The sequence below is a fragment of the Mobula birostris genome, chromosome 9 (assembly GCF_030028105.1).
Source record: "Mobula birostris isolate sMobBir1 chromosome 9, sMobBir1.hap1, whole genome shotgun sequence".
Classification (NCBI taxonomy): domain Eukaryota; kingdom Metazoa; phylum Chordata; class Chondrichthyes; order Myliobatiformes; family Myliobatidae; genus Mobula; species Mobula birostris.
Window position 1 is genome coordinate 110,618,875 of NC_092378.1, and position 72,089 is coordinate 110,690,963.

Here is a 72,089-nt window from a genome sequence, read left to right on the forward strand (position 1 = left end):
CCTTTGCACTCTACCCCACATGCACACTCCCACATTCTTATTCCTTTCAGACAAAAAAAGCACACTGAAATATACTTTGCTTGCTAAATTTCAGCAGTTTAACTAGTTGCAAAAAAATTCATTTGAAAATCAGAGTATCCCAATAATGAAATTTCTTTATGGTATGGAAATCTTTTGAAACAACATCTAATAACATATTGTAACCACCTCAGTGCCAATGAACTCATTAAGTCAGATTTTCCAGGGTGCTTAGAAATTGGATTATCATATATCGTGGTATTAGTAGGGATAGGACATACATTGTGATGCTTTCCAAAGTTTAGAATTCTGAAGACTCAAGATCGAATTTATAATTTGCCAGGAGTTTAGTAATGATTAAATTGACATTCATGTTATTTATGTTTTCGTGTGACTTGCAAATATCTTCCGACTATCTCCATCCAGATCCATTTTCAAATGCCCTTCTTTGAAAGGTATCAGTTGTTCTTGATCTTATCTACAGCAATGAGATCATCATAATCAAACTCAGCCACGATAACCTCTTGGTTTATTGCAATCTCTATACCTTTTATTTACATCGAGGATGACCACTTTTAGATAATTGGGGGGCATTAATCTTCATAGATATGAAGTGTACCTGGTTCTCAACTCAGTTGTAAATTTGAGTGACTAGGAAGTTAGCTATGTTGGTATTGGACCTCCAGCTTGTTCAATAGATTCACACTACAGTTCACAGGTGCTTACATTATGAGCAAATACCGGAATGGAAATAATTGGTGATTCTTGAATAAAGTGTTGGTTAATTAAAACTAATTAAAATTCTTTAATTAAGTACAATCTGTAACAGATTACACCCCAATGCTATCTCAATTTTCCTGTTGATGTGGTGATATTTCACATTAAAGTATCAATGGCCATAATGTTAACAAGACTAAATCCTCCAAGCAACATCATGCACTGATCTCCCATTCTGACTTTGGTCCTGAATTCTGGCACGGTTTAGATTAGCAGAATACAACCCCTGTGCCTTGTGCTAGCAGGAAATATGCCTCAGTGATAACAAATAAAGCTAATGTGGCAAGAAGTAAACTGAGTTCAGCCTGCCGCCCCTGTTTCAACCCCACCGCTGCTGAAATCAGCATAGCAACAGTTGTAAAATGTCACCCTTGGCTCGATGGATGTACACTTGCTCTTAAATCATAAGGTCATGGGTTCAAGCCACACTCTGGAGGGTGGAGCACATTGCTATTTAATAGTGTTTGCATATTGAACAAAACAGAAAATGGGCTGCGATGAAACTAAACACATTGCAGCAGCCACATTCCAATGTCTTGTATTGCTTTTGTTATTCTTTGACAGGAATGTTCTGGAAATTAAAAAAAAAGATTGTTATTACTGAATAAGTAAGAATGGGTGTTCACGCACAGCACACACAATATATGCTGACAGTCCGGTCCGCCACAGTACACTTCAAGAAGTTCCATCTTCTGGCTGAGCTGCTAATCAAAGGCGATCGGTGTAAGATTCCACTGCACTATCTGGATAAAAGGACAGTGGGCCCTTCCAGTTTCCATGCCAATGTTTATCCCCCGACCAATCCTAATAAAATAAATTTACTGGCCATTTAATTTCTTACAACTTCTGAGATGCTAATGTTTGAAAGCTGGCTGCTATGTGTGCTTGTTTAAGGTAAACAGCTATTAAAGTAATTTATTAGCCAACTTGACTTTGAGGCATCCTAAGGAAGTGAAGGATGCTTCTCTACACCTTTTCTAATTCAAGTGTGACTTAGCCAATACTTCCCCCCCCCCCAGTTTCCTGAGCTCCAATCAATCCTATATCCAACATGTACAATTCTGCTAGGTACAACTTAACATTTCAAAGTTCAAAGCTCAAAGTACATTCATTATCAAAGTATTGTGTACATTATACAACCTTGACGTTGATCTCCTAACAGGCAGCCACGAAACAAAGAAACCCAAAAGAACACATAAAAAAACAGGACCGTCAAACACCCAATGTACAGGGGGGAAAAAAACAAATCGTGCAAACAATAAACACAAGCAAATAGCGTCCTGAACTGAAGTCCACCGAGAGTCTGTCCCCAGACTCTTAGTTCAGTGCAGAGTGGAGCAAATGTCCCAGACCATCAAGTTGAACAGGACCATTCCTCACCTTGGGCCCCGACATCCTGACCTTGTCAATATGGCCCAATGCCTAAACCATCATGCAGACCCTGTCACTTCGATTTGGCCTGTACCTGTCCTTTCCATTTATTATGTGTATTCTGACCTCTGACACATTCATTCAAAGTCCTAATCTTCACCTCTGCATTTCCCATGGAATTGCTCTGCTCGTTTAGTGTAGTTTTGTCCAGCAATAGAGTCTTAAAGAAATAGAGTCTAGATACAGCCCAGAAAGAGGCTCTTCGGCCTGTCAGGTCCGTGCTGATCATGAGCCACCCATTTATACCAATGGCAATTAATCTTATTTTTTTCAAAGTTCTACCACTCACTGTTGGGTCAATTCACAGTGGCCAGTTACCATACCAAACAGCACAGCTTTTGAATGCAGGAGGAAACTGGAGCACCCAGATAAAATCAACACAGTCACAGGGAAAAGGTGCAAACTGCACACAGCCAGCACCCGATGTTGGGATTGAACCGGGTCCCAGAAGCTGTGAAGATCTTTAAAGATCGGAGTTGGGAGTTTGAATCTACTGTTAGAGTAAAGCCTTATTTTAGAAAGCAACTCCCTCTTGGTTTCCAGAGATGATGGCTTTAGAAAGGTTAATAAAGACCACACTGGGGTTGTTCTCTACACCTCTCTTGGAGCTATCACGTAGTGAAAGTCATGTCTATCCAGATGGACAGAGTCCATACTGCAGTTTTGGACATAGTTCCTCAGCCATTTGCTAGGAGGTTGAAGGGGACCCTGTTGACGATTTTCCCTGAGGTAGACAACATGGAGACCACCCTGGAGTACGTACACACTTGGACTTGTCCCCTTTCAGTAAAATGGTCAAGATTAGGGGATCTGCAAAACCCCTTCTTCTCAGATGTGGATGATAAGATTTGTCACTGAAGCTCCTCACTGCTGAGCTTTAGAACCAGCAGGACTTTGTACAAATAAGAACTCTGACAGGCGAAAGCTAAAACAGAAAACTTGAAACTGAATTTCAACATTGTATACAGAAAACGTGACTATTAATGTACTAATTTTATGGATAAATAGCTATAATTAAAACTAAATAGCAATGTGAATTTATTTCTTCCATTTAATCAATTCCAAAATAATTTTGCTGGAGGATAGGAATGTTTCCTGCTGCTTGTTAATAATAATCCATCATCAATAATTTATTTCCTTGGAATCTCTGAAGAGGAAGCAGATTTAGCCTTTATGTGTGTAATGTCCTATTCCCACATGTTTTGCTACTAGCATACAAAAGAATTTAAATTGAATGTGGGAGGAAACTGGAGCATTCGGAGGAAACTGGAGCACTCGGAGGAAACCCACACAGTCACGTGTAAATTGCACACAGATATCACTATAGGTCTGGATCAATCAAATTTATGTTGAAGGAGCTATGAGTCAACAGATCTACCAGCTGTACGCTGTGCCACTCTTATCAAAATAAATCCATTATCCTTATCAGGGATCTATCAGAAACTTTTATTCAGTCAGGCAATTACAAAACTGATCACATTTTCGAAATGTTTGGTTTTTTTCCCATATCCTTATCCTTCTCCTCTTTTTCCTTTTGCTTCTTTACAAGGATTTACAAAGATGTCGCCTGGATTGGAGGGAGTATCTTATGAGAATAAGTTGAGTGTACTTGGCCTTTTCTCCTTGGAGTGACGGAGGATGAGAGGTGACCAGATAGAGGTGTTAGCACCTGTGCCACATGCTAACGAGTGCAAGAATAGCATGATCGGGCATATTAATGCGTAGCTGAGAGACTGGTGAAGGGGGCAGGGCTTCGGATTCCTGCATCACTGGGGCTTCTTCTGGATGAGGTACGGCCTTTGCAAAAAGGATAGGTACACCTGAACCCAAAGGGGTCCAATATCCTAGCAGGCATGTTTAATAGAGCTGTTAGGGAGGGATTAAACTAATTTTGCAGGGGGATGGGAACCAGAGTGATAGGGCTGAGGAAGGGGAAAACAGAAATAAATCAAAGGTAGCATGCAACAGAAATTATAGAAAGAACAGGCAGGAGAAGAGGCTTAACCACAGGCAGTGGCATGAGTTACAGGGCAATAGAGGTGTGATACAGTTAGAAAGCAACAAATGCTGGACTGAAAGTGTTATATTTGAATGCATGCAGCATAAGAGGTAAAATGAACGATCTTGAAATTCAGCTACAGATTGACAAGTATAACGTTGTGACTATCTCTGAAACTTGGCTAAAGGATAGCTGCCTTTGGGAGCTGAACATCCAAGGATATACGGTGTATCAGAACGATAGGTTAATAGGCAGAGGGGTTGGTGTGGCCCTGTGTGTAAGAAATAATATTAAATTATTAGAAAGGGATGACATAGGATTGGAAGGTGTAGAGTCTCTATGGGTTGAGTTAAAAAATGACAAGTGTAAAACGACCCTAATGGTAGTTGTATACAGGCCTCCAAACAGCAGCAGGGAAATTACAGCAGGAGATAGAAAAGGCATGTCAGAAGGTCAATGTAATGATAATTGTTGGGGATTTTAACATGAAAGTAGACTGGGGAAACCAGGTCAGTACTGGACCTCAAGAGAGAGAATTTATAGAATGTCTAAGGGATGGCTTTTTAGAACAGCTTGTTGTTGAGCCCACTAGGGGATTGGCTGTGCTGTATTGGGTGTTGTGCAATGATCCAGAGGTGGTAAGAGAGCTTGTTAAGGCAGGGGTCCCCAACCTTTTTTGCACTGCAGACCGGTTTAATATTGACAATATTCTTGCGGGCTGGCGGACCAGCCGACCCCAGTGGGGGTGGGGGGGGGGGCGGGAGTAGGGTTGCCGACGGACAAGAGTAGCAGTCAAATACGTTGGGTTTACCCCGAGAAAGACTACAATGACCATGAGGCCATTCGCAGGCACCAGTGCACATGCGAGTACATGTAACATGCCCAATTTTCTCTACAAATCGATTTTGGTGATTCTGTGGGGGGGGGGGGGGTGTTGTTAATCACGACCGGAATATAGGTGATAAATTGCTAATACACTCAATTTCGTTTCTAAAAGGGTTTATCTAATGAATTTAATATTAAACACACAGCGCATATTTTCCTCGTATGAATATAATGATAAGTCAACTATCAGGGGAGGATAGGAGAGCTTGAACTAAGTGTTGAACGAACTTCCATTAGAAGTGGTAGAGGCAAGTTCGATATTATCATCTAACGAAAAATTGGATAGCTATATGGACAGGAAAGGAATGGAGAGTTATGGGCTGAGTGCGGGTCGGTGGGACTAGGTGAGAGTAGCGTTCGGCATGGACTAGAAGGGCAAAGATGGCCTGTTTCCATGCTGTAATTGTTCTATAGTTATATAAGTAAGTCAATAGCATTGTAACATTTTAAGTAACGTTTGGATATTAAACACACAGCACATATTTTCCCCATATGAACATATAAAATCATTGCAACACACCAATATCGCTGAATCAGTGGGAGCCCTGGGCTTGTTTTCCTACAACAAGACGGTCCTATCGAGGGGTGATGGGAGACAGAGATGCTCGAACGGATTTCCTTATATCCAGTCTATTCCGCAATTTAGTTTTCGTTGCATTCATTGCAGAGGTACTTTGGAAATGGGAGCAACGTTTTCAGTGCTTTTGTGGCTATCTCAGGATATTCAGCCTTGACTTTGATCCAGAATGCCAGCAGAGATATTATGTCAAACATACTTTTCAGCCCGCCATCATTTGCAAGCTCGAGGAGTTGATCTCCTTCCCGCGCTGACATGGATGACGTGTGGGTAATGACCTCGCGTGTGTTCAAACTCAACAGTGAGTGACAGGGAATGAGGAAAGGTGCAGCTGACTCATATCACCAAATCATATCATTTCCTCATGGCCCGGTACCACATGCTTTGCGGCCCGGTACCGGTCTGCAGCCTGGTGGTTGGTGACCGCTGTGTTAAGGAACCCTTAAGGAGCAGTGATCACAATATGATTGAGTTCATTTTGAAATTTGAGAAGGAGAAACTAAAATCCAATGTGTCGGTATTTCAGTGGAATAAAGGAAATTACAATGGCATGAGAGGGGAACTGGCCGAAGTTGACTGGAAAGGGACACTAGCAGGAAGGACAGCAGAGCAGCAATGGCTGGAGTTTCTGTGAAAATGAGGGAAGTGCAAGACAGATATATTCCAAATAAATTTTCAAATTAAAGAAGGACACTACTGTGGCTGAAAAGTGAAGTCAGAGCCAAAGTAAAAGCAAAAGAGAGAGCGTACAAGGAAGCCAAAGCTAGTGGGAGGATAGAGGATTGGGAAGCTTTTAAAAACTTGCAGAAGGAAACTAAAAAGGTCATTAGGAAGGAAAAGGTGAATTATGAAAGGATGCTGGCGACTATTATCAAAGAAGATACTAAAAGCTTTTTTAACTATATAAAGGATAACAGAGAGTTGAGGGTAGATATAGGACCAATAGAAAATGACGCTGGAGATATCGTAATGAGAGACACTGAGATGGCTGAGAAACTGAACGTGTATTGTGCATCAGTCTTCGTAGTGGAAGACATCTGTAGTATACTGGACATTCAAGAGGGTCAGGGAAGTGAAGTATGTGCAGTGAAGATTACAACTGAGGAGGTGCTCAGGAAGCTTAATGGTCTGAGGGTGGATAAATCTCCTGGACCTGATGCAATGCACCCTTGGGTTCTGAAGGAAGTAGCTGGAGAGATTGCAGAGGCATTAACAATGATCTTTCAAGAATCGATAGATTCTAACATTGTACTGGATAACTGGAAAATTGCAAATGTTACTCTGCTATTTAAGAAGGGTGGGAGGCAGCAGAAAGGAAACTATAGACCTGTTAGCCTGACATCAGTGGTTGAGAAGTTGTTGGAATCGGTTGTTAGGGATGAGATTACGGAATACCTGGAGGCACATGACAAGATAGGCCAAAGCCAGCATGGTTTCCTGAAAGGAAAATCCTGCCTGACTAACCTACTGCAATATTTTGAGGAAATTACAAGCAGGGTAGACAAAGGAGATGCAGTAAATGTGGTGTATTTGGATTTTCAGAAGGCCTTTGACAAGGTGCCACACATGAAGCTGCTTAGCATGATAAGAACACATGGAATTACATGGAATTTACTAGCATGGGTGGAGCGTTGGCCGATCGGCAGAAAACAGAGTGGGAATAAAGGGATTCTATTCTGGCTGGCTGCCGGTTACCAGTGGATTTCCTCAGTGGCTGGTGTTGGGACTGCTGCTTTTTACGATATATGTCAATGATTTGGACAATGGGATTAATGAATTTGTGGCTAAATTTACTGATGATACAAAGATAGATGGAGGAGCAAATAGTGTTGAGGAAACAGAGAACCTGCAGAGAGTCAAAGAAGTGGCAAATTAAATACAATGTTGGAAAGTGTATGGACATGCACTTTGGTGGAAGAAATAAACAGGTAGACAATTATTTATATGGGGAGAGAATTCAAAATGCAACTTAACCTCCAGGTTGAGTTGGTTGTGAAGAAAGTGAATGCAATGTTGGCATTCATTTCAAGATGTATGGAATATAAGAGCAGGGATGTGATGTTGAGGCTCAATAAGGCACTCGTGAGACCACACTTGGAGCATTGTGTGCAGTTTTAGGCTCCTTATTTTAGAAAGGATATACTGACATTGGAGAGGGTCCAGAGAAGATTCACAAGAATGATTCCAGGAATGAAAGGTTTACTGTATGAGAGATGTCTGGCAGCTCTTGGGCTGTATTCCCTGGAGTTCAGGAGAATGAGGGGGGATCTCATAGGAACATTCTGGATGTTAAAAGGCCTGAACAGATTAGATATGACAAAATTATTTCCCATGCCAGGGGATTCTAGGACAAGAGGGCACAACTTCAGCTTTGAAGGATGTCCATTTAAAACAGAGATGCGGAGAAATTACTTTAGTCAGAGGGTGGTAAATCTGTGGAATTTGTTGCCCTGAACAGCTGTGGGGGCCAAGTCATTGGGTGTATTTAGAACATAGAACATAGAACAGTACAGCACAGTACAGGCCCTTTGGCCCACAATGTTGTACCGACCCTTAAACCCTGCCTCCCATATAAACCCCCACCTTAAATTTAAGGCAAAGATAGATAGGTTCTTGATTAGCCAGGGCATCAAAGGGTATGGGGAGAAGACAGGGGAGTGGAGATGACTGCAAGTATTGGATCAGTCCATGACTGAATGGCGGAACAGACTTGATGGGCTTAATAGCCTACTTCTGTTCCTATAACTTATGGCCTTATGGTTTTATAAGAAGATGAGGGGCTTTGATCATGTGGATAGCTAGAGGCTTTTTCCCAGGGCTGAGGTGGCTAACACGAGGGGGCATAGTTTTAAGGTGCCTAGAAATAGGTACTGAAGGGATGTCAGGGGTATGTTTTTCACACAGAGAGTAGTGGGTGAGTGGAATGCACTACTGGTGGCGGTAGAGGAAGCAGATAGAATAGGGTCTTTTAAGAGCCTCTTAGATAGGTACATGGAGCTTAGAAAAATAGAGGGCTATGCGGTAGGGAAATTCTAAGCAGTTTCTAGAGTAGGTTACATGGTCGGCACAACATTGTGGGCCAAAGGGCCTGTAATGTGCAGTAAGTTTCTATGTTCTATGTTCTTTTCCCCTTTCTCTTTCTTCTCTTCCTTGGGATTGAACAGCTATATGTACAGGAAAGGAATGGAGGGTTATGGGCTGAGTGCAGGTCGGTAGGACTAGGTGAGAGTAGGAGTTCGGCACGGACTAGAAGGGCCGAGATGGCCTGTTTCCGTGCTGTAATTGTTATATGGTTATATGGTTATTGAGGATGATTTCATTTCATTCAGTGGTAGATGAGGCCAATGCAGGAACTGCAGACTCTTCCATAGCTGGGGCAGCGGGTACCTGGTGGGATTGGCAGAGGGAATGATTTGTAAGGTGGTGTGTTGTTTGCACCATTTATGCAGGGTTTCCTTGTCTTTGCAGCGCATGTACTAAAAGTGTCAATACTCCACCTCCATCTCAAGATTCCCAGGAGTCAGTGGGGATATTTCTTCATGGAAGCTTTGACTACATTCTTGAATATTTTCCTTTGTCACCCTTGTGATCTCTTCCCACCACCATATACCTGAATGAACCAGCAACAGTTCCTGTTTTCATATGGAGTGCGTCACAACTTCAGCTACAAGAAAAGGCTGAAAAAGAAACATTTGCATTTATGCAGCAGCATTTATGAACTTTTGGCAAATGATGTAATTTAAAAAAAATTGTACTGTAGGAAATTCACTGGTCAATTTATGTATAGCAAGTTCTGCAAAAGTGAGGAGGCAATGAGTTGCAGATAGAAAGGGGCTTGTGATTGAAGTTGGAGCTGGAGTGTGATATGTTCGTGTGGTGGTATTTCTACAAGCTTGGTAGTGCCTGAAGCCTAGAGTACCACTGAAACAATGTTAGGTGTTTTCTATTCCATGTTCTGCATCTTCAGAATGATAATTCACCACCTAGGGCTGAGGCTGGGCCTGTGGAGGAGCAGGTGAAGGTTGTCAAGGAGACTAATTAGTGAAGGGTATGTCGCTGAAGTTGTAGTAGTTGGAAGCCTATTTGAGGTTTGGGAAAAAGGCATACATCTGAAGTCTGCCTTAGAAAGTCATTCAGGACCTGGGAGTTGGTGTTGTGAGTAGAGAGAGGACTTCTACTGAGGTTAATCAGATGTTGACAGATTCCCTTAGGAATTTGAGGGCTTGGGGTCATGAGAAGTAGGGGAGTTAGAGCAGTGGTTGCGTGGATCCCAGATGGAAGTGGGTTTACAGAAGAATGGAAGATAATTTTGCAACATAATATCATATGAACTTATAAGTATGAGAAATTCTGCATGTGCTGGAAATCCAAAGTAAAACACACACACACACACAAAATGCTGGAGGTCAGGAAATGAGTAAACAGTCGATGTTTTGGGCTGAGACCCTACTTGGACTGGAAAAGAAGGGGGAAGACACTGGAGTAAAAAGTTGGGGGAGGGGAAGGAGAATAGCTGGAATGGAAGGTGACAGGTGAACCCAGGTGGGTAGGAAAGGTAAAGGGCTGGAGAGGGAGGAATATGACAGGAGAGGAAAGTGGTCCACAGGAGAAAGGGAAGGAGGAGGGGACCGAGGGAGAAGGTGATAGACAGGTAAGGGGCCAGAGTGGGGAATAGAAGAACAGGGGAGGGTGGTGGAAATGTTTCTTTAACCCGAAAGTGAAATCAATATTCATGCCACCAGGTTGGAGGCTACCCAGACAAAATATAAGGTGTTGCTCCTCCACCCAGTAGGTGGCCTCATCGTGGCACAGGAGGAGGCTGTGGACCGACATGTAGGGAGAGGAATAGGAATCAAAATTAAAAGTTTTGCCATTGGGAAGTTCCGCTTTCGGCAGGTGGAGCAGCGGTACTTGATGAAGTGGTTCCCCCAATTTACGGCAGGACTCGTAAACTGAACTCGGTCCAGTTGAATCAGATTGAGCTGGATCACTCATCCAAAGGCATTCTGCCACTCCTGTGGCCATACATTGCTGAATTGTGTTCTCTTAGTCATGCATCATGTGTTAATCCTTCGCAAGCCTGCCTGAGGTTTAAATAAATTCAACATACTGACCCTGTGACATACCCTGTACCACAATCATTGGCATGGAGCGTAAGGCAGATCACATGACCAGCTCATTGGTCATGAGATCAGCAGTAACGGCCCCCAACCCCATTGATAATCCCAGTTTTTCTGCTGTAGAACACTGCCCAACTTCACGCAGTATGTGAGCTGTACAACCAGAGGGGAGAGGACTCTGGATTTGATGTATGCATACAGATCCTCTCCTCTCCCCCCATGGGGAAGGTCAGATCACAACCTGGTGCATCTAAAACCCTGCTACGTGCCTCTGGTGAAGAGTAAGCCTGCAACCTCGAGGACAGTGAGGAAATGGTCGGAGGAGGCTTATGAGGAGCTCCAGGGTTGTTTTGAGGTGACAGACTGGCAGGCACTCTGTGAGCCACATGGAGAGGATTTTGATGGGCTCACAGAGTGCATCACTGATTACATCAACTTCTGTGTGGACTGCAATGTTCCGACAAGAACTGTCCTTTGTTATTCAAATAACAAGCCATGGGTAACAAAGGACATTAAGGACATCCTGAACGCTTAAATGAGGGCATTCAGAGATGGAAATAGGGAGGAGCTGAGGGCAATACAGAGGGACCTGAAAACCAGGATCAGGGAGGCTAAAGACAGGTACAGGAGGAAGCTTGAGTGGAAACTCCAGCAGAACAACATGAGAGAGGTCTGGAGTGGGTTGAGGACCATCACTGTGTTCCGGCAAACTAGCAACAGAGGAGCTGAAGGCAGTGTGGACAGGGCCAATGAACTTAACCTGTTCTTTAACAGATTTGACATTGTGGCCCCTGCCCATCCCCACATGAGGAATCTGTTGTCGGCCCCCAACCAACACATATTCCACTCTCCCCTCCTACCCCTCCTCACAGTCCCCCTTCCCCACACGAAACCACCACGGTGGGCTTCACAGCTGAATAGGTGAGAAGACAGCTGAAACGTCTCAACCCAAACAAGGCTGCAGGACCGGATGGTCTCAGTACCAGGGTGGTCAAAGCCTGTGCCCCTCAGCTATGTGGAGTACTTTGCCATGTCTTCAACCAGAGCCTGAGGCTCCAGAGGTTTCCTGTGCTGTGGAAGACGTCCTGTCTCGTCCCTGTGCCGAAGGTGCCGCGCCCCAGCAGCCTCAATGACTACAGACCGGTGGCATTGACCTCCCACATCATGAAGACCCTGGAGAGACTTGTTCTGGAGCTGCTCCGGCCTATGGTCAGGCCACACATCCCCTCCAGTTCGCCTACCAGCCCTGACTAGGAGTTGAGGATGCCATCGTTTACCTGCTGAACCGTGTCTACACCCACCTGGACAAGCCAGCGAGCACTGTGAGGATCATGTTTTTTGACTTCTCCAGTGCGTTCAACACCATCTGCCCTGCTCTGCTGGGGGAGAACCTGACAGCAATGCAGGTGGTTGTTTTCCTGGTGTCATGGATTCTTGATTACCTGACTGGCAGACCACAGTACATGTGCTTGCAACACTGTGTGTCCGACAGAGTGATCAGCAGCACTGGAGCTCCACAGGGGACTGTCTTGTCTCCTTTTCTCTTCACCATTTACACCTTGGACTTCAACTACTGCACAGAGTCTTGTCATCTTCAGAAGTTTTTGGATGATTCTGCCATAGTTGGATGCATCAGCAAAGGAGATGAGGCTGAGTACAGGGCGACGGTAGGAAACTTTGTCACATGGTGTGAGCAGAACTATCTGCAGCTTAATGTGAAAAAGACTAAGGAGCTGGTGGTAGACCTGAGGAGAGCTAAGGTACCGGTGACCTCTGTTTCCATCCAGGGGGTCAGTGTGGACATGGTGGAGGATTACTAGTACCTGGGGATACGAATTGACAATAAACTGGACTGACCAAAGAACACTGAGGCTGTCTACAAGAAGGGTCGGAGCCGCCTCTATGTCCTGAGGAGACTGAGGTCCTTTAACGTCTGCCAGACGATGCTGAGGATGTTCTACGAGTCTGTGGTGGCCAGTGCGATCATGTTTACTGTTGTGTGCTGGGGCAGCAGGCTGAGGGTAGCAGACACCAACAGAATCAACAAACTCATTTGTAAGGCCAGTGATGTTGTGGGGATGGAACTGGTCTCTTTGACGGTGGTGTCTGAAAAGAGGATGCTGTCCAAGTTGCATGCCATCTTGGACAATGTCTCCCATCCACTACATAATGTACTGCTTGGGCACAGGAGTACATTCAGCCAGAGACATCCCACCGAGATGAAACACAGAGCGTCATAGGAAGTCATTCCTGCCTGTGGCCACCAAACTTTACAACTCCTCCCTTGGAGGGTCAGACACCCTGAGCCAATAGGCTGGTCCTGGACTTATTTCCTGGCATAATTTACATATTACTATTTAACTACTTATGGTTTTATTACTATTTAATTATTTATGGTGCAACTGTAACGAAAACCAATTTCCCCCGGGATTAATAAAGTATGTCTATGACTATGACTATGACCAGATGTCATCAAGCCTAACAATAATGAATTTGTTTCAGGTTGCATAGAACCCGAACTGGGAGTCACTGTCTGATGTAAATTGTCTTTCAGTTCTTTGTATCCCACAATCTTTACTTTCAACCTAAAAGTGATCAATGTTGTTCACAACTGGATGGAGGCTGCCAACATTCATTTTTAAAAATTCTTTGTTTCTTTTGTATGGCATTAAAGACATTTTTCTTCTTTATTAATTGTGTAGTCTGCCTTGGAAAGATTAAGTAGCAACTGATATCCAACTAAACTTGCAGCACTTTAATTTCCATTGAGAACTTCCAATGTTTCAAAATAGCATTTTTGTTTCACATTTAGTATCACTAAATGTGAAACAATTGATCTCTTATTATAATGGATGTACATTTGTATTACATAACAAATTGAATTAAGAAGAATGGCATTTCTGAATCTTTATGATAATATGAACTGTGGTGTCAGTCGGTAACAAATCAGATAAGAATGCTTCTCCTCCCAAGTACCAAAACACAGAAGGCTTACACTGAGGAAATGTGCATTGGAGTAGGAAGCCATTATTCAATTTCTTGAGCGTGGTAATTACATTTTAGCTAAAAATAAATGCTGTAATATCTAGTGGTAGATGCCTGGAACTTGTTACCAGAGGGTGTGGTGAAAGCAGATATAATAGTGATGTTTAACAGGCTTGCAGGGAATGAGGGATATGAAACCAGAAGACCAGAAGACATTGGAGCAGAATTAGGCCATCCGGCCCATTGAGTCTGCTCTGCCATTCAATCATGGTTGATCCTTTGTTTTCTGTCCTCCTCAATCACAGTTCCTTCTCCCCGTAACCTTTGATGCCATGTCCAATCAAGAACCTATCAATCTCTGCCTTAAATACACCCAACGACCTGGCCTCCACAGCTGCTTGTGGCAACAAATTCCACAAATTCACCACCCTTTGGTTAAAGAAATTTCTCTGCATCTCTGTTTTGAAAGGGCGCCCTCTATCCTGAGGCTGTGCCCTCTTGTCCTAGACGCTTCCACCATGGGAAATATCCTTTCCACACTACTCTGTCTCAGCCTTTCAACATTCAAAAGGTTTCAATTAGATCCCACTCATCCTTCTGAATTCCAGCGAGTACAGACCCAGCGTCATCAAATGTTCCTTGTATGATAATCCTTTCATTCCTGGAATCATCCTTGTGAACCTCCTCTGGACCCTCTCCAATGTCAGCACATCTCTTCTAAGATGAGGGGCCCAAAACTGTTCACAATACTCAAGGTGAGGCCTCACCAGTGCTTTTCAAAGCCTCAGCATCACATCCTTGCTCTTGTATTCTAGACCTCTTGAAATGAATGCTAACAAGGCATTTGCCTTCCTCACAACTGACTCGACCTGCAAGTTAACCTTCAGGGTGTTCTGCACAAGGACTCCCAAGTCCCTCTGCATCTCAGATTCCTGGATTTTCTCCCCATTTAGAAATTAGTCTGCACATTTATTTCTACTACCAAAGTGCATGACCATGCATTTGCCAACATTGTATTTCACTTGCCACTTTCTTGTCCGTTCTCCTAATCTAAGTCCTTCTCCATCCTACCTGTTTCCTCAACATTACCTGCCCCTCCACCAATCTTCGTATCATCTGGAAACTTGGCACAAATCCATCTATTCCATCATCTAAATCATTTATATACAACATAAAAAGAAACGGTCCCAATACTGACCCCTGCAGAACTAGTCACTGGCAGCCAACCAGAAAAGGATCCTTTTATTCTCACTCGCCGCCTCCTACCAATCAATCAATACTCTAACCATGTTAGTAACTTTCCTGTAATATCATGGGCTCTTAACTTGGTAAGCAGCCTCATGTGTGGCACCTTGTCAAAGGCTTTCTGAAAGTCCAAATATACAACATCCACTGCATCCCCTTTATCTACCCACTTGTAATCTCCTCAAAGAGTTGCAATAGGTTTACCAGGCAGGATTTTCCCTGAAGGAAACCATGCTGACTTTGTACTATCTTGTCCTGTGTCACCAAGTACTCCATCACCTCGTCCTTAACAATTCACTCTAACATCTTCCCAACCACTCAGGTCAGGCTAACTGGTCTATAATTTCCTTTCTGCTGCCTTCTTCCTTTCTTAAGGAGAAACATTTGCAATTTTCCAGTCCTCTGGCACCATGCCAGAGTCCAATGTTTTTTGAAATATCATTTCAAATGCCACCACAATCTCTAATGCTACCTTTTTCAAAACCCTGGGGTGCAGTTCCTCTGGTCCCGGGTGACTTATGTACCTTTAGGTCTTTCAGCTTTTTGAGCACCTTCTCTCTTGTAATAGTAACTGCACCCACTTCTCTTCCTTCACACACTACCACATCAGGCATACTGTTAGTGTCTTCCACAGTGAAGACTGATGCAAAATACTCATTTAGTTCATCAGCCATCTCCTTGTCCCCCATTATTATTTCTCCTGCCTCATTTTCTAGCAGTCCTATATCCAGTTTCATTTCTCTTTTATTTTTAACATACTTGAAAAAACTTTTACTATCTATTTTGATATTATTTGCTAGCTTGCTTTCATATTTCATCTTTTCCCTTCTAATGATTTTTTTCAGTTGCTTTCTGTAGGTTTTCAAAAACTTCCCAATCTTCTATCTTCCCAATAATTTTTTCTTTGTTGTATGCCCATTCTTTTGCTTTTACAATAGCTTTGACTTCCCTTGTCTGCCACAGGTACTAATTTACCATTTGAATTTTTCTTCATTTTTGGAGTACACACGTCCTGCATCTTCCTCACATTTCCCAGAAATACACGTTGTTGCTGCTCTGCTGACATCCCTGCCAGAAGCTCCTTCCAGTTTACTTTGGCCAGCTCCTCTCTCATACCACTGTAATTTCCCTTACTCCACTGAAATACTGCTACATCAGACTTTACTTTCTCCCTATCAAATTACAAGTTGAACACAATCATATTGTGACCACTGGTTCCTAAGGGCTCCCTAATCACCTCTGGTTCATTACATAACACCCAATCCAGTATAGCTGATCCCCCGGTAGGCTCAACAACAAACAGCTCTTGAAAGCTATCTCTTAGTCATTCAACAAACTCACTTCTTGAAATCCATTACCAACGTGATTTTCCCAATTGACCAGCATGTTAAAATCTCCCATGACTACCATAACATTGCCCTTTGACTCGCTTTTTCTATTTCCTGTTGTAATCTGTGGTCCACCTCCCAGCCACTGTTGGGAGGTCTGTATATAACTGCCATCAACGTCCTTTTGCCCTTGTAGTTTCTTAACCTAACCTATAAAGATTCAACGTCCTCCGATCCTATGTCACATCTTTCTACTGATTTGATGCCATTCTTTACCAGTAGAGTCACACCACCCCCTCTGCCTACCTTCCTATCCCTCCGATATAATGTGTAACCTTGGACATTCAGTTCCCAACTATAACCATCCTTCAGCCACGACTGAGTGATGGACACAACATCATACCTGGCAATCTGTAATATTGCAACAAGATCATCCATCTTATTTCTTATACTACATGCATTTAGATGCAACACCTTGAGTACCTTATTTGCTGTCCTTTCTGACTCTGCATCCCTCATGATTTGATACTCAGCCTGTTGGCTGCAACTAAGTCCCATCACCCGCCTGCCTTTCTTGAAAATCTGACTGCACGCTATCTTAACTTTTTTACCATCCATCTTTTCCTGAGTTCCTTCACTCCAGTTCCCACCCCCCTGCCAAGTTAGCTTAAACCCTCCCCAACAGCTCTAACAAACCTGCCCGTGAGAATATGGATCATGTGCAGGAAGGTGGAGTTAGTTTAGTGTGGCAGGATAGTCAGCACTGATATCATTGGCCAAAGAATCTGTTCTTATTTTGTACTGTTCTCTGTTATATGTACATTCAACTTGTTAATTGATATTAATAATAGTTAAATAAAAAGTCCTTTTCTTTTAAAACTTATTTGCATACCACCTGTTATGCCGCTGGCGTTTAAGGCAACAATGAAGGTCTTCTGTTTCTGTGGTGTTCAGGGCTTCCTCCATCGAGTCAGTAGCTTCCCTTCTGTTTTCACTGCAGTTCGTCATGCAAATCTGGTTGGAGAGTCAGGAATATCATCGCACTCAGATGTACAAGGATTCTTCATTGCTGCTTCCGCAACATTTTTTTTGACTTGTCAAAGTTGTTAGTCCAGAGTTGAACCCCTGAACCTGGAGAGCCATTGGACAAATTGACCTAAATGGTCCATTCTTTTTTCTGCAGCTGTGTTGCAATCATATTTGTCGTCTTGTTTTTGGCTTAAGTAAGAGTCTCCTCTAAGTAACGAAACTCCTAAATCTGGTCTTTAGGGCAAAGTAGCATAGTTTAGTAGAGGCACTGGTTCACAGGTTCACTAATCTGGGTGGCTGTGTGGAATTTGCATGTTTTTTCTGTTACATCATTCTTTCCTTAGGGTGCTCTGGTTTTTTAGGAAGGTGGGTGGGGGTGCGGTAGGGAGAACAAAATGGGTCAGGATTGGATACAGGTAAAGAAGAAAGCTTGGTAGTCCGCATGAACTGAAGAGCTTGCTTCCATCTTAAGTTAGTCTTTCATTGCAAGTTAGACAGTATCTCCAGAGAGAATTAACATTTTTAATTTCAATGACCTTTCAGCATAATAATGCCCTGAATAAACATGGTTGTTGCTCTTGCTGACAATTAAAACAAAATTCCCTTAGTATAGGAGTAACTAGAATTAATAATTTTGCCTGTAGTTTTGCCTGCCAGACACCCTGAGCCAATAGACTGGTCCTGGACTTATTTCCTGGTATAATTTACATATTACTATTTAACTATTTATGGTTTTATTACTATTTATTATTTATGGTGCAACTGTAACGAACACCAATTTCCCCTGGAATTAATAAAGTATGACTATGATTATGACTATGATGTTTGACACTGACTAACGAGAAATTTTGCAATACCACCATTGCATCCAGAGAAAGGGTAGAAATTGTTGTTAATTTAATGCATTGCTGGAATAAGGAAGATATATGTGTAGATCCTGCTCTATCTTCATGCAAATTACACATTTTCACAAATGTTTTATAACAACAAAAATAATTTCTTGGTCAATTACTTCAGGATTTCCACTACTGAAGGAAGCTGCTAATGGCCACATTCATCTTGTGGCAAACACTTATGACTGTGAGTCTAAGCACAGCTCCAATGCCATATTTAAACTTGCTGATGACACCACTGTCATTGGCCAAAGGAAAGGTGGTGGCGAATCAGCATACAGGAGGGAGATTGAGAATCTGGCTGAGTGGTGCCACAACAACATCTCACTCAATGTCAGCAAGACCACAGAGCTGATTATTGACTTCAGGAGGAAGAAACCAGATTTTCATGCGCCACTCCTCTTTGGGGAGTCAGAGGTGGAGAGAGTCAGCAACTTTAAATTCCTCAGTGTTATCATTTCAGAGGACCTGACCCGGGCCCAACACGTAAGTACAATTATGAAGAAAGCACAGAGTGCCTCTAATTCCTTAGAAGTTTGTGAAGATCAACATGACATCTAATTCTTTGACAACTTCTGTAGATGTGCGGTGGAGGGTATATTGACTAATTGCATCACAGCCTAGTATGGAAACACCAATGCCCTTGAATGGAAAAGGCTACAAAAATAGTGGATACAGCTCAGTCCATTAGGGGTAAAGTCCTCCCCACCATTGAACATATCTATATGAAACACTGTTGCAGAAAAGTATCATCCATCATCCAGGACCCCCACCATCCTGATCATGCTCTCTTCTTCTTGTTGCCTTTAGGAAGAAGATACAGTAGCCTCAGGTCCCACACCACCAGGTTTCCGGAACAATTATTACCCCTCACCCATAAGGCTCTTGAACCAGGGGAGAGAACCACTCAACTTCACTCACCCCAATACTGAACTGATCCCACAATCTATGGGCTAACTTTCAAGGACTCTTCATCGCAAATTCTTGATATTTATTTATTTATTGTTTTTTTTATTTGTACAGCAGTTTGTCTTTTGCACACTGGTTGTCTACCCTATTGGTGCAGTCTTTCATTGATTCTATTATGGTTATTGAATTTATTGAGTATGCCTGGAAGAAAATGAATATTAAGGTTGTATATAGTGATATATATGTAATTTGACAACAAATTTACTTTGAACTTTGTATTTTGAATTTGACCTCATTCTGCAGGACCATGTGTCCCACCCACAAGTTTCCAATCACTTCAGTTCTCCAGCTTGCAGTTGCTCAATTAAACTAATAATAAACTAACAGTATTTTGAAACACATTTAATTTATTATTGAATTGTTAATTGGGAAGTTTCTGTTGCTCTTTGTTGCCTGATTATTCTCCTGGTATACCTGACAACATTACATCCCTAATTTATGACGTCTCACCTATGTAGAGGAGGATGCATCAGGGGCACCAGACACAATAGACGACCCCAGCAGATTTGCAGGAGAAGTGCTGCCTCACCAGGAAGGATGGTTTGGGGCCCTGAATGGAGGTGAGGGAGGAGGTGTATGGGTAGGTGTAGCATTTACACCAGTTGTAGGGATGAGTGCTGGGAGGGAGATTGTTGGGGGACCGCTTTGTCGAGCACCCCCACTCCATCTGCTACAAGCGAGGCTTCCTAGAGGCCAAACATTTTAATTCCTATTCGCATTCCAATGTTTCAGTCCATGCGCCCCCCTCTTGTGCCAAGATGATGCCACCCTCAGAGTGGAGGAGCAATATCAAACTGTATATTCCGTCTGGGTAGCCTCCAACCTGAGGGCACAAATATTGATTTTTCCCTCTGGTAAACAAATTCTCACTTCCCCCTTCCTCTCCCCCGGGCCCTCTTCTACTTCCTTTTCTCCTATGGTCCACTCTCCCCTCTTATCAGCCTTTTTCTTCTCAAGCGCTTGACCTTTCCCACCCACCCAACTTCACCTATCACCTTTTAGCTACCCTCATTCCCCTCCCCCACATCTTCACCCTTCCTTCTCAGTTCTGAAGGGTCTTGGCCCGAAATGTCGACTGTTTATTCAGCTCCATAGGTGCTGCCTGACCTGCTGAGTTCCTCCAGCATTTTGTGTGTGTTGCTTTGGATTTTCAGCATCTGCAGACTTACTCTTGTATATAACCATATAACCATCTAATAATTACAGCACGGAAACAGGCCATCTTGGCCCTTCTAGTCCATGCCGAACTCTTATTCTCACCTAGTCCCACCGACCTGCACTCATATTAACATATAGTTTTGTTCTACCCAAAAGCTTCTTAGAAATAATAAAATGTCAAAAATAATTATTTGTTAGTGATTTTACAAGTCATCCACAGCAATTCCAATTTGATTTTAGTAATAAGAATTTTCACTTCTCACAATATGGGCTAAATTAATATCAGTTGTGATGTTAATGGGGACTTTCTATTGAATAAACAGATTTTATATTATGGCTATGTATTTTACAATAGTCTGTGTTGGACTGGTGGCAGAGCTCTTAACCTTTGAATCATAAATCTATTTGTTCAAGGCCCAAACCAGAGACCGAGGCATATATTAAAGGTTGACACTTTAACTTAATTGAAAGGAATGTTACATTGCCAGAGGAAGAGTCTGTCTGTTGAGGTTTCCTAGAGAATATTTCATGATACTGTAGGTGAATGAGAATCAAATTCGCTATACTATTCGCTCCTAACCAACAGCCATAAAAGCAGATTAGTATTTAATTATTGCAACGCAGAATGGATTTATGATAGTGTTGGTTTACTCCCCTATTCAATGTAGTAATGCAGAAAAATATGTATTATGTGACTCAGTAACATCTTATGATTTTGAATAAGGCAATTGTGTAGACCGGATTTTTTGTTCAACTGTTATTAATATGTTCTGTATGATGGTGGTGGTGGTGGCATCTGTTAGTCTCGCGAGACCGTGGATCTGCGCCTGGAAAGTCTCGCTTCAGTCTGTGTTAGAGCAGCGTCTGTTGTGGCTGTATGGTTCCACACAGGAGTGACAGTCTCGGCTGCAGCGACTGCATTTGAAGGCACTGTCCTCCAATGCTGTCTTGGTGCTGTTTTCTGATGAGTGCGCTTTTCTTCAGCAACAAGCCTCAGCTTCTCTTCTCTTTTTAGACCTCTGCGTAGTTCCAGCCTCCAGTGGGAGCAATCGCTTGCGATGTCCTCCCACCTCTCGATGTTTATTTTCAGTGACTTCATGTCTCTCTTGCAAACGTCTTTGAAACGAAGATGGGGCTTATTTTAATCATATTATTAATAGTTGAACTGGATCTTATTGAACGACTGGGTAGGCTTGAGGGACTGACTGATGTACTCGTGTTTCTGCTCCATATGTTCTGACTATGTTGACCATTGTGGACAAAACAGAACATTATATTTAACAAAATGGAATAATAAACTAAATATGTGAAATAATTTAGATAACTATCTCTTGATATGCTTCTAGGAAAGAGGTAGTGGGACTTACTTCATGATATCAAGGGATGGAAAGTGAATTAGAATCAGATTCAGATTGATTGCCACTGACACATTGTTGTTTGCGGCTGCAGTTCAGTGCAGGCATAACAGTTACAAAAGGGAAATAGCTAGGTAGTGTTCATGAGTTTATGGACTACTTAGAAACCTGATAGCAGAGGGGAAGCTGTTCTTAGAACTCTTCCTTCAGTTAGTCCTGATAAGGGTCTCGGCCTGAAACGTCGACTGCACCTCTTCCTAGAGATGCTGCCTGGCCTGCTGCGTTCACCAGCAACTTTGATGTGTGTTGCTTGAATTTCCAGCATCTGCAGAATTCCTGTTGTTTCTGTTCTTAGAACATTGAGTTTGCATCCACAGGCTCCTGTACCTCCCCCGATTGTACTAATGAGAAGAGGGCATGTTCCAGGTGGCGAAGGTCTTTAATGGTGCCTTTTTGAAAGTGAATGAAGGAAGTGAATATTTTAGAAGATGCTTCAACACTGCAGGAATTTAAAGAGTACTCTTTGTCAAAAGATATCAAGTGTCTATAACTGTTGCTGGAAAAGGACCAGGGTTGAATCTATATGGGATAGTGTCTGAGGATTAATCTTAAAACTAAGGATTAAGGATATTTAATCATGTAAATAAACCCGTTAACCTCCATGTAAACAAACTTGTTAACCTCATGCTCACCTAACTTACTGTCCACAGAACAACATTGGCCAATATATATTCTCAACAGTTGGAATTCCTGGTTGGTTTTTGTCCACTTTTTCTCCTGAAAACTATAACATCCACACATTTGGACTAATTCAGTCAAGAGCAGAATTCTGACTAGTTTTAAATGATCAACATTGGACTATTCTATGAAGTACAGAATTTTGTGGCAGAGTTAGCAAATGAAATCTTACATTGTTTATTAATGCGATCAATGGTATCCGACTGGTTGGATTGCTATTTTGATTACTTAAATAATCTGAACTAAATTAACATTGCACAAGGAACACACACTTCCAAAAATTCAGCTGTTCCATTATTTATGTAAATAATTCCATCCTTAGTGTGGCTGATTTCTGATGATTTTATGTTGCCAATAGAAAAATAATATTTTTGTCTCAAATGCAAATGACTCATGAATCATAATAAAAATCTTAATGGTACTGAATGGAATTGTTTAATTGTAATACTGCCAAGATAAAACATATTTTTCTCTTTCAAAGCATATTGGGATTACTAAAGCATAATGGAACACTAAACACTTCTGATTAAAGTTTTATTTGCTATGATTCAATACAAAAGTTAGCCAAATCCAAGTAAAATATTATCTTGACGAAAATTTGTTACTATGAATTACAGTACATGTATAAAGTAGTTAAATTAAAAAAGTAATGCAAACAAAGTATTGAGGTAGTGTTCATGGGTTCAATGTCCAGTCAGAAATCTGATGACATTTGAGCAAAATACCAGCTAGCTCGTGTTACCTGTCGAAATTTGCTCCAGCAAGAGTCAAGGAGCAAGTCAGAAAACTGGCAGTTTACAAGACATCCCAACATTTAAATACCAATGAACTCAATGATGTTAGTTACATAGAACATAGAAAATCAACAACACATTGCAGGCCCTTCGTCCCACAATGTTGTGCTGATCATGTAACCTACTCTAGAAGCTGTCTAGAATTTCCCTACCACATAGCCCTCTATTTTTCTAAGTTCCATGTACCTATCTAAGAGTCTCTTAAAAGACCATATTATATCCGCTTCTACCACCTTTGCTGGCAGTGCATTCCACACACCTACCATTCTCTGTGTGGAAAAACTTATCTCTGACATCCCTCTTGTGTCTACTTCCAAGCACCTTAAAACTCTGCCCCCTCACGTTCGCCATTTCAGCCCTGGGAAAAAGCCTCTGGATATCCACATGATCAATGCCTCTCATCATCTTATACACCTCTATCAGGTCACCTCTTATCCTCCATCGCTCCAAGAGAAAAAGGCCAAGTTCCCTCAACCTATTCTCATAAGGCACACTCTCCAATCCAGGCAACATCCTTGTAAATCTCCTCTCACTCTCTCTATAGCATCTACATCCTTCCTGTAATGAGGTGACCAGAACTGAACACAGTACTCCAAATGGGGTCTAACTAAGGTCTTATACAGCTGCAACATTACCTAATAGCTCTTGAACTCAGTCCCATGGTTGATGAAGGTCAACACACCATACACCTTCTGAACAACACTGTCAACCTGTGCAGCAGCTTTGAGTGTCCTATGGACATCGCCCTCAAGATCTCGCTGATCCTCTGCACTGCCAAGAGTCTTACCATTAATATTATATTCTGTCTTCAAATTTAACCTACCAAAATGAACCACTTCACACTTTTCTGGGTTGAACTCCATCTGCCACTTCTCAGCCCAGTTCTGCATCCTATTGATGTCCCGCTGTAATGTCTGACAACGCTCCAGACTATCCACAACTTTTGCGGCATCAGAAAACTTACTAACCCACCCTTCTACTTCCTCATCCAGGTCACTTATAAAAATCACAATGAGGAGGGGTCCCAGAACAGATCGCTGTGGAACATTATTGGTCACCGTCCACCATGCAGAATACGAACCATCCACAAAAACCTTTTGCCTTCTGTGGGCAAGCCAATTCTGGATCCACAAAGCATGGTCTCCTTACATCCTATGTCTCATTACTCTCTGAATGAACCTCGCATGGGGAAACTTATCAAATGCCTTACTGAAATCCATATACACTACATCCACTGCTCAACCTTCATCAATATGTTTTGTTACATCTGTCATGTCAGCAAATATAACCTAAACCAGACTTAGTGCTATGATGGGACACCTTTAGAGGTAAATTTCTTCTGTTATTGCCCAGTGGAAAACAAGTGATAGCATTTCCATTACTCATTTTACTATCTAAATAAACTTTATGAAACAAAATTGACCACAAATCTACTTCTCACCTGGCAATGTCGAATCGAGTCACTTTTTTTTGTCACTTCGACCATAAACTGCTGGTACAGTACACAGTAGAAACGGAACAACATTCCTCCAGGACTATGGTGCCACATGAAACAACACAAAATTACACTAGACTAAGTGAGACAACACAAGGCTACACTAGACTACGTAAGACAACACAGAAACTACGCTAGACTACAGACCTACACAGGACTACATAAAGTGCACAAAACAGTGCTGGCCAGTACAATAAATAATAAACAAGACAAAGGCACAGTAGAGGACAAATTACAATATAATAATAAATGATGTAGATGTCAGTCTAGTCTCTGGGTATTAAGGAAACTAATGGCTTGGGGGAAGAAACTGTTGCACAGTCTGGTCGTGACAGCCTGAATGCTTCGGTACCTCTTGCCAGGTGGCAGGAGGGAGAAGAGTTTGTATGAGGGGTGCGTGAGGTCCTTCACAATGTGGTTGGCTTTACGGGTGCAGTGTGTAGTGTAAATGTCTGTAATGGCGGGAAGAGAGATCCCGATGATCTTCTCAACTGACCTCACTATCTGCTGCAGGGTCTTGCGATCCAAGACGGTGCAATTCCCGAACCAGGCAGTGCTGCAGCTGCTCAGGATGCTCTCAATACAATCCCTGTAGAATGTGGTGAGGATGGGGGGAGGGAGATGGACTTTTCTCAGCCTTCGCAGAAAGTAGAGACGCTGCTGGGCTTTCTTTGCTATGGAGCTGGTGTTGAGGGACCAGGTGAGATGAAAGTCAATATTCACCTTTGCATCAGCAGAGAAAGTTTATAAAATGGCAATGCACAAAAATAATTTATTATCCCATTTCCACTGTCAGAGCAGGACTTATGTAACAATGATTTGTCAAAATTCAGGCCAATCAGCTCAGTTAGTGCTGTTATAACAGGTGGACCATCTTTTGCAACCTTGCTGAGAACAACATCTTTGATCTGTGTTAAAAGTTCTTAAGGCTCCTGTTTATAAACACCACCTTAAGATGAGCAAATGTCTTATCATTTGCTTGTTTTTTACAAAATAGAACATAGAACTTTGAAGAGTAGAGCACAGGATCAGGCAATTCAGCCCACAATGTTGTGCTGAACCAGCTGAAAAGCAGATCAGAAACACCCAAACACTAACCCCTCCTACCTACACCATGTATAGATATTCTGTTAACTTAGTGAGTGTAACATTGTTCAGTCAGTTTTCTTTGGCCAAATATGTGGGTTATTGGATGACAACTAATGAAAATAAATAAGAAAGTTAACCTACTTTTAACATAAAATGATAGACAAAACCATTTTAATTTGGATTTTCAATTATGATTTATCATATTCCAATACAGTTTCTTTCAAATGGGAAACATTCCACATGTATTGTAGTTGTGCTAAAATAATTGAGGCATAAGGTTGCTTTGTTGTGCTGCAGGTAAACATTGCTAAAACAGAGAGTTTCATTCTAATCATTCACATGGAAGCAGACATTACTTAGATATAGCACAAGTTGCCTTGAGTAGTTATTCCCATGATATGAAAAATACACTTAAGCTGCCAGAAATCGATAATTAATTTGGCATTTTACATAATGCATATGAGGTCAGGTTTTGTGCCTATCAAGGTATAATTTTACACTTGAGCGTTTGCCCAATAACTGTATAAATGATCTGAAGGCTGCTCATATATTTTAGAATTAACATCTAAGGTATTGTGGGTGTATACAGATATCTGTAATGTTACACACTGGACTACATCCACATTTGATTGTTGTGCCTCTCTGATCTCCAGCCCCCTGGAGATGGTATGTGAGAGTTACTGTGTGAAAATGTGAGATGGCTGTTTACCAAGATGTTGTAAATCTGCCAATGTTTACACTCTCATGTACTTATAATGAGATGTTAATGTGGTTTCAGACAGGAAGTCAATCTGATTCAAATAATCTGGTATCCACAGGATATATTGAAAAACAATATGTTTCATTTAAAATTTTAGAAAACCTATGAACAGTAAGAGACACAACAAATTGCTGTCAAGCCCGATCAGAGTGAACTGTGAAATTAACTGTAACAAAAAACTGTGGGCTTGCCATTCCATTGTGGATTGCAGAAATTCCTCTGATACCCAAGTAGCTTTTTACGGAAACTAATGGAATATTTAGAAGCCTGTTTAGATTTCTAGACTTCTGATGAGAAACCTTAAGGATGGATACAACCAAATGTGAAAGTAGGTGTGAGTGAAACTGTAATAAATGGAGTCATAATGGCAGAGTGACGTACAGTTACCGATTTACGAATGAGCCTTTGCACCTACCACATCGTTCTCCACAACTTCCACCATCTTCAAAGGGATCCTACCACCAAACATATCCTTACCTTCCCCCACCCCACTCTCCACTTTCCAGAGGGATCTCTGTGATTCCCTTGCCATTCGTCCTCCCCCACTAATCTCCCTCTTGGAGTTTAGCCCTGCAAGCAGCCAAAGTGCTGCACCTGCCCATTCGCCTCCTCCCTCACCTCCATTCAGGACCCCAATCTGTCCGTCCCGGTGAGGCAACACTTCATCTGCAAGTCTGTCTATCGTACCTGGTACTCCCGATGCGACCTCCTGTGCACTGATGAGACCCGTCATAAATTAGGGGACCATTTTGTCAAGCGCTTCCGCTCCATCTGCCAAAACGACGTTCCCCAGTGGCCAACCATTTGACTTCATATTCCTATTCCCATTCTGACATGTCATTCGATGGCTCCCCTTGTGCCATGGTGAGACCACACTCAGGGTGGAGGAATAATGCATTATATTCCATCTAAGCAGCTTCCAACCTGAGGGTAAGAAGATCAATTTCTCCTTCCAGTAAAATGTTTTCCCTCCCCTTTCCCTCTTCCTCTATATCCCACACTGGCCTTTTACCTCTTTTAATCTGCCTTCACCTCCCACAGGTGCCCCTCCTTCTTCCCTTTCTCTCATGATCCACTCCCCTCTCCTATCAGATTCTTTCCTCTCCAGTCCTTTGCCTTTCCACCACTCCCCCGCCAGACTTCACCTATCACTTCCTAGCTAACCTCATTTCCCTCCCTCCACTTTATTATTCTGGTGTCTTCCCCTTTCCTTTCCAGTCCTTAAAAAGGGCCTCAGCCTGAAATGTTGACCGTTTATTCATTTCCATAGATGCTGCATGACCCAATGAGTTCTTGTAGTATTTTCTGTGTGTTGCCTTGAAGTTCTGGCAACTGTAGAATTTTTTGTATTATGTATTTAAGAGACTATTATTGGTTGAAGAGAAAGATGGGGGTGGGTGGGGGGAAATGCTATGTTCTATAACTCTGAGTTCCTGGAAAGGATCACTTGAAGTGAAAGATGATCTTGGATTTTGACACAATGAGAATATAGGCTGGATGTGGAAGAAAATATTTTAAAAGCAAGAAGGAAAAGGACAAGTTTCGAGTGTTCTTGGGCAACATAAATCGAATTAGAGAGTGCCGTAATCACTTCAAAACTAAAAACATTTTATCAATGAATATTCTGTCATTCAGTTTGCTGTGAGAAATATATGTTGACTCTTCCTGCATAGTGTACTAAACATTTGTAAATATTGCTGTCTCTTGGGGGAAAAAAAATGCCTTGCAAATTTTCTTTAAACTCTAACCCTCTCGACTTAATGTTATTTCCTTTAGTATTTGACACTTCCATGCTAAGAAAAATATTCTACTTACACTATCTACATCTCTCATAATTTTATATAATGTAAACGCAAGTAATTTAAGCACATTTTCTAACCTACTATTACCTTAACAATGCATTTCCCATTTCCACCCTCACCAGGACATTGACAGTAGTATTTTCACTGATGATAAATGCAATGTTCTCATGCAGTACCTCCCCCATAACTTCTATCTCCATTCTTTTGCTATGCAGTCAGCATCAGCCTCCCTTAAACTATTTGTAAAAATATTGAGAGTTCTCTTTATGCTTTTCCAATCTTTTTCTTTTCTATGCTTTATTTTTCTGATCTCCTCTGTTAAAGTTTTGTTAAGTTCTAACAGGGAATAATACATTTACAGCGATAAGAATTTTATGTTGACAAGACTTTGATGTTTCTATTTAGTCTATTTTTTAAAATTATCTTCACATTTATATTTATTGATTGGACCTCTTATGGAGGTGGTATATCTGTGGGACATATTTGAAAGGCTTAGCAAATGATTTTGCTGTTTAGATATGCCAATCCATCAGATGTGTGTTATAGAGACATACAACACTTCATTCCCCAAATTTGTGCCACCTGTTTACACTAACCCTTCTTTTTATTCTCCCCATATTTCCAACAATCTTCCCCAGATTCTACCACTCACTTCCACACTGGGGCAAATTACAGTGGCTCATTAAGCTACTAATCCACACACCTTTTGCTTGTGGGAGGAAACTAGAGCACCCAGGAAGAAAGCCAGACTCTCACAGGGAGAACGCATAAACTGCACATGGAGAGCACCCAGTCAGGATTGAACCTATATCTCTGCTACTGTGGAGCAGTGGTTTTACAAATGGCTCCACTGTGCCATGTCTGTTTTTAATAAACAGATAAAGGATGACAAATGAAAGGCGGTAAACAGCCAGTTGGAGGTGATAAAGGATATCAAGGAACATCGACAGATAATGGCTATATTTGAGACTGTATTACTGAAAAGACAGAAGGATAGCCATTTGCATAAGGATCTATATAAATATGCTTTCTCATGTATGGACAAACTCCATGAAAGTAGAAGCATTTTACTGTAATAACATACTTTAATAGTCACTGTTGTTATATGCTGTACATACAGGCAGTGGCCACTTTATTAGGTATCAGCTGCACCTAATAACATGGCCCCCGAGTGTATGTTCATGGTCTTCTGCTGCTGTAGCCCATCCACTTCAAGGTTCAACATGCTGTGCATTCAGAGGTGCTTTTCTGCATGCCACCGCTGTAACGCGTACTTATTTTGAGTTACTGTCACCTTCCTGTCAACTTGAACTAGCCTGGCCATTCTCCTTTGACTTCTCTCGTTAACAAAGGCATTTTTGCCCACACAACTGCCAAACATGTCTTTGCCTCCCCCTCACCCACTCACTGTTTTGCAGATGAATTGCTCCCCCTGTGATTCCCTTCATCCCTCCGCACTAATCTCCCTCCCAGAGATATTTTTTCGTTTCTCGCACTACTTTCTGCAAATTCTACAGTCTGTTGTAAAGTCCTAGGAGATCAGCAGTTTCTGGCACCAGCAATTAGTCCACAGTCAAAGTCACTTTGATCACCTTTCTTCTCCATTCTTTTGTTTGGTCTGAACCACAACTGAACCTCTTGACTATGTCTGCATGCTTTTATGCATTGAGTTGCTGTCACATGACTGGTTGATTAGATATTTGTATTAACGACCAGGTATACACGTGTACCTAACCAAGTGGCCACTGAGTGTAGGAAACAATATAGGAATTTATGTGAAGCAAACTATTATGGACAGCTACATAGCAAAGAGCAGATAATTTTATTCACAGTGTTAATTTGCCCTTTGTCTTTATTTGAAAAATTGTCATAAACTTTCTTATGAGCATTTGAGTCAATTCTAGAGGATTGGTTTCATATTTCACTCAAAATGCAACACTTCCATTAGTACAGAAATTTCTCAGTGTTGGTTTGGGTGTTTGTATTTCAGTCTCTGGAGTGGGACTTAAAATCATTCAGCCTTCTGGTTCAGAGCCATAGAGTGACACGTCTATGAAGGTTTTCAGTCATCCAGATCATTGTGCAGCAAGGTAACTGGACTTGCTGTGTTGTGCCATTCATCCGAAAGGCTTCTTCAGTTCTGATTATGATGGGTAGTTTTCCAGCTTATAAACTCTGTTTAAAAGTATAGCAATTACAAGATGGTTGTGAACAATGTGCACATGTTGGATAGGGAGGACAGGTGGTTTGAAAGAGGGGTTAAAGAGCCATCTTTGTCAAACTGGAAAACCCATCCCTGAACCGAGTGGGTGGGGTACGACACCAGCTATCAACTACTTACAATGCAGTCCTAACATCTCTACCCCCGCATCTCCACAAAATAGTTCACACCTCCATTCATGCAAAGATAGGACTACTGACCCTCTCATTACCTCTACCCTCATGGGATTGCTGTACCTTAAAATAACTCACAGAGTTTATAAACCAGAGAACTACCAACCATGGATCAGAACTGAGGAAGCCTCTTGGATGAGTGGCAAAATGGCTTCAAGTCCAGTTGCTTTGATTTACCACTGCTTGATATATAAAAGCTATAGCTTTTGATACTGCCTTCAGGAAAAATAAAGGAGGATTCAAAGAGTAGCCAAAACAGGGATTCCATGTATGAGTGTGAAAAAAATAGAATGGATCGTCAAATGGAAATGAGCAGTGAAAGAACAACCACATAATTTTTGCTTAATATGTGCCAGTATCCGGGAACATTCTTCTGACATATTCTTAGTTTGCAAAGGCTTTGATTTTCAATGCGTCTCTTTTTTTTAGAAAGGATTCTATGCTCCATGTATCTGAGAATGAAATGTGCTGGGGATTCATTCAGGTCTGTGATGATGTTCTACTGTAGGAGCTGCCAAAATGTTTGCTCTGAGCCTTTCCCCTTCTGACTTGACACTGTCAACTTTCTATTCCGAATGAATAGTGTTCTGTTGAAGTTGCTTCATCACTTAGCAATGTGCAATCACTGGATGATTCTGCCAAGCGTGACATTGGGGATGAAAGAAATAATTACTTGTCAGGAGGCTTTGGTCGGCAAACAATCGCGGAACCCTGGTAATTTAATAAACTGTGTGCCAAATACACGGCAACAATGAGAATTAAATGAGAATGTTGTTCTTTTATAACAACTGAGAGAGGAATTTGAGGGAAGCACAACTAAAATATATTAAAAAAACATGTATTTTTCTTTGGAGACATAAACTGCTTAATAATTGCTCTCTTTCAGAATCATCAGCAAAATACCACATTTTAAGCAGTCCTAAATCCATGAGAAATTTAATTAAGAGTTACAGGAATCTCGCTCAGAACAGTTTAACCGCATGGTAAAAATACTGCAATCAAAAGCTGTGCATCTATAGTTAGAATACGTTTATCCATCCAGATCTATTTTAATAGCATTCAATAATAAACATATAAAGATTTAGATGCAAAAGTACAGCATGTTAGAGCAACACTTTCTATTAAAAGAACTAGTCTAGTTTCCAAAGGGAGATTCACAGCCTTTTTAAGTTATCTTTAGAATATCAGTCTATTGGATCAAGGCAAGATTAATGAAGAAACTTTGGCAGAACAGGACTTTGCCTTCTTGATGAACTCAGCATTAACCATGGTGAATAGCTGGGGTCAACTTGATTTAAACATTTTTGGCCAGTCTTCAGTGTGTATCTGCCTATGTAAGGGAGCTGATCATCGGGCCCTGGGATCCTGTGAGCTGCTGCTGGAGTCAAACACTACATGGAGTCTTAAGGGATTTAAAACTTCTGAAGGTTCTGAAAAATGCATCAATGGCATTTCAATGGTTTGAACTGATTACAAGAGGATATAAGGTTTTTTTCACATTCTGTATGACCTAGCAACCCTGTTCTTTTATAACAGTCCTAGATTCAGCACTAGGCCTTTCAATCCCACAATGCAGGAACTGTGCCCTCTGTACCTGTGGTGGAACAACAGCAAAATCCAGTGAAGTGAACCAAATGGCAATGTTGAAAAGTTTATCCCATTTTGGATTGATTTTACAGAGTATATCTCTGATGGTCACCCTATAGATTTCACCAGTCTTTGTTACCTGAGTTAGATCAGTTTAAGGTGGATGCTTCAGGTATTGCTTGAAGTGTAATTAAAAGTTAGAAGCAGTGCAAAAAAACCCCACCAGGACTAGTTGTAAGAAGTTAGTTTGCCAACGTGCCTGCTTTACGAAACAGCTGTAAAGGCAGAAAGCATCACCTGGCTGCAGCAATGTTCCACAATATAGAGGCTGCCATTGTATTTGGTTTGGTTCTCAAAATTGTTTTAGACTAGTAAAAGACATTTCTCCTGGTGAAGTTGTCCAGAACCAAATTAGGAATCATAACCTTAATATTAGATGCAAGTCTCAAGCTCCCCACCCCACCCTGTCTGTCACTGAATATGTCTGTGTATGTGTGTCTCTCTCTCTCTCTCTCTTTCTGTCCTTCTCTCTCCCCCCCAACTCCTTATCACTCGCTCCTTCATCTCCTCTCTCTCTCACTTACGCTGACAATAGAAAATATATACACTTTTATTTCTTGATTATCTTTTAGCAAGGTGATAAGAGATTTGGAGTTAAAATATAAATTAATTACAATCTATATGATTCCCATAAGTGGCTGAAGAATTGGAATCCCCCCTTCCTGCTCTTCTGTTCCTCCTTCCATAAATTGGGCTCTGTATTGTGGTCAAGTGCGAATATTGTGTGTGAACCAACGAACAAAGCTTTGAGTGCTGTTCACATCATAAACTTGAACCTGGAATCAATGAGCTAGAATGCAATGCTCTTCAGCACTGATCTTTTATACAATACCATGCGCTACTTAGATGCAATTGGCAGACATCAAGATAGATCAAAGCATTGAGGCTTGAGAGCAGAAAGTGAACCAGCGTTCAGCCCCACTACTCTGTGCCAGCCAAGATCCCCCACCTGAGCCTGACTCTTGTGCCTGCATTTGACCCACCTTGCTCTCTTCATATTACTACCATCAGCAGGAGGTGTATGGGGTTTGGGTCCCTTGCCATCAGACTCAGGAACTGTTGTTGGCCTACAACTATCGGAGTCTTGGACTCCTGGATGGCTTCAGTCAACACTGAACTGATTCCACAGCCTGTGGACTCATTTTCTGGTACTCAGTGTTGTTTGTTTACTTTTGTATTAGTTGCATGATTTGTCCTTTTTTTGCACATTGGGTGTTTGTCACTACTCAGTGGCTGCATCCATTATTAAGGGCCCCCATCGCCCAGGGCATACCCTCTTCTCATTGTAACCATCAGGAAGGAGGTACAGAAGCCTGAAGGCACACACTCAGCAATTCAGAAACAGCTTCTTCCCCTCTGCCATCAGATTCCGAAATGGACGTTGAGTGCATGGACACTACCTCACTTTTATTATTTCTATTTTTGCACTATTTAACTATTTAATATACATATATATACTTACTGTAATTGATCTACTTATTTATTTATATTTTTCTATATTATCAAGCATTGCATTGTACTGCTGCCACTAATTTAACCATTTTCATGGCATACGCTGGTGATATTAAACCTGATTCTGATTCTGGCTCTAATTTTGAGAGGTTTGAAGATCCACCAGACAAAGATGGCCTGCTTGAGGAGGGAACAAGTGAAGCAACACACAGGAGCAGTAGCTAGTACTACAAGTTCCGTGGTGCTGGCTACAGAAGCTGGTCAGAGGGAGAGGGAGCCAGGCCCGGAGTCACCCCACAGTGCCCGGAACCTCCAAGCAACACGTCCCCCCAATGAGCAGAAAGTCGGAACAGCGTCAGATGAAGTGGCCTGCCGCTAACAAGAAGGAGTGGCTCCAGTTGGATGAGGACGTAGACAAGATTCTGGAAATACACAGATCTTGTTGCAGAATGCTGGAGAGCTCGCTGTGAGCCAGTCGAAGTTGGATGCTGGGGCTTTGCTGGCCATTCATTACAGCAGACTCTAAAACTCCTTGGAGTTAAAGGACTGCAGTGCTGAAGAGCCAGCAAGAACATTCTGGAAGCTGCTGAAAAGGCCTTGCGGTGGCTGTGGATCCTGAGGGGGGATCCGTGGATTAGTGCGCCACTTGGACACAAGTCGGGGGCTGATCACCCCCGGCTGGGTCGCCCGGTCGAGGGTGTCTGATGATTAAAGACCCGAAACACCCTGTGACCCTGGGTTCATCACTGAAGATGTGTCCAAGAAGTGCGAGAAGGTGTATGCTACAACTGGCGTTATATGTACTACATAGTAGAGCCGATCATTGCACTTCACTGATGAAATTTAATGAACAGATTTCCAGTAGAGTGTAGAATGTGTGACATTCAGTGCTGTGTATCCCTGGGCACACCCTGCTTATATTTGTGCTTGCATATGGCTATCAAAGTCGTTAGCCTCTTCTACCATACTCCCACAAAAATCAAAATCAAGTTTATTATCATTGACATGATGAAATTTGTTCTTACAAATTTAAAAATAAAGCATGCCTTAACATGAAGGGTACATGGGAAATTTTATGTATAATTATTGGTCTGCACAACATTGTAAAACCTCAAGTGACAGAAAACTGTCAGAATGGCTTCAACAAAGTGTCAACCTTAGTACAATTCTGAGCCTGTAAACGGGTAACGTGTGCTAGTTCTGTTGATTTCCACTGCTCTCACACAATGATCAGGATTGAGGTTAATTAGATCTTTGGTCCTACTAAAGAATGCAAGATAAATTGCTTGATTTATCTGTGCACAGGAAATTGTTAAACACGAATGCAGCTGCCTGAACTAGCCCAGAGAAGCGTAATACCTGGTAAATCTGGAGTTTACTATGGTGTTGGGCATTAGCTGTTATAAAGCCATACATAAGATACCATAAGACCATAAGAGCATAATTAGGCCATTTTGCCCATTGGGTCTGCTCTGCCGTTCCAACATAAGTGATTTATTGTTGCTCTCAACCCAATTCTCCTGCCTTCTCCCTGTAACCTTTCACAGCCTGATTAATTAAGAACCTGTCAACCTCTGTCTTAAAAATACCCAATGACCTAGCCTGCATAGCTGTCTATGGCAATGAATTCCATAGATTCACCACCCTCCAGCTAAAGAAATTTTTCCACATTTCTGTTCCAAGTAGATGTCCCTCGATTCTGAGGTTGTGCCCTCTGGTCCTAGACCCCCCAACTATAGGAAACATTCTCTCCACATCTATCTATGCCTTTCAATATCCATCAGCTTTCAATGAGATCTTCCTTCACTCTTCTAAACTCCAGCTAATACAGGCCCAGGGCCCATCAAATGCTCCTCATATGTAAACCTTTTCATCCCTGGGATTATTATTCTGGACTGTCTCCAATGTCCGCACATCTTTTCTTAGATAAGGGGCCCAAAACTGCTCACAATACTCCAAATGTGGTCTGGCCAATGCTCTTTAAAGCCTCAGCACTACAGCCCTGCTTTGGTGTTCAAGTACTCTAAAATGAATGCTAGCTTTTCATTTGCCTTCCGTACTACCGACTCAACCAGCAAGTTAAGCTTTAAAGAATCCAGCATGAGGACTCTGAAGCCCCTTTGCATCCATGATGGCTGAAGGTTCTCCTAATTTAGAAAATAGTCCATGCCTTTATTCCTTTGGCCTAAGTGCATGACTAAACACTTCTCTGTACTATTTTCCATTTGCCACTTCATTGTCTATTCTCCCAATTTGTCTACTACAGTCTCCCTGCTTCCTCAATACTATCTGCCCCTCCACCTACCTTTGTATCGCTGACAAACTTGGCCAGAAAGCCCTCAATTCCTTTGTATAAATCATTGACATATAATGTGAAAAGAAGTGGTCCCAACACTGACCCCAGCAGTTCACCACTAGTCACCGGCATCCAACCAGAAAAGGACCCCTTTATTTCCACTCTTTGTCTCCTGCCAGTCAGCCAATCTTCCATGCATGCTAGTATCTTTCCTGTAATACCATGGGCTGTTACCTTTTTTAAGCAGCCTCATGTATGTCAAAGGTCTTCTGAAAATCCAAATAAACAACATCTACTGACTCTCCTTTGTTTGTCCTACCTATTATTTCCTCAAATAATTCCAACAGATTTGTCAGGCAATATCTCTCCTTTAGAGAACCACACTGACTTTGGCCTATTTTATCATGTGCCTCCAAGTACCCTGATACCTTGGGCATAATAATAGACTCCAACATCTTTCCAACCACTGATTTCAGGCTATCTAGTCTATAATTTCCTTTCTGCAGAGACTTTATGAAGGAAATTGTGTAACTCTGATCCCAATCTCCTGTTTAACCTCCTGTAATGACTGGTTTGGCTGCATAATTGATGTTGCACGCAATTTGAGTGTATTAGCATTTGGACTCCAATTTCATTCTCCAGTAGTTTTGTAATCACAGGAAACATGGTGAACAAATACTACACCACCCTCTCAAAATGTTGATTGCCCAGTTATGTATCAGACAATAATTCTTTGGCAATGCACCATAATGTGTATTGAATCTCATTATGCTAAGCAGGAGATAGTTACTGATATAAATTACATTGTTCCTTTGAAAATCCATCACCATCAAAAAGGTATTGTCTGTGGCTATTGCAGGTGGTGCAGCTTGGTTCAAGCTGCATAGATATGAAAAGATGCCTGATAGATTGCTCCTAGGCTAAGATTGAAGTAGGGTCTAGTGTTCGTTGAAAATCCCCGTTCTGGGTTACTGTACAACATCCAACCACTCCTTTCTTTCTTATTTGCCTTCCTTGCTGTTTAATTTTGTGCTCCAACCACATTGACAAAGATACCTGATAAATCTACAATGAAACGATTTTGACCAGAAAAGGCACATAAAAAAATTTTGAAAAACAAATTAAAGAGACAAGCAGGCAAGTAAGCATTGTGTAGTCAACAACTCTTTTACTCTGTGCCCCTACAGGATCTTTATTATCTGTCCATATCAAGCCCACAGCAATTTCACCAACCTGGGCTAAAATGTATAGGGCTCTCACTTAACTGCTCTCATCACTTACGGTGCTTGCCAAGAAGCTTGATCCAGCCCATCATGTTTTTAGCAAAGGATGAGCAGGTACATTGAAATATTAAAGAGTTGCAAGGTCATGAGAACATCTGAGCTCTTGTAGTTCTTCTCCCAAGTGTTCAACAGGATCTTTAAAAAAATTTCAAAATATACTTTATTCAAAAATAAAATTATATACAATAAACCATTCAATGCCTCTCAATCCTTTACATACGTTTCCATTATGGTCTCTAGATATCCATACTTTGGCCACCCACGTGGCAATCCGTTGATTCACCTTCCCACACCATTGTTGAGGGGTATACTCCCCGCCACCCAACCCCACCCACTCTCGCGGGAGAAGAACCCTAAATTGTGGTCCTTCCCCACCGGGCCCTTGCGGTGGCTGCACCAGGTTTCAGAGCGTCCCTCAGCACGTACTCCTGCAGCCGGGAATGTGCCAGTCGGCAGCATTCTGCCACGGACATCTCCAAGTGGTGGAAGATCATCAAGCTTCGGGCCGACCAAAGAGCGTCTTTCACCGAGTTGATGATCTGCCAGCAGCACCGGATGTTGGTCTCCGTGTGCGTCCCCGGGAACAGCCTGTAGATCAGAGCGTCCTCTGTTACGCAGCTGCTGGGGATAAAACATGACACTAGCCTGTCCATCCTCCTCCACACCTCTGCGAACTCAGTGTGCAAAGAGCTGAGTCACAGACTCCTCCTCATTGCAGTCCTCCCGTGGGCAGTGGGGTGCGGAGACGACATTCCGGGCGTACAGGAGGGCTCTGACTGGGAGGGCCCCTCTCACCGCCTGCCAGGTGAGGTCCTGGTGCCTGTCGATGAGATCTGGTGATGGGGCATTTTGCCAGATGAACTGGACGGTCTGCTCAGGGAACTACCCCACTATGTCCATCACGTCCTTCTCCTGCAGTGCCTGCAGGACATTACGTGCCGACCACTGCCTGATGGCCCTGTGGTCAAAGGCATTCTCCTGGAAGAACTTTTCTATGAAGGACAGGTATGCCGGCAACGACCAGCTGACTGGGGCGTTGCGCGGGAGTGGGGCCAGACCCATCCTTCGTAGCCAGGGCTACAGGTAGAACCTGGGCACATAGTGGTACTTGGTGCCCACATACCTGGGTTCTACACACAGCCTGATGCAGCCACATATAAAGCTGGCCATCAGGGTGAGGGCGATATTGGGGACATTCTTGCCCCCATTGTCCAGGGACTTGTGAATGACGGTCCGTCTGACCCACTCCATTTTGGATCTCCAGACAAATCTGAAGACAGTTCGGGTGATTTCCGAGCTGTAGGAGCGGGGGACGGGCCACACCTGTGCCAAGTACAGCAGCCCTGAGAGCACCTCACACCTGATGACCAGGTTCTTGACCGTTATCAATAGGGAGCACCCTCCCCACAGTCCCAGTTTCTTTTTCACCTTGGCAGTCTGCTCCTGCTAGTTCTTATTGCACGTCTCGGCCCCTCCGAATCAGATCCCTAAAACCTTCACGTGGTCAGACCTGATGGTGAAGGGGACACTGGATCAGTCGGGCCAGTTGCCGAAGAGCATGGTTTCGCTCTTCGTGCGGTTGACCCTGGCCCCCGACGCTAGCTCGAACTGTTCGCAGATGCTGATCAGCCTTCGAACTGACCTTGGATCAGAGCAGAAGACGGTGACGTCGCCCATGTACAGGGAGGTTTTCACTTGGGTCCCTCCACTGCCTGGCAGCGTCACCCCTCTTATGCCCTCATCCCTCCTGATGGCTTCGGCAAAGAGTTCAATGCAGCACACAAACAAGATGGGAGAGGGGACAGCTCTGCCTGACTCCAGACTCCCGACCTGATGGGGAAGCTATATGTTTCCCACCCGTTGACCTGGACTGCACTACGGATGTCTGTGTAGAGCAGTCTGATCCAATTCCGGATTCCCTCCCCAAATCCCATTTTGGAGAGCACGTCTGCCATGTACGTGTGTGATATCCCGTCGAAGGCTTTCTCCTGGTCCAAGCTGACCAGGCAGGCATCCATCCCCCTGTCCTGCACGTAGACGATGGTGTCCCTTAGCAGCGCGAGGCTGTCTGAGATCTTCCTGCCTGGTACAGCACAGGTTTGGTCCGAGTGGATCACCTGTCCCAGAGCAGACTTGACTCTGTTGGCAATAGCCTTGGACAGGATCTTGTAATCCACATTCAGGAGAGAGATGGGCCTCCAATTCCTAATATCCTCCCTTTCCCCCTTCTGATTGTAGATGAGGGTGATGATGCCCTTCTTCATGGACTCTGACATGCTGCCGGCCAGAAGCATAGCGTTGTACACTTCCAGCAGGTCTGGGCCCATCCAGTTCCACAGAGCCGAATACAACTCAGCCGGTAAGCCGTCACTTCCGGGAGTCTTAATCGACTCAAAGGAACGGACGGAGCCTGTCAGCTCGTCCAGGGTCAGTGGCTGATCCAGACTCTCCTGCTTGCCGTTGTCTAAGACCTGCGTGATTGAGGACAGGAAGTTGCGGAAGTGTGCATGAGCTAAGTGGCAACCAATAGAAATCTTCCCGCTCAGTGTTTAATCTAAAGCCATGAGACTAAATTTCAATTGCAATGGTTACTCAATCCTCACTCTACAGTAATGGAGAGCCTTGTCCAGCTGGTTTATAGAACATAGAACAGTACAGGCCCTTCAGGCAGGATGAGTAAATTTCCAAGGTGATTGTGTTAGTTTGAAGAAGAAACTACTTCAGCAACAACAAATGCAAATGATACAATGTAACATTTTGATTTGATTACTCTTCGTTTATTTATTGTAAATCCCTCATTACTACCATAAATCATGAAATAAACAGTAATCATTTAAAGTTTAAAGTAAAATTTATTATCGGAGTACATACATGTCATCACATACAACTCTGAGATTTTTTTCTCTGCTTACATACTTAGCAAATCTATAGAACAGTAACTGTAAGCAGGATCTGTAGACAGTAAACATCAGGAACTGTAAGCTGTAAACAAACTGTCCAAATGCAGATAATAAATATATCGTAATAATGAGCATGAAATAACTAGATAAAAGAGTCCTTAAATGAGTGTAGTTAATGCCTTTTGTTCAAGAGCCTGATGGTTGAGGGGTAGTAACTCTTCTTGAACCTGGTGGTGAGAGGCCTGAGGCTCTTGTACCTTCTAACTAATGGCAGCAGCGAGAAAAGACCATGGCCTGTGTGATGAGGATCTTTGATGATGGATGCTGCTTTTTTACGGCGACATTCCATGTAGATGTGCTCAATGGTTGGGAAGGTTTTACCCGTGATGTACTGGGCTGAATCCACTATGTTTTTTCGGATTTTCCGGTCAAAGGCATTGGTGTTCCCACACCAAGCCATAATGTAGCCAGTCAGCACACATTCCACCTCATAGAAGTCACGTGATTATTGACACAAGTCTAAAATTCATCATGAGATAAATCATCCACTAACTCCACCTTTTGAAAATTCATCACTATTAACAGTTTCTGTTCCTTGTATTTATGTACAGACCCTTTAGTTAAAGTACCTGAGAAGGTAAATCTTTCACAACAAGGAGAGTGAAACAGAGGAGTATGCCTTATTCAGGAGTGTTGTGTGACCTTCACTCCTCATTCATCACTTTCTTCTTCTCATCATTGTCAGCAATGGCATTGTCCATCAAAAAGAGTTCCCTTTGTTCTTGCTCCTCCTGTTTACATCCCCATCGACCTCGCAATGCTTTGACGGATCTGCAAAAGGTAACAGCAAGATAGTAGTGGGTAAAGAAATCCCTGAGCTTGGGTAGTGTGAGGAACATGCCGAGGATCATTTTGATCATGAGCATACAAATGTGATTTCATTAGTACCTGGGACCCAAGGCATTGAGGACTATCAAAAGACCCCTGCACATTTTCTTCATGTGTTGTGCCTGTACAGAGTACATGAGGAAAATGACAGCTTGACGAGTGGTCTGTAGGTCGCATGGAGGGCTATCAAATAATGGTCAGAAGTGTAATGCATGTACCTTATGTAATGTTACCCATGTACCCTTTTAGGTATAGAAATAATAACATGTAGGTAGTGGCTCTCTGCATATGATGTAACAATGTTCAGTGAGAAGCTTCAAGAAAGTTTTACTCTCTCTGTAGACAATGCTCACTTACCTCTGATACAGAGAACTGCAATGCTGTTTCACTCTCCAAGTACTTTACTTTAAGAAACCACTTTATCAGCGTTCTACACTGAAAATAATTAAATTTCATGAGCTCAGTGCTCAAAAGAAAGCAATGCTTATTTATATAAACTTTCAGGTCACTGCATCTTTCAATAGTTCATCCAATGTAGACAGCAACAAGATCATCGTTAAAACAAATATATTATGCATAAACTGTCACATGGTGAGTTGTTACCTCACAGATTATTTTTTTACATTTAAATAATCCCACCTTTTTTAATCCCATGGACTGTTATCAATAAGCAAGGGGTCTGTGGACCCCTGCTTGGGAACCTAGGTTGTTCTGATAGTTTTTCATGGGCTTAAAACAAAACATACTTCATTGCGTTTTCAAGGAAATATATAATTTAAGTCACAATATATACTTTAGGTAGAACTGGACCCACAAGTTCCTCTTGAAGTATTCTTAAATCAGTTCACACAGCAGTTATCATTAGCAAATTAGATCCACATATTACATTAATGTTAGATTTTTTTGAGTCTGAGTCTGTAAGAGGTTTTTGCTTTTGTTGCTTTTTTCCTACTCTGAGTTGCTTCTTGATGTAGTACATTGAACTTTCCTGTCCTGCACTTTGGTGCGATTGCACCCTGCTCAGAAGTAGGTCAAGATTACAGTGCAGGGTACAATTGCCTCAAGCTTGTGGCCTCAAATAAAACAGAATAAACAAAATGCAGGTTGCTTGCTAGTTCCCACCCCCTCCAACCCTCGCCTCCTGGTTTGCTCTGAATGCAAATGTTTGTACATTTCCCATAATCCACATTTACAGATTTGGATGCGGAACAAACTCAGATTCCAAAAAGAGGATTTGAACAAAAGGCTTTCACTTCCACTTTCAAAAGTTCCGAGCTGAATTGACAAAGACATCTGTAACCACTGAAATGTTAATTACTGCACTGACAATCAATTTTTGTGATGGTCAAAACAGTTATATAATGAAAAAGTATTTGTTCTAAAAGATAAACCTCTTTAAACCATCAAGAAGTAAGTATATGACTGCCAACACAACTTCTGAGAAACCATATTGTTCCTTGTTTCTTATTTCATGTGTGATGTTGCACTCAGTTTTGAAGTGACTAACCCAGAACTCTACAAGAACATCTTTGTTGTCCGTTAGACTCAGGCTGTTGGTGTATTATGAGCTCAGCTCACACATGTCTACTTTTTGATCCTTAAAGTCTGGGAAGGTTTTATGTTGGGATGCTAATAATTCAGATGGTGTTTTCTTGCAGCTTTCACCAGCTCTTTGATTTATGGTTGCACAGTGGGTCATGTGTCAGCGCAGCCTTAGCAGTCACAGTACAGCCTGTGTCACCCACTGATGGATGACATTGTAAACTCTGTCCCTTCAGGGGGAGCAGCCCTGCATCAGTCCTCCAGTGGGATAAGTACAGAATAATTTAATTTTCATGGCTTTCGTAAAACTTTATCAAAGTTTCAGAAAAATGATGCCAATGTTTCAAGGGCATGAAAACTTCTTCACTGTTGAATTCAGTCTGAAAACCATTGCTTTATTATTTGGGGTACTGTCTATTTATTACTATTTTACAGCATATGATGCCATGAATTTGAATGTAATCTGAATGAAATTAAGCATTAAGCATTGTAATGGTCCAATCGTAAATCTGCAATCTTCAGGTTTTACATTACATTCAAAGCTGAAAGTTCAAAGTAAATTTATTATCAAAGTACATAAATGTCAGCATATACAACACTGAGATTTGTTTTCTTGCGGGCATACACAATAAATCCAGGATACATAATAGAATCAATGGAAGACTGATTCCAACAGGATGGACGAACAACCAACGTGCAAAAGACAACAAAATAAGTAAAGAGAAATAGAAATAATAAATAATTAAACAATGGATATTGAGAACATGAGGTGAGGAGTCCTTCAAAGTGAGTCCATAGATTGTTAGAACAGTTCAGTGATGGGCAAGTGAAGTTATCCCTCCGATTCAAGAGCCTGATGGTTGAGGGATAATAACTGTTCTTGAACCTGGTGGTGTGAATCCAGAGGCTCCTGTACCTTCTTCCTGATTGCAGCAGCGAGAAGAGAGCATGGCTTGGGTGGTGGGGGTCCCTGATGATAGATGCTGCTTTCCTGTGAGAACGTTCTGTGTATATGTGCTCAGTTAAGGGGAGGCCTTTACCCATAAAGGACTGGACTGTATCCACTACTTTTTGTAGAATTTTCCATTCAAGGGCACTGGTGTTTCCATGCTAGGCTGTGATACAGCCAGTTAATATATTCTCCACCACATCTATAGAAGTTTGTCGAAGTCTTAGTTGTCATGCCAAATCTTGTCAACTTCTAAGGAAGTAGAGGCACTGCCATGCTTTCTTCGTAATTGCACTTAAGTGCTGGGCCCAGGACAGATCCTCTGAAATGATAACGCTGAAGAATTTAAAGCTGCTGATCCTCTCCACCTCTGATCCCTCCATGACAACTGGCTGATGAATCTCTTGTTTCCTCCTCCTGAATTCAATGGTCAGCTCCTTGGGCTTGCTGACATTGCGTTGTTGTTGTGGCACCGCTCAGCCAGATTTTCATTCTCCCTCCTATATGTTGATTCGTCACCACTCTTGAATCAGCCAACTGATAGTGGTGTCGTCAGCAAACTTAAATATGGTAGTGGAGCTGTGCTTAGCCTTACTGTCATTAGTAAAAAGGGAGTAAAGGAGGGGGCTAAGCACACAGCTTTGTGGTGCTCCTGTACTGATGGAGATCATGAAGGAGGTGTTGTTCCCAATCTGAACTGACTGGGGTCTGCAAGTAAGAAAATTGAAGATCCAATTGCACGAGGAGGAATTGTGGCCAAACTCTTGAAGCTTATTGATTAGTTCTAAGTGGATGATGGTATTGAATGCTGAGCTGTAATTGATAAAGAGCATCCTGATGTATGCATTTTGTTGTCCAGATGTTCCAGGGTTGAGTGAAGAACCACTGAAATGGCACACGTTATGGATCCAACTGGAGTGGATCCAAGTTGCTTCTCAGGTAGGAGTTTATATGATTCATCACCAACCTCCCAAAGTACTTCATCACGGTGGATGTAAGTGCTGATGGATGATAGTCATTGAGGATGGTTACCACGTTCTTCTTTGGCATCAATATAATTGAAGCCTGCTTGAAGCAGGTGCTTATCTCAGACTGCTGAAGCAAGATTTTAAAGACCTCAGTGAACACTTGAACCAGTTGAACAGTACAGGTCTTTAGGTGCCCCATCTGGCCCACATGCTTCCCATGGGTTCACCCTCCTGAAGGATGCTCTCACATCAGCCTCAGAGGTTGAAACCGCAGGGTCATTGGGGTAGTGGACGATCGTGATGTTTCCTCTGTGCTTTGATGGTCAACGCGAGCATAGAAAGCATTGAGCTCATCTGGGAGCGAAGCCTGGTTGTCACCTATGTTGTTTCTCAAGCACTCCTCATGCTTATGAGATATGATGTTTACAGATAAATATTTTCTCACTGATAGCCTGCATTATCAATCACAGAGAATGGATATTGTGTGGGACCATGGTGATTTAGCAATTAATATTGGATTGACCAAGACACTATGCAAAATGCAATGGGAGCACTCCATCAAATGTACTTCAAGTTCCCAATGCCAATGAACGCACCACTCATGTGATTATCTTCTGATTTGTTATAAATCGAGACTAAAAATGGATGATGCCAAGATCAGCAGTAAGAAGTCTTAGTGACCAAAAAAGGGCTCCAGTGTCTTCTCCAATTGCAGTGACCTAGCCAAAAAGAAGGAACCCATTCACTATGGATGACATCAGATTGACGAGACGACCTTCTTATGACCTTGTTATGTTTTATTGACACAAGGTTCTTGTACTCCAAACTTAGAATCCTCCGCTTTCTGTAAAATAACAGGTTAAGGGGACAGAGGATACAGACTACTCCTTAATAGTAAAATGTGTGACTAATTGAAGCCTTGCAAGCAATGTGTGGTGCTCAAGAAATGGTGGTGATATTGTTATAAAGTAGAAATATTTTGCATTGTTTGTAGGGTAAAATCTAAGGGAAGGAATTAATCATTGAAACCTCAAGTGTGCAAAATAGATGAGCTAAGTCAATCTGCACATCACTGCAATTTTGCAACCAACTTTTCAAGCAGATCAGGGCATGTTTATGTAATATCAATGTCTGAATGCTACTGAGCTCAAAAATAGGTAGCAGCTTATATATGCAACTATCAAGGCAAAATATCTAGTTTGCAACTGGTAATGAACACTGCAGGGGACGGTGGGGGGAGGGTGCAGGGGTGCAGGGATGGAGGGGCGTGCCATGTGCTGATCCCAAAGTCCTTTTGGGAGTTGGGTTGGAGACTGATGGTGGGTGTCCTTACTGGGATGGAGGGTTTGGGTGTCCTAAAGGAAAGTCTGCACTGTGCATAGTTGGTTTTCTTCTGATATGTCTTTATGTCTTCCTCCTGACTTGTCAATCCAACTTTGCTTGTACCATCAGTAAATTTGGCTACAGAACACTTATTCCTATCCTCCAAATCATTAATATAATTTATAAATTGCTAAAGCTCCAGCTCTTATCCCTGTAGCTCAAGACTGGTTACTTACTGTGAAGTTAAAAGTGTGTTGTTTATCCCAACTCTTTTACAATGGTTAACCATTGAATACATTAAATTTCTATAATCTGTCCATTGATGTATCATAAAGAACAGATTAAGAAATGTACTGAACAGATAATTGAAATGGTCTGGCTGTAAAAATGTACATGAATTTGAGATGTTCTGTGATTTTTTTTTAGGGAAAATGTGTTGCTTGTGAAAAATAATGATTCTATTTGAATTTTGCTAAAGATTTTCTTTAGGGAGCAGAGGAACACACAGCCTATTTATGTTAAAATACATTGTATTCTTCAGGTGAGGATTTACTAACTGTGGCTTAGATGAAGAATATCCAACTAATTCACGCTCAAGCAGCTCTTCACCCTTGTGTTATGGGCTGCTTTCCCAATCAAAGCTGTTCTTTCAGCACTCATGCATGGTTCAATGTCATAGCAGCAAAATCCGACATGTATTTTATTCTGATTAACACCATACTTTGCAGCCAGAAGCTGCTGTGTGTGGATGCACCATTTACTGTACATGGAGCCAGCAATAAATTTCACATTATGTACAAAAGTGTCAATTACTTTATGCAATCAATTTTGTGCTTCTTTTGCACGGCACGTTAAAAACATGATATGTTTTTAGTGTGATCTCCTTCTGAGTAAATATCAGGAGAGTTAGAGAAGACTGGCTCTTTTCTCTAGTAAATAGAAAGCTGAAGAGTTTCCTGCTTAATGGTTTGATAAGGTAGATACTTCCTTTGTGGCTTTATTAGGAACTATTATAAATGAGTCATCATTTTAAATAGTTACTAATAAATTTACAAACGGTATGGTTCCTCATTCAAAGAAATGAGAAAGTGGACCTTGGCACTCTATGCAATAGCTGAAGCAAAAAGCAAGGAAACTAATTAAATAAAAGTAGAAAGGGAACAAAAAGATAAAATAGTATGCCTGACAAAGAGAAATCTGTGTGAAGGTCCAAGCTGCTTCCATATTGTAAATTCTATTTAATTTAATGATAAAAATATTTGTTTAAGCGACAAATTACTAAATCGCTTTTGTCCCTAGTATCAAAATCCGATTTCAATTTGGATGCAGCTCCACAATTGTCCTCAAATCTTCCAGGCAATGAAGTTGAAATTACCTGTAAGTTGTGTGCAAGCTGAAGTAGATAATGCCAAAAGACTATTCAGCTGTGAGGTTATCATAGGTGTGGCCATTTCTGTTATGTTCCTGCTTTAACTTCTCGCCAGCAGAGGTCTAACTGAACCTTCCTGACAAATCTAAGGGTCACCAAGCAAACCCACGGTCATTTCATCTGAAATCAACTAACTGAGTCAAAACCAACCTCCTAAGCTAGTTTTCCTTGGTTTCTATGTCTCACGTGGTTGCACGTATTATATGAGGCAGCATACATACTAAAAACCATCAGGAAGCCTGGTGCCTGGTAAAAATGTTGTACCATGATCGCAATATTGTGCTTAAATTCTAACATTCAAATTACTTTGTTAATATATATATATCTAATTTCTAAAATTATACACTAACTGAGAGTAGACAGTAAGTGCATTTTTAATTAATTATTTCATTATATAACAGAACGTAGAACACTTCAGCACAGTACAGGCCCTTTGGCCCACAACGTTGTGCAGACTTTTTGGAGACAACAAATCTCAAAGTTGTATACTGCATACATACTTTGATAATAAATGAATCTTTGAACCTTTGAACCTACTCTAAAATCATTCTAATCCTTAGATCAATATAATCTAACCCTTAGCTCATACATAGCCCTCCATTTTTCTATCATCCATTTGCCTACCTAAGATATTCTTAAGTATCCCTAATGTACCTGCCTCTGGTTTGCAATTACATTAACAGTAATGACAGATAAGCAAAGATACATTAACGTTATGTCAATGGAAATGGCATCATCTTCATCCAAACGTGGTGATCTTGAATAATATAATTACAGGTATTTCCAAGCTATGTACAAACAGTTTTACAAATTGAGGGTGCCACACAATTAGAAGAAGAGTTCAGAGTTTAACGTTCAGAGTAAAATTTATTATCAGAGTACATACGTGTCACCACATACAGCCTTGAGATTCTTTTTCCTGTGGGCATACTTAGGAAATCTATAGAACAATAACTGTAAAGAGAATCAATGAACAACAAACTGTGCAAATACAAATATAAACAAATAGCAATAAATAACAAGACGATGAAATAACAAGATAAAGAGTCCTTAAAGTGAGATCATCGGTTGTGGGAACACCAGAAACCGAATGTAGTTACCCTCGTTTGTTTAAGAGCCTGAGGCTGAGGGGTAATAATTGTTGAAGTTGTGATTTCTGAGGTACTTGTACCTTCTATCTGATGGCAGCAGTGAGAAAAGAGCATGGCCTGGGTAGTGAGGATGTTTGATGATGGATGCTGTTTTTCTATGACAATATTTCATGTAGATGTGCTCAATGGTTGGGTTAGCTTTACCCATGTTGTACTGGGCTGAATCCACTACATTTTGTTGGATTTTCCACTCAAAGGAATTGGTGTTCCCATAATGCAGCCTGTCAGCACAGCTTCCACCACACATCCAGAGACGCTTATCAAGGTTTTTGATGAGATGCCAAATCTCCCAGACTCCTGAGGAAGCAGAGGTGCTGTTGTGCTTTCTTTGCAATTATATTTATATGATGGGTCCAGGAAGAGGTCCTCTGAGATAGCGACCCAGGAATTTAAAGTTAACGACCCTCTCCACCTTCGATCCTCTGATGAGTACTGGCTCACGGACCTCTGGTTTCCTTCGAAAGTCCAAATCAGTTCCTTGGTCTTGCTGACATAGAGTGAGAGGTTGTTGTTATTATATCACAGCCAAATTTTCAGTCTCCCTCCCGTATGCTGATTCATCACCACCATTGATATGGCCCACAACAGTGGTATCACCAGCAACCTTGTATATGGTATTGGACAACAGTTATTCAAAATAAGAATGTATGGTTAATGATTTCTGTGCATTGTGGTTGATACAGTGGCATGGCACTCCATACTGTTGCTCCAAGGCTCCTGCACTCTAGGTTTGATACTGACCTTCAGTGTTGTCAATGTGAACCTTATGATTTCTTCCTTTATGACCCCTGGGTTTCTACACCTCCCTTTCCTCAAGTGCTCCAGTTCCATCCCAAAGACATGCTGGCTGTTAATTTCAAAGTACATTTATTTTCAAAGTATGCATACATCACACAACCCTGAGATTGGTCATCTTACAGGCAGCCACAAATCCAAGAAACCCAGAAGATCCAATTTTAAAAAAGACCATCAAAGCAACCAACGTGCAGAGGGAGAAAAAGCAAATCATGCAAACAATAAATGCAACCAAACAGCATTCTGAACGGAAATCCACAGAGCTTTGATCTAGTACAGAGCTGAGTAAACCTCGCGGAGGAGCAACATGAACCAGCCCGCCCCTGCCTCGGGATCTGTCGCCCTGACCTTTTCAATCCGGCCCAGTGCTTAAGTCATCATCCAAACATTGGGGTCAGTTGCTTTGATACACTTTGGGGCCTGGACCCCGCCATCCCGATTTGGCCTGCACCTGACCTTTCCAATCCAATTGGCTACTGTAAATTTCACCCAGCTGCGGTGGATGGTAGGAGAATCACGGACATATGAGAATGAGCGGGTTACAGTGAAGTGTGAGCAAGCTCTGACACAACGGACCAAAATGCCCTACTAGGTTATGGAATCTGGAAGCTTAATATTGACCACAGAGCATATTCTGAAATATGGAGAAACAGTCAGAACTACACCCTTCCCTTAGTGATTATGGGGTCTTTAAGTGTTCACAACAGATTTTTTCAGACACGAAAGAAGACCTGCATTTCACCTTTCATTCCATTCTCCCTGACTGTAATAGGTAAAGTTAGGGTTAATTGATAACTGATAAGTAAGTGGTCCTGTTAAAAAATGAAAGGGACTGATATTGCTTGAACTGCAGTGATTTTGTCCTGGTGTTGCAGTGCTGGGGAATGTTTGCCATCTCATGTTTGTTTTGTGTCATCCCTATTCTGTGAGGATGATGATTGTCAGAAACTTCGTTTTGATTGGCACTATTAGGAAGTTTCACTCAGCACATGAGACTCCTGGCATAAGGAGCAATCCTACTTTGATGCTGCTTTGCATTACTGGCTTTGAGGGTGATTACTGGGGCTGAATGAAGAGTGCTTTATTCTGAATCACGCATGATTAATACATGCATCTGGTCTGGCTTTTTATCCCTTAATCAGAACACATTATCAGCTCATTATCCCAATGTTGATTATGGGAGCTTGCTGTGTATAAATTGGCAGCTGTATTTTCCTACATTTTATGGGGAAAGAATTATAGAACTCAGATTCTTGAAAATTGTTCACCATTTATTATGCTCTGTAATTTAACTCCATTTGCCAGCCTTTAATTCATACCCTTAGGATCCGTCAATAATATGACATGTATTACAGTCACAAGGCTGCAGGACCGGACGGCATCCCAGGATGGGTACTCAGAATGTGTGTGGCACAACTGGCAGGTGTGTATACAAACATTTTAAATTTCTCCCTCTCCCAGTATAGAGTGCCCTCCTGCTTCAAAACATCCACCATTGTCCCTGTACCTAAACCGACCAAGGTAACATGTCTGAATGACATGGTCAAGGACTACATCTGCAGCATGCTGCCATCCACAGTGGATCCCCTACAATTCACCTAGCGACACAACCGATTGACAGACGACGCAATAGCCACAGCTCTACACACTGTCCTTACACATCTGGAAAAGAGGGATGCTTATGTGAGAATGCTGTTCTTGGACTACAGTTCAGCATTCAACACCATAATTCCCTCCAGGCTCGACAAGATGCTCAGAGAACTTGGCCTTCACCCCTCCTTGTGTAGCTGGATCCTGGACTTCATGTCAGATTGCCGGCAGGATTGAAGGATGTCCTTTTAGAACAGAGATGCGGAAAAATTACTTTAGTCAGAGGGAGGTAAATCTGTGGAATTTGTTGCCAAGAGCGGCTGTGGAGGCCAAGTCATTGGGTGTATTTAAGGCAGAGATGGATAGGTTTTTGATTAGCCAGGGCATCAAAGGGTATGGAGTGAAAGCAGGGGAGTGGGGATGACTGGATGAAGTGGATCAGCCCATGATTGAATGGCGGAACAGATTCGATGGGCTGAATGGCCTACTTCTGATCCTAAATCTTATGGTCTTATGGTCTTATGGTCTTATGGACTTAAGTGTGGCTTAGCTACTAAGCCCGGTGGAACCATTTCTACTCACAGGATAAGGGGACAAAGTCACGTTACTGGAGCCTTAAAGCCAGTCGCTTCGGGCAGATGGGACTCGGCAGCCATGGATGGCAGCTCATCAAGGAAAAGGAAAACTGCGATCTCAAGCCTCTGCTGCCCTGCGGCTATACCCAGTCATGGGGAAGGCTTTGAGGGTAAACCCCTAGGGAAAAATCCAGAGATGAAGTCCCTAAGGCAATCTTACATTGAGTTCAATGCTGACTATCAGCTCCTGCAATGCTGCTGATGCCAAACCATATCGGTCTCTGCCGTTCCTTTGGGTTCATCAGATGCGTGGAGAGGGGGAGCTTGCTACATGGGCAACAGCTTGCTCTCCATATTGTACTGCCCTGACTTGCATATCTAGGCAGCTAGGGCACAATATCCATGGCCAACTCTGACTGACAGAGGCCTTCACTCATATACTTACTCTCAGTCCTGAGATCGGTCCTGTTTGGACTGAAGGCTGATAAATCCCCAGGGCTTGATGGTCTGCATCCCAGGGTACTTAAGGAGGTGGCTTTAGAAATCGTGGATGCATTGGTAATCATTTTCCAATGTTCTATAGATTCAGGATCAGTTCCTGTGGATTGGAGGGTAACTAATGTTATCCCACTTTTTAAGAAAGGAAGGAGAGAGAAAATAGGGAATTATAGACCAGTTAGCCCGACATCAGTGGTGGGGAAGATGCTGGAGTCAATTATAAAAGATGAAATAGTGACACATTATCGGGAACAGGATCGGTCTGAGTCAGCATGGATTTACGAAGGAGAAATCATGCTTGACTAATCTTCTGGAAGTTTTTGAGGATGTAACTATGAAAATGGACAAGGAAGTGCCAGTGGATGTAGTGTACCTGGACTTTCAGAAAGCCTTTTATAAGGTCCTACATAGGAGGTCAGTGGGCAAAATTGGAGCACATGGTATTGGGGGTAGGGTACTGACATGGATAGAAAATTGGTTGGCAGACAGGAAACAAAGAGTAGGGATTAATGGGTTCCTTTCAGAATGGCAGGCAGTGACTAGTGGGGTACCGCAAGGCTCGGTGCTGGGACCACAGCTATTTACAATATACATTAATGATTTAGATGAAGGGATTAAACATACCATTAGCAAATTTACAGATGACACAAAGCTGGGTGGCAGTGTGAAATGTGAGGAGGATGTTATGAGAATGTGGGGTGACTTGGACAGTTTGGGTAAGTGGGCAGATGCATGGCAGATGCAGTAATGTGGATAAATGTGAGGTTATCCACTTTGATGGCAAGAACAAGAAGGCAGATTACTATCTGAATGGTGTCAAGTTAGGAAAAGGGGAAGTACAATGAGATCTAGGTGTCCTTGTTCATCAGTCACTGAAAGCAAGCATGCAGGTACAGCAGGCAGTAAAGAAAGCTAATGGCATGTTGGCCTTCATAACAAGGGGAGTTGAGTATAGGAGCAAAGAGGTCCTTCTGCAGTTATACAGGGCCCTAGTGAGACCACACCTGGAGTATTGTGTGCAGTTTTGGTCTCCAAATTTGAGGAAGGACATTCTTGCTATTGAGGGAGTGCAGCGTAGGTTCACGAGGTTAATTCCCGGGATGGCGGGACTGTCATATGTTGAAAGATTGGGGCGACTGGGCTTGTATACACTGGAATTTAGAAGGATGAGAGGGGATCTGATTGAAACATATAAGATTAATAACAGATTGGACATGCTAGAGGCAGGAAACATGCTCCCGATGTTGGGGGAGTCCAGAACCAGAGGCTACAGTTTAAGAATAAGGGGTAGGCTATTTAGAATGGAGTTGAGGAAAAACTTTTTCACCCACAGAGTTGTGGATCTGTGGAATGCTCTGTCTCAGAAGGCAGTAAAGGCCAATTCTCTGGATGCTTTTAAGAAAGAGCTAGATAGAGCTCTTAAAGATAGTGGAGTCAAGGGATATGGGGAGAAGGCAGGAACAAGTTACTGATTGTGGATAATCAGCCATGATCACAGTGAATGGGGGTGCTGGCTCGAAGGGCCGAAGGGCCTACTCCTGCACCTATTGTCTATTGTCATTCACAGTATCTTGAAGGAGGGAGATAAACTCCAGAGGAAATATCTTTTTTTCTGTCTGTGGTGACTAAACTTAAAAGTAACTTTATTGTCTATGAAATACTTTTGAATCTTCCAAGGGCATGAAATATCACAAAATAAAACTTTTTTTCCTCTTCCTTCTTACTGCATACATTCAGATGGAGATGATCATACTCAACATGTCAGAAATATTTTGCAAAAAAAATCAAATTTCAACAATATTCCTGCAAAATTCCTGCAAGTTGTTTGTTGAGCCTGAACTTGGCAGAAAAAAATAGAAAGCACTGTTGGCTTAATCGAATGAACTCCAGGTACTTTTAGTGAAAAATTCACAGATATGAGAAAGAAAGCGAAAGTTGTTATTTATCTGACTGATCTGAGGTTTTACAGGGGGTAATTATGCTTTGTAAATCTCTGCTTCAACCACCATACAAAGCCGTTGTATTGTATTGTGCCAGATACCCTTAAGACAGGCTAAGCTTTAACATTATCAAGGGAAGGAGAGGTGAATCAGAAATCACCTCATCTTTGTCCCCCTTCGCCCACACCTCAGCGAGTTCCGCGTTCACCATGACACGGAACTGTTCTTCCACCGGCTCCGTCTCCAAGCCTACTTCTTCGGCAAGGTCTCTTCTAAACCCACCGATGACCCCTCCTCCCGTCTTCAACCCTCCTCTTCTTCATGGACTCCCCGCTCTGGTCTTCTGCCTGCTCTGGATCTCTTTATTGCTAACTGCCGACGGGACATCAACCGTCTTGACTTCACCGCACCTTGTCCCCATTCCTACCTCACTCCTTCCGAACGCTCTGCTCTCCACTCCCTCCGCACTAATCCTAACCTTAATATAAAACCCGCCGATAAGGGGGGTGCTGTTGTAGTCTGGCGTACTGACCTCTACCTTGCCGAGGCACAGCGACAACTTGCGGATACCTCCTCTTATTTATCCCTCGATCGTGACCCCATTAAGGAGCACCAGGCCATTATCTCCCACACCATCACCGACTTTATCCGCTCAGGGGATCTCCTATCCACTGCTACCAACCTTATAGTTCCCACACCTCGCACTTCCCATTTCTACCTCCTATCCAAGATCCACAAACCTGCCTGTCCTGGCAGACCTATTGTCTCAGCTTTCTCCTGCCCCACCGAACTCGTTTCTGTATACCTCGACACGGTTTTATACCCCCTTGTTCAATCCCTTCCTACCTATATTCGTGACACTTCTCACGCTCTTAAACTTTTCGATGATTTTAAGTTCCCTGGCCCCCACCGTTTTATTTTCACCATGGATGTCCAGTCCCTATATACTTCCATCCCCCATCAGGAAGGTCTCAAAGCTCTACGCTTCTTTTTGGATTCTAGACCTAATCAGTTCCCCTCTACCACCACTCTGCTCCGTCTAGCGGAATTTGTCCTTACTCTTAATAATTTCTCCTTTGGCTCCTCCCACTTCCTCCAAACTAAAGGTGTAGCTATGGGCACCCGCATGGGTCCTAGCTATGCCTGCCTTTTTGTTGGCTTTGTGGGACAATCTATGTTCCAAACCTATTCTGGTTTCTGTCCCCCACTTTTCCTTCGCTACATTGACGACTGCATTAGCGTTGCTTCCTGCGCGCCTGCTCGTTGACTTCATTAACTTTGCCTCCAACTTTCACCCTGCCCTGAAGTTTACCTGGTCCATTTCTGACACCTCCCTCCCCTTTCTAGATATTTCTGTCTCTATCTCTGGAGACAGCTTATCCACTGATGTCTACTATAAGCCTACTGATTCTCACAGTTATCTGAACTATTCCTTGTCTCACCCTGTCTCTTGCAAAAATGCCATCCCCTTCTTGCAATTCCTCCATCTCCGCAGCATCTGCTCTCAGGATGAGGCTTTTCATTCCAGGGCGAGGGAGATGTCCTCCTTCTTTAAAGAAAGGGGCTTCCCTTCCTCCACCATCAACTCTGCTCTCAAATGCATCTCCCCATTTCACGTACATCTGCTCTCACTCCATCCTCCCGCCACCCCACTAGGAATAGGGTTCCCCTGGTCCTCACCTACCACCCCACCAGCCTCCAGGTCCAACATATTATTCTCTGTAACTTCCGCCACCTCCAATGGGATCCCACCATTAAGCACATCTTTCCCTCCCCCCCCCCCGGCTTTCTGCAGGGATCGCTCCCTACACGACTCCTTGTCCATTTGTCCCCCCCATCCCTCCCCACTGATCTCCCTCCTGGCACTTATCCTTGTAAGCAGAACAAGTGCTACACATGCCCTTACACTTCCTCCTTCACTACAATTCAGGGCCCCAGACAGTCCTTCCAGCTGAGGCAACACTTCACCTGTGAGTCGGCTGGGGTGATATACTGCGTCCGGTGCTCCCAATGTGGCCTTCTATATATTGGCGAGACCCGACGCAGACTGAGAGATCATTTTGCTGAACACCTACGCTCTGTCTGCCAGAGAAAGCAGGATCTCCCAGTGACCACATATTTTAATTCCACATCCCATTCCCATTCTGACATGTCTATCCACAGCCTCCTCTACTGTAAAGATGAAGCCACACTCAGGTTGGAGGAACAACACCTTATATTCCATCTGGGTAGCCTCCAACCTGATGGCATGAACATTGACTTCTCTAACTTCCGCTAATGCCCCACCTCCCCCTCGTACCCCATCCGTTATTTATTTTTATACACACATTCTATCTCTCTCTCTCCTTTTTCTCCCTCTGTCCCTCTGACTATACCCTTTGCCCATCCTCTGGGTTCCCCCCCTCCCCCTTTTCCTTCTCCCTGGGCCTCCTGTCCCATGATCCTCTCATATCCCCTTTGCCAATCACCTGTTCAGCTCTTGGCTCCATCTCTCCCCCTCCTGTCTTCTCCTATCATTTTGGATCTCCCTCTCCCCCTCCCACTTTCAAATCTCTTACTAACTCTTCCTTCAGTTAGTCCTGACGAAGGGTCTTGGCCTGAAACGTCGACCGTACCTCTTCCTAGAGATGCTGCCTGGCCTGCTGCGTTCACCAGCAACTTTGATGTGTGTTGCTTCAACATACATCAGGTCCTTTCAGAAGTTAAATCTTCTCCTGACAGAATGTATATTATAAGGGCATTCAACTGCACTGGACATTCTTGCCTGATGATGTGTGGGATTAGAAACACAATCCTGAGGTGAGTAGGTGGTCTGCTCTAATTGGCATTATATGGAATCATGTTTTTTGTTTGTGATACTAGGGCTCACCCTTGAGCTAACTAAATTAAAATAGAGATTATAGGTTACAAATTTAACTTCACCAGTAAATTCTATGAGACATCAATTTTTTGCAATTAATTATTGGATTTTATTATTTAAGTACAAAGGGAGAGGGAGGGGGACAGGAAGGGGATTAAAATTGAAATTTAGCATCAGCTCAGAGTCCTCAGAGTGCCCAGCAATGCATCTGCTTTTAGGGTCAGCTGCACTTGTATATTTTAAGTGATCATTCTGATGATGCTCGGAGTTCTCTTCTGAGGAGAATGCTCTACCAAGTTCCCACATACTCTTCCAAGACAAATGGATAATACTCGGCAATATTTAAACAACCTCAACATAACATAATAAAGTACCTCAAGGCATTCAGAGGAACACACTCAAAGGAGCATTATGAAGCAAACTCTGACACTGAGCAAAAATTACCTCAGGGTCAAACAATTGCGTTTTCAGGAGATCTTAAAGGAAGAAATGTTGAGAGGTGGAAAGGGTTAGGAAGAGATGCTTGACATTAGTATACTTGGCTTAAAGTGTAAAATTCACCTCTGTAAAACCATTCCTGACACCACACTTGGCTAACTTTATGTGTTGGTTCATTAACACACTATTAAATGCTTCAATATAACTGTGTCCGGGGAAAAAACCCAAATAGTCTGTGTCATACAGCAGAGAAACAGTTCCTGCAGACTGACTTCTCTATGCTGAACAATGTGCTTAGTTGAGCTAGTCCCATTTGCCTGCCTTTGGCCCATATCCCTCTAAACTAGGGCTTCTCAGCCTGGGATCCATGGAGCCTTTGGTTAATGGTAGGGGGTGTATTGAATAAAAAAGTTTGGGAGTCCCAACTCTAAGACTTTCCTATACATGTACCTATCCAAATGTTGATTAAATCCTGAAATTGTTCCTGCTTTTACCACTTCCTCTAGCAGAACATTCCATTTACCCACCACTCTTTGTATAAAAAATTTGCCCCTCAGGTGGCCTTTAAAATTTTTCCTTTTCTCCTTAAATTTATGCCTCTAGTTTCAGATTCCTCTACCCTGGGACTATTCTTCTTATTTATGCCCCTCATGATTTCATAAACACTCATGAGGTCACCTCTCAGCTACTTTCACTCCTGGAAAACAGTCCAGTCCTGTTTCCCCTCAAAACTCAACTCCTCCAATGCTGAATGGGAAGCATTCTTCTGATTTTTCATGTTGCTAAAAATCCTGGTTTGAGTTTACACAAGATTCTCTCTTTTAGTCAGCGTCCTTCCAAACATTTCTCTTTATTTAAATTATTTTCAAACAAATCAAGTCGTAAGATCATAAAATTGCAAGGACAGCTGCAAACCATAAGGGAAATTTCAGCAAGCCCTGTTGACTTGTTAGCTTTTGCTTTATTGGTATCTTTGGGAAATGGTAAGGTTTCAGCCTACTCTGGGATCACAGTTTTACTAAATTTTAATAAGTTCTAATCATAGGCGATTTAGATTATTGACACAGGTCCAAATCGAGCGTAATAGTACACCAAGAGCAAATTTATTTGCACAGTTTGTTCCATCTTAGTTGTATTTTAGGGATTTTATTAGATAATTTCACTTACCAAATCAAATTCCAAATTATATGAAACAAATCAGGAGTCTGTACATGTTAAAGTTATCTGGAATTCACATCGTAATCAACATTTTCCAGCTGTATTTTTCCCACGAGAAGTTTGTTTGCTTTCAGAAGCTTGTGATTTATTCAATTTTCCTAATTCTGCTTCCATGACTTTACTACTCCTGGCTATCTTCTTCACAGTCAGGTAAAACCTCAACCAGTCCAATAGTCAACTTATGGAGATGCCCAACACCAGCCTGTGGCACTGATAGATCAGTTCCTGAACTGTATTCTTTTACAAATGTTTTGCATTTACATTAATTATACAATAGATCCACTTTCCAAGTATTTTCTGTACCCACTTTAATGTATGTGGAATTTTCATTCATAATTTTGATGGGTGGCATCTCAATGGTTGGAGCATCCAGTATCGAGCTAAAAGGTTACTTACGTACCACCTGTTACACCGCTGGTGTTTAGAACAGCAAAGAAGATCCTCCACCTTTGGTGGTGTTCAGGGCTTCCTTCAACATGTCAGCAGCTTCCTCTCAGTTTTCACTGCTATTAGTCATACAAGTCCTGGGTGGAGACTCAGGAATTAGACGATAAGACACAGGAGCAGAATTAGGCCATCTGGTCCATCGAGTCTGCTCCGTTATTCAATCCTGACTGATCCTTTTTTTTAATCTCCACCTTAACCCCACTTCCTGGGTTTGACCATTGATCATAACTTATTTAGCCAGGCTGTTACAAGGGAGGACTGAATTGAATGGGGGACCAGGAATTTGACATAATTATAATTCTTGCTTGTTTTCTATTCATTTACTCTTAGGATTTGTTATTACTAAGCCTGGTGTTTTTATTGTAAATTGCTAGTTATCCATCAGTTGAGAGTTAACCTTATAGTCCAGACCAGGTAAAGGTTGTAGATTCTTTCTGTGAAGGATATTAGTAGGCCAAAGAGGTCTTTACAACTATCAATAGACAGTATGACTGAGACTAAATTTAATTTAACATATTTTTAAATTTATCCAGTTAAATTCCTCAGTTGCCATAGTGGGACTTGAAGTCTCCAAATTAATGATGCAGAACTCCGGGTGTGATTGTAGTTGCTTACCCATTACACAACCCATTCAATGGAACTGTGTGTGCATGGACTTCAGATGAGGACAGTAACACGGACATCTTGCTTGTACCTGCAGACAAAGTAATTATGCATTCTCTTTCTCCATTTCCCCATTCAACTGGCACTGTTCAAAGATTCATTACTGTCTAGTCTCTTGTTGGTTGAACTTTGCTTATAAATGATGCATCTTTATTCTTTAATATCTGTGTGCCTATTTGCCAAATGCCATACGTTAGATGCTGGATTAATTTTGCTTCCTCTCCAGCTGTTGGATGTAACAACAGTTTGTCTGAGCTTCTTGAGTCAGGACTGGGATATGAGGCAGTGTTGCAGCTTGATGACAATGTTAAATGTTTCCCTTTCACTTTATCAAAGGGTGATGCTGTTTTTGCATGTGACTCAACAGACAGCATTTACATGAAATTTTACACTTCTGTGTATGTTCTAAGGGTTTGTTCTGTAACAGTGAAAGCAGTGTGCAGAAAGATACTAACACAGCGTTAATGGCCATAAACTGGTATTGGTATCGGGAAATGAACCTGGTCAGGTGTCAGGTCTCTCAGTGGGTGAGCATTTGATGATAGTGATCATAATTCTATTTCCTTTACAATAGCATTGAAGAGGGATAGAAACAGACAAGTTAGGAAAGCATTTAATTGGAATAAGGGGAAATATGAAGCTATCAGGCAGAAACTTGGAAGTATAAATTGGAACAGATGTTCTCAGGGAAATGTACAGCAGAAATGTGGCAAATGTTCAGAGATATTTGCGTGGTGTTCCACACAGGTACATTCCAATGAGACAGGGAAAGGGTGGCAGGGTACAGGAACCATGGTGTACGAAGGTTGTTGAAAATTTAGTCAAGAAGAAAAGAAAAGCTTATGAAAGGCTCAAAAAACTAGGTAATGATAGAGATCCAGAAAATTATAAGGCTACCAGGAAGGAGCTCAAAAATGAAATTAGGAGAGCCAGAAGGGGACTTGAGAAGGCCTTGTCGAGCAGGATTAAGGAAAACCGCAAGGCATTCTACAAATATGTGAAGAGCAAGAGGACAAGACATGAGAGAGTAGGACCAATCAAGTGTGACGGTGGAAAAGTGTGTATGGAAGCAGAGGAGATAGTGGAGGTACTTAATGAGTACTTTGCTTCATTATTCACTATGGAAAAGGACCTCGGCGATTTTAGGGATGACTTATAGCGGACTGAAAAGCTTGAGCATATAGACATTAAGAAAGAGGATGTGCTGGAGCTTTTGGAAAGCATCAAGTTGGATAAGTCTCTGGGTCCGGACAAGATATACCCCAGGCTACTGTGGGAAGTGAGGCAGGAGATTGCTGATCCTCTGGCAATGATCTTTGCATCATCAATGAGGATGGGAGAGGTTAAGGAGGATTGGAGGGTTGCAGGTGTTATTCCCTTAAAGGGAGTAGAGATAGCCCAGGAAATTATAGACCAGTGAGTCTTACTTCAGTGGTTGTTAAGTTGATGGAGAAGATCCTGAGAGATAGGCACATTTGGAGAGGCATAATATGATTAGGAATAGTCAGCATTGCTTTGTCAAAGACAGGTTGTGCCTTACGAACCTGATTGATATTTTTGAGGATGTGACTAAACACATTGATGAAGGTAGAGCAGTAGATGGAGTGTATATAGATTTCAGCAAGGCAGTTGATGAGATACCCCATGCAAGGCTTATTGAGAAGGTAAGGAGGCATGGGATCCAAGGGGCCCTTGCTTTGTGGATCCAGAATTGGCTTGCCCACAGAAGGCAAAGAGTGGTTGTAGACAGGTCATATTCTTCATGGAGGTTGGTGACCAGTGGTGTGCCTCAGGGATCTGTTCTGGGATCCTTCTCTTCATGATTGTTATAAATGACCTGAATGAGGAAGTGGAGGGATGGGTTAGTAATTTTGCTGATGACACAAAGATTGGGGGTGTTGTGGATAGTGTGGAGGGCTGTCAGAGGTTACAGTGGGATATTGATAGGATGCAAAACTGAGCTGAGAAGTGGCAGATGAGTTCAACCTATAATTAGTGTGAGGTAGGTCAAATATGATGGCAGAATATAGTATTAATGGTAAGACACTTGGCAGTGTGGAGGATCAGAGGGATCTTGGGGTCCAAGTCAATAGGACACTCAAAGCTGCTGTGCAGGTTGACTCTGTGGTTAAGAAGGCATACGGTGCACTGGCCTTCATCAGCTGTGGGTTTGAGTTTAGGAGCTGAAAGGTAATGTTATAGCTTTATATGACCCTGGTCAAACCCCACTTGGAGTACTGTGCTCAGTTCTGGTCATCTCACTACAGGAAGGATGTGGAAACTATAGAAAGGGTGCAGAGAAGATTTACAAAGTTGTTGCCTGGATTGAGGAGCATGCCCTATGAGAATAGGTTGAGTGAACATGGCCTTTTCTCCTTGGAGCAACGGAGGATGAGAGGTGACCTGATAGAGGTGTATAAGATGATGAGAGGTATTGATCGTGTGGATAGTCAGAGGCTTTATCCCAGGGCTGAAATGGCTAGCACGAGAGGACACAGTTTTAAGGTGCTTGGAAGTAGGTACAGAGGAGATGTCAGGGCAATTATTTACGTAGTGGGTGATGAGTGCGTGGAATGGGCTGCCGGTGGCACTGGTGGAGGTGGATACAATAGGGTGTTTGACCCTAAGCACAAAATCCATCCTTACATGTTTCACTTCTCCAGCTTTCCCTTCTTTTATGTTGCTCAGAGCCTCGCTGAGTGATCTGAGGGGACCATCAGACAGGAGATACAGGAGCCACAGGAGCCTGAGGCACTCACTCAATGTTTTAGGAACAGCTTCATCCCTCTGTTGTTAGATTTCTGGTTAACCCATGAACATATAACGTATATGTCCATATGTATATGTGTGTGCATGTGTGTATGTATATATTATAGTGTAATGCATTTTTTATGTATTGCACTGGACAACACAACAAATGTCTATGATAATAAATATGATAATAAATCTACGCAGTGGGGTTTAAACTAGAGTTGCAAGGGGATGGGAACCAGAGTGCCAGAACAGTTCGTGGAGAGGTTGTGGAGACAGACCCACTGCAGTTCTCCTATTGCCACAATAGGTCTACAGCAGTTGCAGCCTTATTAGCACTTAACATGGCTTTGGATCACATGGACAATACAAGTAGATATGTCAGGATGCTGTTTATTGACTACAGCTCAGTGTTTAACACAATCATTCCCACAGTTCTGATCAAAAAGCCCCAAAAACCTGGGCCTCTGTACCTCCCTCTGCAACTGGATCCTCGACTTCCTAATTGGAAGACCACAATCTGTGTGAATCAGAAATAACATCTTCACCTCACTGACGATCAACACTGGTCACCTCATGGATGTGTGCATGGCCCACTGCTCTACTCTCTCTACACCCAAGACTGTGCAGCTAGGCACAGCTCAAATGCCATCTATGAATTTGCTTGTGACACAACTGTTGTCGGCAGAATTTCAGCTGGTGACGAGAGGGTGTACAGGAGTGAGATAGATCAGCTAGCTGAGTGGTGTCGCAGCAACAACCTTGCACTCGATGTCAGTAAGACCAAAGATATGATTGTGGATTTCAGAAAGGGTAAGTTGAGGGAACACACACCAGTCCTCAGCGAGGGATCAGGAATGGAAGGGGTGAGCAATTTCAAGTGTCTGAGTGTCAATATCCTGGGCCCAACATATCGATGCAGCAGCAAAGAAAGCATGGCAGCAGCAATATTTCATTAGGAGTTTTAAGAGATTTGCTAAGCCATCAAAGATACTCACAAATTTCTATACATGTACCGTGGAGAGCATTCTAACTGGTTGAATCACTGTCTGGTATTGGGGGGGGGGGGGGGGCGCGGTGCGGAGGCTACTACACAGAATCGAAATAAGCTGCAGAGAGTTGTAAACGTAGTCAGCCTCCGTAGTATCCAGCACATCTTCAAGAAGCGATGCCTCAACAAGGCGGCATCTATCATTAAGTACCCCTATCAGCCAGGACATGCCCTCTTCTCATTTCTACCATCAGGAGGGAGGTACAGGAGCCTAAAGGCACACACTCAGCGATTCAGGAACAGCTTCTTCCCCTTTGCCATCAGATTTCTGAATGGATATGAACCCATGAACTCTACCTCACTACTCTTTTATTTTTGCACTACTTTTTTAACTATTTTATATATATACTTACTGTAATTCATGTTTTATCTCTATTATTATGTATTGCATTGTACTGCTGCCGCAACAGACAACAAATTTCACGACATAAGCCAGTGATATTAAATCTGATTCTGATTCTGAATACTGTAGCTCCAGTCCCTTGCCTTTCCCACCCAGCAGGCTTCACCTATCACCTTCTAGCTAATCCTCCCTCCCCTCTCCCCACCTTTTTATTCTGACATCTTCCCAATTCTTTACTAGCCCTGAAAAAGGGTCTCAGGCTGAAATGTTGAATGATAATTCATTTCCATACATACCACCTGGCCTGCTGAGTTCCTTCAGCATTTTGTGTGTGTTGCTCTGGATTTCCAGCATCTGCAGAATCTCCTGTGTGTAGCTACGACAGGGCTTATTTCGTTTCAATAGACTATACATTGTAATACCTCCCGGACTGAATCAATTATATTGCACATAAAAACTGGCAATGTCTTTATCATGGCTCATTTATCCAGTGCATTCGAGGAAAGCTGGTAGCTTGTTCAGAATAGCTGTTCTGCAGAAATCCAACCTCAAGTAAAAGTTAAAATGTTGTGTGCAGCAATTTTGTATTTGCTTTTATTTCTTCCGTATGGGATATTTTTAAAAAGTAATAAGATATTTTATTTTTCTCATCATTTTCAAATGTTGATTGGAATTTAAAATCAGTGGCAAACCACTTGTTCTTACTGCTAACCTCTGAAAAATGTTTGGATTTATCTAGTCGGCATTTCTGAGAGAGGATCCCACAAGTCACTTCCCCAAGACTTTGCCTAGGCACTTAGTGATGTAATCAGATCACATTTGGTTGGGTTAGCAGGAATATGGGTTGGGAAGGAGCTGTTCGGAAGGCTGGTGGAAGATTAATCTGTCCACAGAAAACTAAAGATAGTCTTTGACAGCTGTGCCAGCACCTTAGTTGTTTTCAAAATGGTCAAAGAAATGAAAATCAATTCAAACTATTAATGGCTTCATAAAAAACTAAAATAAACCTAAAACTCAAAATATGTAAGAAAATTTAAATACTTTTAAAATTCTTTACATACATACAGAAAAACTCAAACCTCTTCAAATTGATTAACATGCACCTTGTTCCATTTTAGCTGTTCCTAGCATTCAGATCAATGGAGACTCAATTCCAACGCCAAGTCCAGACTGGGGCAGGATGTTTGTATAGATTCCGCTCCATTCCTGGTGGTGAATGTCTGCAGCTTTGTGTTCCGATAATGAACCGTGAACTCCATGAGGAGTGCAGATTGGAACAGCTTCAGAAAGTCTGCTGATCTCAATTCTGAAACTTACATAGTTGTGCAGAAGAAAAACAGCTTCCGACAATTCCGAGGGAAATATAGGTCAATGGTAACATTTTCCCACTTAATGTAACCTCCGAGCTGTTGTATCCTTCTACTGACACAAGGAATTGCTTGGGCTCTGTGATATGGATGTCTGACTCCACAATTCTATGAAATCAAGGTATTGCAGGGACTCCTTAATTTCATAGGGCAGAATTCACTCAGACTGTTAAGTTTGCCATGTATGTTGCTTGTTACATTGTACGTTATTATGTTCTGGGCGCGGGGTTTGTTCTGATATATACGCGACATTGTCATTTGTTTGCGGTGGAATAAAGTGGAACATCAACAGATATCCCTTGTGCTATCTGCAGCCACTGGTGTAAGAATGCACTGGAGGACTTGGTCAGGGAGTAGTGCAGAACCGAAGCGAGCACAAAAGGACAATTAGTTGACTTCAAGTCAGACCAAGTAGAATTTATTGTCATATGCCTAAGTGCAGTGAGATGCAGATACAATGAAAAACTTGCTTGCACTGGCATAATAGGCATGTGGATTCAGACAACACAAGAACATAGGTTTTGAATAAATTATATGAGAATTATATAAGACAGAAAAAACATTCTGTGCAATAGGAGACATTAGTGCAAAAGTAAACATGACCAGAGTCAAGTCAATGATAGTTGAAGAGGTGATCTGTCGTGCTCCATTGCTGGGGTAAGATTTATATTCATGTTCTGGCCTTCTGACTTTAGAATGCAACATGGAATATAGTTTATATTTAGATTTTATTATTTGCCTCAAAAGGGCAAGAATCATATCATGCCCAAGAAGAGCAGGGTGAGCTGTCCAAATAACTATCATCCAGTAGCACTCAAATCTATGGCAATGAAGTGCTTTGAGATGTTGATTAAGACTAGAATTAACTCCTGCCTAAGCAAGGACCTGGACCAACTGCTGTTTGTCTATCACCTCAGGAGGTCTACAGCAGATGCCATCTCATTGGCTCTTCAGACAGACTTGGATCACCTAGACAATACAAATACCTATGTCAGGATGCTGTTTATTGACTACAGCTCAGCGTTTAACACAATAATTCCTAAGGTTCTGAACAAAAAGCTCCAAAGGCCTTATTACCTTCCTCTGCAACTGGATCCTCAAGTTCCTCACCAGAAGACCACAGTCTGTGCGGATCAGAAATAACATCTCCACCTTGCTGACAATCAACACTGGTGCACCTCAAGTATGTGTCCACTGCTTTGCTCTCTCTAAACTCATAACTGTGTGGCTAGGCACAGCACAAATACCATCTATAAATTTGCTGATGACATAACTACTGTTGGCAAAATTTCATATGGTGATGGGAAGGCACACAGTAGTGAGATGGATCAGCTTGTTGAGTAGTGTTGGAGCAACAACCTTGCACTCAATGCCAGTAGGACCAAATAATTAATTGTGGACTTCAGAAAGGTTAAGACAGTGGAACACACACCAGAGCTCATCGAGGGATCAGGAATGGAAGGGGTGAGCAATTTCAAATTCCTGGATGTCAACATCTCTGAGGATCTGTGTTGGGCCCAACATATCGATGCAGTTGCAAAGAAGGCATGGCAGCAGCTATATTTCATTAGGAGTTTGAGGAGAATTGGTATGTCTCCAACGACACTCGTAAATTTCTGCAGATGTATCTGCATCACTGTCTGGAATTGGGGGAGGCACTGCACAGGATCAAAATAAGCTGCAAAAAGTTGTAAACTCAGTCAGTTTTATCATGGCATCAGATGGACCAAAGACAAGATGGGAACTGGGGTTGCATTTGCTTGAGTGTCATGTCATTTAATGCTTGGTACAGTGCTGTGCATCTTGGGCAGTATCGATACCAGGAAAATAAAGATAAACAATTCCTTATGCCAATGCAGCCAACTTTAATGGTGTAGTTTGAGGATTAATTAGCCAACTAACTTTGATTGCACTTCACTAACTCTGAGTATTCTTTATCTAGGGCCTGTGTTCATTATTTAGCTCCAATGCAGAGTTGAGACAGTGCCAGAGCTGTCATGCCTCTTTTTACTATTCCCCTTTCAATGACAGGCTCATCCTGTCAACCGGCATTTCACCAGGTTAGAACAGGAATTGACTGGAAGCTTTATTTGATTCCTGTAAATAATCCAGCAATCAGGAGGGATCAAAGCAGATGAAGACAGACTCTACCTTGCATAGTATAAATTACGTTACTAACAGCACGCCTATTATAAACAATGGAAACTGGGTAAGAAAAATGTACCAATATTCTCAGTGTTGCTTCTAAATCTCTCCATGAGCTTGCCCCACACTGTATCAGGAATCCCCGCCAGATATATGACCTCATACATGTCCCCCTCCTCCATTTACCTTTGCTTCTCATTTGCTGCTCAGTCTGTGCCACCAGGCTGGATCATGCTGGACTTGGCCCATTTCTCTTGAGTCACACCACCCAAAAGGGTCCTGCAGACACATTAACCTTACCCAGTTGTACAGCTCCCTATAACCTTGAGGCCCTACTGGTGCAGTAATGTCATGAGGTGGATCAGGCTGTGAGTGGCAAATAGACCTCGGGTAGTGCAGACTGAGGCCTCCCTCAGAACTGTCCCAGTGGCCTTCGGGCAGCTGGTGCTATTAAACAGCCTCTACACTGCTGGACACTTGCAGGCAATGGGAAGGAAAAAATAAACAAAATGTTAGCAGCCCAATCATGAACAAGAGAAAATCTGCGGATGCTGAAAATCCAAGCAACACACACACACACAATGCTGAAGGAACTCGGCAGGCCAGGCAGCATCTATGGAAAAGAGTAAACAGTCGACGTTTCAGGCTGAGACCCTTCATCAGGACTGGAGGACAAAAAGGTGAGATCACTGAGGTGTGGGTGCAAGGGTAGCAGAATGTTCTGCCTCAGAGATGCCTCAAATGTTAGAAGCTATTAGTTAAAGAGCTTTTTAAAATAATAAATTCACTTAAAATAATTAACTGTGTAAATTAACTAATACATTAATATTAATTGAAATTAGGTAATAATAAAGCTTACCTTTCATTCTGTTTTTAATGGAACTCGTTAAGATGACGGGGACTATGCTGGATACACCAGCTCTGGCCAGCATAAACAAGAGGGGACAGGTACAAGGGATATCTAGTCCCTTGGTTCAAGCCCTCATGGAACACTCCAAAACTCAGTGCTGACAGAGAGCCCTGTCACATGTGTGATCTTCAGTGACTGACATACTTCCATACTGTAGCCAGCCAGTGGTCTATACATCTCCACACCTATCAATCAGCACAATCTTACCAACTGCTGCCTATACTGGTTGAGTGAATACACTCCTGCCCACTTATGCTAGTGTCCAAAGTGATTTATCAATATAGTACTTTGGAAAATCTGGAGCAAATAATCTCTATGTCTCAAAGCCAGAAAATGTTCAAAGTGGATGTTGCTTATTTTGAAGATTCTATTTTTTGTTTGTAGACTGGGTCCTTGTGGAATACAAAGACAGTAGGAAAGTACTCAAGCAGGGAAAAGGAAGGTCAAAAAGGACTGTGAAATGTCTTTGGTAAGAAGAATCAATGAGAATCTCAAGGTATTTTATACCTCTATTGAGAAAAAGAGGATAACAAAGGAGAGGGCAGGTCCACTCTTGGATAAGTTCATGCTTGGAGTCAGAACAAATCACTAAAGTACTAAATGAGAACACAAGAGATTCTGCAGAGGCTGAAAATCCGAAGCAACACACACAAAATGCTGGAAGAACTCAGAAGGTCAGGCAGCATCTATGGAAATAAGTAGATAGTCAACGTTTCAGGCCGAGGCCCTTCTTCAGGACTATTTATTGAGGAGCAGGATTTGGAGCATAGTAGAAACAGAATGGGGCTTGCTAATGTGCATTAGCTAAGGTATGGTCTGCTTAAGGATGGTTAACTTGGCTTTGTACAGTCCAGGTCATGCCTTACCAACTTGAGATTTTTGAGGCCATGATGAAGGTGCTTGATAAGGGTAAGGCACTAGATGTTACTTACATTACTTTAGGAATGCATTTGATAGATGCAGTTGAATCAGAAGACAAAGATGCATGGGATCCAGGGTGAATTAGAAATTTGGATTTGGATCTGGCTTGCCCAGAGAAGACAGGGAGTCGGGGTGGAAGGCTGGCATTTTGGCTAGTGACCCGTGACCAGTGGTGTTTGCAAGGATTTGTGCAACATATCAGTTATTTTGATGAAAGTGTAGATGGGTGGATTATCCGTTTGAGGATGACAGGTAGAGTTTAATCAAGGTAAGTGTGAGGTGCCGAACTTTGTAGTGAAATGAAAGAAAGTATACAATTAATAGTAGGCCCTTTTAATATCAATGAGGTACAGAGGGACCATGTCCAGGTCCAAAGATCTTGGAAAATGGCTACAGAAGTGGATGAGGCTGTAAAGAAGGCATATGGTCTACTTACCTTTATTGGTAGAGGTGATGAGTATAACAGTAAAGAAGTCATGTGCTGCAGCTACATAAAACATTGGTCAGGCCACACTTGGAGTATTGGATGTAGTTCCAGTTGCCCTGTTATAGGAAGGATGTAGAGACTGAGGCAAGGGTGCAGAAGTGGTTTACTGGGATGCTGCCTAGATTAGAGGGCATGAGTCTGGACAAACTTGAGTTGTTCTCCCTAGAGCATTTGAGGCTGAGTGGAGACCTGATAGAGGATTTTTAAAAAATTATGACAGCATAGATAGGGTAGTCAGAATCTTCTCCCTCGAGTAGAAATGTCAAACACTGGAGGATACACTTTTAAGTCTAGAGGGAGGATGCTTAGAGATGATGTGAGGGGCAAAGTTTCTATACAGAGAACGGTAGGTGTCTGGAATAGTGGAAGCAGGCAGTTTGGTTGAGTTTAACAGGCTTTTAAATAGACACATGTATAAGAAGGGAATTGAAGGATATGGATGATTTAGTATATTGAGTATAAATTGGTATCAGGATCAGTACATCATGGGCCAAATGCCTGCTTAGCACTATACTGTTCTAAGTTCTATGTTCTATTTTTTGCACTATAAGATAGCCAGTTTTGAAGAGGTCTTTTGACAGGAGGGGAAAAACACCTGTTTAGTTTTCCAGCAAATGTCAATGGCATCGTCCAGTGGAGACCAAACCAAATTTGAGTTTAAATTAATTACTTCAAACTCCCATGTTACAAAGTGCATTATGGTAATCAAGACTACACTTTATTGCCTTGGAGTTAACCAATGACTACAAATTGTTTCAGTATAAATGTTACTAATAGTTTCTGTACAGTATTTACATTTTTGAAAGTTATGAAATTCATTATAAAGGCATTATTGATCTGTATACACAGAGAGGAGGATAGAAAAGCAGTAAAGTTGAATAAATTGAATTTTCTGCAAATCAGAGAAAAGATCAAAGTTCAGGATTGCCTCAGCAGAGTATTCTGGTCATTGGCACAAGAAACAGAGTTACTTATCACACGGTAATCAAGTATCATTTTTCCACTTTTCACAATAAATCTGGGCTGCCAAACATACGAGTGTCATAAGGCGGTGGCTGGGAACGGACCCAAGTGCAAGACACAGACACTGAAGTACTAGGGACAGGACTAGGATACAGGCTGAGGGCAAGGACATGGACAGGAAAACCAGGAACCTGGAACAGGACTGAACAAGAGAGCTAGGAGCCCGGGCTTGGACTCCGAGCCAGAGACTGGACAAGGACCCAGTACCTGGGTCTTGCCTCTGGCTCAGACCACAGAACTAGGCAAGGACAAGGCTTGGCAGGCAGGCAGGACGAGGCTGGAGTCTTCAGGCTTGAGGCTAGGCAGGAAGCTGGAGTCTTCAGGCTTGAGGCTAGGCAGGAGGCTGGAGTCTTCAGGCTTGAGGCTAGGCAGGAGGCTGGAGTCTTCAGGCTTGAGGCTAGGCAGGAGGCTGGAGTCTTCAGGCTTGAGGCTAGGCAGGAGGCTGCTGTCTTCAGGCTTGAGGCTAGGCAGGCTCCTCCTGGGCAGGGTGCGGATCACCACCCGACAGAGGCAAGGGACAGGAAGGGACAGAACCAACCACAGGTAACGGCAATACGGCCTGGCTTACCTGGGCGGAGGCAAGGGACAGGAAGGGAGCTAGGTACAGGGTGGCTCCAGGACAAGTCTGCAGGTGAGACAAGGTGAGAGTTACCAGCAAGGCAAGGCAAGGCTTCGGGCAAAGCAAGGCGAGACGAGACGAGAACTTCAGGCGAGGCAAGGGTTACCGGCAAGACAAGGCAGGGCTTCAGGTGAGGAAACAGAAGGCAGAGCAAGGGATACAAGGAATAAGGACAAGAACAATCCAGAAGCCACACCCTGCTGTCTGAAGGTATTTATGCAGCCAGCCCCAACGAGCATCAGCTGCCTCAATTAGCTCAACAAGAACAGAAACAGGGTAGTCAGGAAAACCTGGAGCAAGGGTCGATGGACCGGATCATGAACCGGAATACGGACTTCACTGACCGGACCATGACATTGATAATGCCCTGCCAAAGGGGCATTCCTTTAGTGCCCCCTTAAAGTCTGTTTTTACTGAAGACAATCAGAGCCTTTAAATGTAGAGAATTCCAAAGGATCATCACCCTCTGAGTTTAGAAAATCTACCACTTCTGATTCAGGTGTGCATTTTATGTTGCAACATTATTGTGTCTGTCAGTGAAGGAACGCAGTGAAGGTGGGAGATACAGCAGCACCTCTGAAAATGAAGTCTGTTTCATGCCCATCTGAGTGTAGTTAGTCAGCAAACAGTCGATTTAAACAGACCCCCTAGTGTGACTGCAAGTTGCATTATAAAATGTAATCACAAATGCAATGGATGGACAATAGTTGCATGACTGAATTATTTGTGCAACATCAATAGCAATAGCAATAACAGGTTAAAAAAACTGTCAAAATATT